At 38.0% G+C, this 72,089-nt stretch overlaps 1 protein-coding gene, 1 long non-coding RNA gene and 1 pseudogene across 2 annotated transcripts in view; 1 reads left to right on the top strand and 2 right to left on the bottom strand.

Annotated features, from left to right (window-relative positions):
* The window catches only part of PDE11A (phosphodiesterase 11A), a 473,077-nt gene extending 461,200 nt beyond the window's left edge, over positions 1-11,877 (bottom strand). The window contains 2 exon segments of the mRNA XM_020991048.2: positions 10,401-11,131; positions 11,134-11,877. Of these exon segments, the coding sequence (XP_020846707.2) occupies positions 10,401-11,131; positions 11,134-11,317 (915 nt within the window). The 5' untranslated portion in view covers positions 11,318-11,877.
* On the top strand, positions 11,862-29,575 carry LOC144454547 (uncharacterized). Its single transcript, XR_013483037.1, has 4 exons — positions 11,862-12,196; positions 13,868-13,926; positions 17,086-17,181; positions 29,322-29,575. It is a non-coding gene; the product is annotated as an uncharacterized LOC144454547 (long non-coding RNA).
* A 34,663-nt stretch (positions 29,576-64,238) lies between these two features.
* On the bottom strand, positions 64,239-68,670 carry LOC110211613 (cytochrome c, testis-specific-like; annotated as a pseudogene).
* Positions 68,671-72,089: the final 3,419 nt, after the last annotated feature.

Here is a 72,089-nt window from a genome sequence, read left to right as displayed (position 1 = left end):
TGTTATTGTCCTTTACACGTGTATATCCATCATTTGCTCCAAACAAACTGTATTACTGGGAGTTCTCTAAACATGCCCCATTCTTTTCCACCTTTGTATCTGGCCCATGTTATTTTCTCTACCTGGAATGCCCTTCTGCTCACGTGGAATGGCCTCATCCCCTCTTTGGTTACTGAAATCCTATTCATTCTTCACAAACCACTTTTTTTACAAACCCTTCCCTGACTCATGAAACGTGCTTTACACATAGTAGGCACTCAATAAATATTTGTTGAATGAATAAATGCATGAAAGGAATGAATGAATGTTTTGTAAACATCCGGTTTTTTCTTACGGCCTCACACACCTGTGTTTCTGTCATCTGTTTCAGCTCACCCAACAAAAGAGCTTGACTCTGTTTTTCAAATTCAAAGCCTATCAGCACCTGTATCATCATTAACAACACTAGCAAAACAAATAGTAAAGTGCTTTTTATTAATGTTTAAAGTGCTGTGTTCTGAATACTAAAAATGCCCTGAAAGGGAACATCTGTCACTTTGAGCATGTTGACATCATTTTGAACCTCTTTAGGGCATTTTTTGTTATTAAGGAATGGAAAACTCCTCCTGTTTGTTAACAGTGAGCCTAGATAGATGATAGATAGATAGATAGATAGATAGATAGATAGATAGATAGATAGATAGATAGATAGATAGATAGATGATAGATAGATAGATAGATAGATAGATAGATGATAGATAGATAGATAGATAGATAGATAGATAGAGATAGATAGATAGAGGAGGAGGAGGGAGGAGGGAGGGAGGGGGGGAGAGAGAGAGAGAGAGAGAGAGAGAGAGAGAGAGAGAGAGAGAGAGAGAGATGAAGGAATAAGCAAATAAGATAAATAGACAGATGGTGGTCACTCTGAACATACTTATTAACAACAGCAAATGTGATGGCTCATTTATAGATTAGGATTTGTTATGTTACAGGGTGCATTATTTTGCTTATAAGGTTAAGTCTGAGCATGGTGGGTGATTGAGGAAAGATTGTTTGTTTTTTAAAGCTGATCCTCCTAAGTTTACTATTTTGAAACTATTTAGCTCAAAACCATTTAGCTCCCATTTCTAAACTCTCAGAGATTTAATTATACTCTCCTCACCAACACCCCTAAGGCACAGTGAATGCTAGATGCCGGCAAACAAGAACTGTGTCTGAATCTCAGCTCTGCCATTTGCTGTCTGTGTGATATTGACCAGACCTCTGGACCAAACCTCTCTGGACCTCAGTTTGCTCATTTGTAAAATAAGGGGTGGGATAAGAATAGGTGATGTCTAAGCTTTAGATCTGCTGGACCTATGAGATAGAGAGTATATCATCCCCATTTTACAGAGAAGGGAACTAAGGCTCTGAGAAGTTGGATTCCCACAGTCACATAACTAGTAAGTGTTATTCAAATCTAGTTGTCTTAACATCTAAATCCAGAGTTCTACTCACTATTCCTTACTGCTTTTAGGCCTTAGCAGGATTACTGTTTATTGATAAAACCTTGAATGTTTTCTTCCTCAGGGTTCACCATGAGCCATTAAAAGCAATCTTTAAAATGATTACCCTAAAATGCAAAATAGTAAATTAATAATGCTAATTTGTTAACTTTTTAAGTGCTTTCAATTTCAAAATCAACCTTGCCTCTTCACCCTCTCTTCATGGCCAATCAGTTGCCAAGTTTGGTCAATATTACCTGCACAACATCTCTCTAATCCAGGCGTGGGGAACCCATGGCCTCAAGGCCACATGTGGCCTCTAGGTCCTCAAGTGCGGCCCTTTGACTAAATCCAAACTTCACAGAACAAATCCCCTTAGTAAAAGGACTTGTTCTATACAACTTAAAGGACTTAGAAAGCTACATGTGGCCTCAAAACCACAGGTTCTCCACCTCTGCTCTAATCCGTGCCCTTCTCTCCATTCACACAAGCCACTAGCCTAGCTCTGGCCCTGACTGTCTCTCACCTAAACTACTGCAATATCCTCTTCCTGGAGGAGGCCTCCCTGCCTCAAGGCTTCTAGCTCTCCAACTCACCCTCCTCACATCTACCAAAGGAATAATCTTAACAGACTAGTCTGGCTAAGTTCCTTTCTGCTCAAGAAGCTCTAGTGTTCCATCTTGCCTCTAGAATAAAATACACCGTCTGCCTGGGAAGGATATGAAATGCTTCCCAATCTGACTCTAGCCTGCCTTTCTGAGCTGATTGCATATTGCTTCTTTTCATGTATCCTATATTCCAGCCAAAGTGGCCTAGTGCTGCCCCTCCCCTTTTAAAGCATTTTTTATGTTTTTATAATAATTATTATTTCTTTTACAATATTTTATTAATCTGTGCCATCTACTACTTTTTCCCTACTAAGCAAATTTTAGTTTATTTTATTTTTAAATAATATTTTATTTTTTCCCAATTACATGTAAAAACCATTTTAGTATTCATTTTTTTGAAAGTTTTGAGTTCAAATTTCTATCCTTCCTTCTCTTCCCTTCCCTCTCCTTGAGATAATAAGCAATCTGATATAGGTTCTATATGTGCAATCATATAAAACGTTTCCATATTAGTCATTTTGTGCAAGAAAACTCAAAAACAAAAGAAGGAAGTAAAGAAGAAAAGAAAGAATGCAGGAAGGAAGGCAGGAGGGAAGGAAGGCAGGAAGGAAGGAAGGAAGGAAGGAAGGAAGGAAGGAAGGAAGGAAGGAAGGAAGGAAGGAAGGAAGGAAGGAAGGAAGGAAGGAAGGAAGGAAGGAAGCTTCAGTCTATATTCAGACTACATCAGTTCTTTCTCTGGAGGTGGATAGCATTTTTCATCGTGAGCTCTTTGGGGTTGTCTTGTATCAATATATTGCTGAGAATAGCCAAGTCATTCACAGTTCTTCATTGTACAATATTGCTGTTACTGTGTATAATGTTCTCTTGGTTCTGCTCATTTCACTTTGTGTCAGTTCATGTAAGTCTTTCCAGTTTTTTTAAATCATCTTGCTTGTCGTATCTTTTGGTACAATTATATTCCATTACAACCATATACCACAACTTGTTCCACCATTCCCCAATTGATAAGCATCCTCTCAATGTCCAATTCTTAGCCATCACAAAAAGAGCTGCTATAAATATTTTTGTACAAATAGGTTCTTCCCCTCTCCCCCCAACCCCACCTTTTTGTCTCCCTGAAATACAGACCTAATAGAGGCATTGCTGGATCAAAGGATCTGCACAGCTTTATTGGCCTTTGGGCATAGTTCCAAATTGCTCTCCAGAATGGTTGGATCAATTCACAATTCCACCAACAGTGTATTAATGTCCCAGTTTCTCCTCATGCCGCCAATATTTATCATTTTCCTTTTTTGTCTTATTAGCCAATCTGATGGGTGTGAGGTGGAACCTCAGAGTTGTTTTAATTTGCATTTCTCTATTCAATGGTAATTTAGAGCATCTTTTCATATGACTATAGATAGCTTTGATTTCTTTGTCAGAAAACTGCCTTTTAATATCTTTGACAGGTTATCAATTGGGGAATGACTTTTATTCATGTAAATTTGATTCAGTTCTCTATATATTTGAGAAATTAGGCCTTTATCAAAGATACTTGCTATAAATCCCCCCCCCTTCAATTTTCTGCTTTCCTTCTAATTTTGGTTGCTTTGGTTTTGTTTGTGCAAAAACTTTAATTCTATATAATCAAAATTATCCATTTTCCATTTCATAATGCTTTCTATATCTTGTTCACTCCTAAATTCTTCCCTTCTCCATAGATCTAACAGGTAAACTGTTCCACGTTCTCCTAATTTGCCCTAAAATTGTCCATTTCACCATTTCTCATGGCTCAAGAATATTCTATTACATTTTATGCCACAATTTGTTTAGCCTTTCCCTAATAGGATATTCCTTTGTTTTCTAATTTTGGCTGCCATAAAAAGAGTTGCTATAAATAATTTTGTTTATGTAGATCTTTTTTCCTCCTTCTTTTAGTTCTTTGTATCACAATACAAAGCCTTTGAGTGATAGCTCTACCAGTGGTATTGCTGGGACAAGGAGTACACACAATTTATAGAATGTGGGGCATAATTCCAAATTGCTTTCCAGAATGGCTGAACCAATTCCCAGATCCACTAACTATCATACCTGTTTTCCCACACATGTTTTTCCAACATTTGTCATTTTCTTCTTTTGTCATCTTTGCCAGTCTGACAGGTATGAGGTAGAACCTCAAAATCACTTGAATTTGCTTTTCTCTAATTATTAGTGATTTATAACATTTTTTCATATGGTTGTGGATAGCTTGGATTTCTTCCTTTGGAAAGTGTCTGTTTATATCCTTTGACCATTGGCCTGCTGGGGAATGGCTCTTAGTCTTATTAATTTAATCAGTTGAAATAAAATCTTTATCAGAGAAACTTGCTGCAAAGATTTTTTTTCTCCATTATCTGCTTCCCTTCTAATTTGTACTATCTTAGATGTGGTTATGTAAAACCTTTTAATTTTATATATTCAAAATTGCTCATTTTATCTTATGTGATCCTTTCTTTCACCTGTATAGTCATGAAATCTTCCCCCCCCACACACACACCCCTATCCATAGGGGAATTGCATATGTTTATTGTTACATGCATTTTTCACTATGGCATATTTGAATTATGCTGTTTTGCTTTTTCACTGTAAGTTAATTTGCTTATATATTTGTTTTATGTTTGTATTATAACAATATCATCCCATTTCTCAGATTTGTCCCTTAGCTTCTGTTAAACCCAGGTCAAGTGTCAACTCATCATGAAAAGCAAAAGAACATCTTGCAGAAGAGCACCACCACCACCCACAGCTGCTAGTGCTCTCCTTGGACTTATTTTGTATTTATCTTATATTATTTTGTATTTTCTTATCTCTCTAATCAGCTAAGCAGTTAGGTATGGCAGAAGATAGAGTACTGGGCCTGGAGGCAGGAAGACCTGATTTCAAATATCACCTCAGACACTAGCTGTGTTACCCAGGGCAAGTCACTTAATCTCTCTCAGCCTCGGTTTCTTCATTTGTAAAATAGGGACAATAATAGCACCTACCTTCCAGAGTTGTGAAAGTCAAATGAAATAATAATTGGAAAGTGTTAGCACGTAGTAGGTGATTAACAAAGTTTTGTTCCTTTTTTTTTCATTTCCATAAGAATAATTCTATTTCTTGAAGGCAGGGACTAATTAGTTTTAATTTTTACATCTTCAGAGCCTAACACAGTGCCTGGAACATAGTAGGTGCTTTAATAAATGCTTTTGATTGATTTCTGCTTAACTCTCCTCTTCTACTTCCTCTTTCCATTCAGTAGAAGCAAAATTCTAATTACCATACAATTTAACTCTGAAATTCACCAGCCAGTAACAAAAAACTAAGTGGCATAAGAAAAAAGCTCACCTCCTTCAGAAACATAGAAGTCTGGTTCTTCCTAAATAAATGGCAGATTTAAATATTTTCAATAATTAAAAAAGTGTCCCAAAAGTCTTGGTGCAGTTTTCCCTTATTAAAGCTATAAAAAGCTTAAAACTACACTAAGACTTTTGGGACACTCTGTATAGAGGAGTGGGAGAAAAGAGAATGCTTAGAACCAAAGCAAGTGGTTCTGCTTTCACACAGAAAGCTCAGACAGAAACCTCAAATTATGCACAATATTAATCATGGTACAAACAAAACAACTGATGATACATTTAGAGGATTATTTCAGAAAGAGGAATGAGTACTATAAAGGAGATTATAGTATCATAGATTCAGAGTTGGAAGGGATTTTAGAGGGTACCATTTTACAGATAAGGAAACTGAGGCCCAGAGAGGTTAAGTGTCATACTCAGTGTCACATAGCTAGTAGTATCTAAGGGAATTTTAATTCAGGTCTTCCTGACTTCTTAGTCATCATTATATTGGAAAAGAGATAAGGAAAATATTAGAATCCTAAGGGGGGTGGGGAATCATCAATACCAGGAATGAAGTATTCCCAAATGTTCTCTCTTGCTGTCTCTCTGTTTCTCTCAGTGTCTTTCTCTCTTCCTGTTTTTCTGTCTCTGTGTTTCTGCGTCTTTGTGTGTCTCTCTCTATGTCTCACACACACACACACACACACACACACACACACACACACACACATACATACATGGTGAATATTAGATGAAGAATTGGAATCCTTAATACAACAGAGGCAAGGCCAAGTTGTAGAGGTTATATTTCAGGTGCCATAGACAGGGAGTGGAGAGGAAGAGTGTGACTTGAATCCACAATAATTTTAGGATTTTAGTGAGGCCATGTTGGCAAAGGGACAGAGGATGACTTGGGTAAGTTCCAGGCTTGTTGCAATCTATTTACAAAGGAGAAAAAACAAAAGTAAGTTGCCCAATGAAGTTTAAAAAAGAAGCAGCTAGTAGGACAACATAAAAACTTAGGGGATGTAAGGAAAGTCAGAGAGATAAAAAGAAGCATAAAAAAAACAAGACAGGCTTACAAGGGAGAGCAGAGACAACTTTTAAAAAATTAAGAAGAGAAGCCAAGAGGGCAAATAAGAAAAGAGAAGAACCCATGAGCAATAAGGACAAATAAAATGAACAGAAATTGAGATAGCTATGTTCAAAACTGTACTATAAACAATGAGAGAAAGGAGAGTGGCAGGGACGAATCAGAAAGGGAAATTAGAAAACTGGAACAGGTAGCAAAAAACAGCCAAAGCAAGGAGAAAACTATGCTTTCCTAGGCTAGAAACAAAGGTAACATTGGACTTCTCATCTGCTACGTTTGAGTTCCTTTGCCTCCACTATACCACCACCACCAAACAGACCCCTAGTTCAACAGGTATTACTGCTCTTAGAAACAAATTCCTCTCCTTCCAACCACACTTTCAGAATTTAAAAACCAAAAACCAGCACTGAGGCAAATACTGACTGCAGAATTAAAAAGAGATGAGCTGAAAACCACTAAAACCCTGAAGCTGTGTTATCTCTGCCTCTGATACTCTTTTAGTTTCTTCTCCATCCTTAGACAAAGAATTGATGAGGAGCCTAGGAAAACGAAGAGGAAAGAACACAATATGAGTGGTATATATTGAATGGTAGAAGATGAAGGAGCCTAGTAAGAAACAAGGAGTACAAAAATAGGAGAAGTTCCATCAGTAAGGAATTAAAAAAAGCAAAGAAAGATATAAGGAAGATACACTGCTGGGTTTTATGTTTGACATCAACTGTTGGACAACTGATTGTTGGACATTGAGGTGGTACAGTGGATAGAGTACTGGGCCTAGAGTTGGGAAGATTATCTTTGTGAGTTCAAATCTGACCCCAGTCACTTACTAGCTGTGTGATCCTGGGCAAGTCCCTTAACCCTGTTTCCCTCAGTTTCCTCATCTGTCAAATGAGCTGGAGAAGCAAATAGCAAACCATTTCAGTATTTTTGCTAAGAAAATGAATGTTCATACACAACTGAAGCGACTCAACAAAAACATCAACTATTTGACACACACAGCTGGATGCAATTTTTGTGATTATTAAAAAGCAAACCAAGCACACAGGAGGACTTAGGAAAAATGCTAGCAATAGAAAAATAAAGAGAACTTTTTGACTGTCTACTCATGGACACACCCAAGATTTTGTAAAGTTTTGTATGATACGAGCTCTGGAGTTATATTTAGTATTTTAGTAGAATACACACTTGTTGAATCAAAATAACATCTTCCAGCAAATCGCAGCTTGATGTGAAACCATTTGGTTTTTCCTCAGAGAAGAAAATGAAGAACAATATGCTCACCTTTATTTTATGCTTTTGTTTATGGACCTCAGTTATGCTTAATGTAGGGAACTCCTGGTATGGAAATTCTCTACACTAAGGCAGGCTGGCAAGTCATCTGTAATTTATGGTCTTAGGGTCTCCCACTGGATCCTGGGCCATCTCCATTCCTCCTGATCTATATCTTACCAATGGACCCAGATGGCTCTGGAGGAGAAAGTTAGGCTGGTGACTTCACACAGTCCTCCCTCACTTAAATCCAACTCACTTGCATGTCATGGCATCACCTCCCTGATGTCATGGTACTCTTCAAGAATGAAGGACAAACAACAACAATGGTCTTAGGGAATTGCCAGGGGAGCTCTGAAACATTAAGTGACTTGCCCACAGTCATGCAGATATTGTGTGTCTGAGGGGCAGCTAGGTGGTGCAATAGATAGAGCACCAGCCCTGGAGTCAGGAGGACCTGAGTTCAGATATTATGTGTCTGCATCAGGATCAGACCTACACCTGCATAGGTCATGGGGCAGGTACGCCAGTATACCTAGGCCCACCTATCATACTGCCTATGCCTACCTATTAACCCATGCCTTCCTTATTCCACCACTGGCCTGCTTTCTCCCCTATGCCATTGGCTGTCAAGCTGAGTTTGTTACTGATAAATCGTTAGTAAAGCTGATGTTTTGGGTGGGCATTCTGTGACATAATAGATCTGTCAAGTAAGGACACAGAAAACCAATACTGGAGATTAGACTGTTCTGTGTTGGAATTTTTCAGATGAGGTTAAAAAAATAATTTTTTTTTCCATTTCTTTCCCACTCTGAAAATCCATTCTGGTTAAATGAGTACTAGACCTATATGCAGCTGAATAGGACAGCTGGAAGGCTAGTTCACAGAATGACTACAAAACTTTCATGACCAAAGAAGTATATTTGCATTTCTTGTGAATCCTAAAAATACTATGGAAGATTATATACAACATTAACATTTTCAGTCAGTGAACACTGACTGAATTGTTAGTGATTGGCTTTCAAAGCCTTGGCACCTGGGTACCAAAGCTTAAATCAAGTCTGAAAAAATGAAAGTAGCTAGTGACCATGTGGGTAGCTAGATGGCATGTTAGATAGAGTGCTGGGCCTGGAGTCAGGAAGACTCATCTTCCTGAGTTCAAATCTGGCCTCAGACACTTCCCAGCTATGTGACCCTGGGCAAGTCACTTCACCCAGTTTGTCTCAACTTCCTCATCTGTAAAATGAGCTGGAGAAGGAAATAGCAAACCACTCCAGTATCTTTGCCAAGAAAACCCCAAATGGCGTCACCAAGAGTCAGACATGACTGAACAACAAAAGTGACTTCACAGTACAAAGAATATTGTTTTCCCTTTCCCAACTCTACAAGCATTTGAAAGTCATCTTTTTCCCAAGCGTTTACCATTAAATCTAGTTATCACTTTAACTAAGCCTTCTCACAAATATAAAACATACTCACTAAGAGGTTAATCACCTTGTTAATTAGAAGTTAAAAATAAGTTAAATACACACTTTAAGAAGTTAATTATTAAGAACTTTTTCTTTTGTCTGAGCCTAATGATAACCAAGCACCAGCCCGCCTGGTCAAAACTCAACAGTCAAGAATAATTCACATTTATATAGTGCTTTACAATTTTTTTTTAAAAAAAGTCAACCTCATATAATCTTCTAAGTTAGAAGCACAATTAAAATAGGTATTAAGAGACACAGAGAGGAAGTGTGGGGCAGGGAGCTAGAGCGGGGCTAGCCTGAGGATCAGGATGAACATGACTATAGGCCAGTGTCTTAACTTCTTGGTGTCCCAGGGCAGCCCTCTAAGACTACAACTTAAGGGTGATTTGCCAATTTAAAATTTGCTGATTCTTTGTCTGGTTTCAGTGTCCTGTTTCTCTCCCTTTTCTATCAGTGCAGCATTTTGCAAGCATGTCAGTGAAGTGATTATTAGCATCTTTATCATCAAGCTCTCAGAAGACGACAAACAAAAATGTTGCCAACTTTATACTGCAAAAACTGAGAATTACATACTTGAACAAAAAGGACAAGAGAGTGTCAATATAAACAAAAGAGGTAAATAAGCCCTTGGAAAATGAAAATTCACCTAAGTTATTGACTCCTCCTCACAGGGATGGAGTCTAATTTGGGCACTTTGCCAGACACTGAGCTAGGGAACTAAAAAGTGCATTGCAATTAGTGGACTAAGGGGTCAAAAGCGGTTTTTTTCTTTGCATAGACATTAGACTGTTGGATCTAAAAATTAAATATAAATTAGGACTGAATGTTTTATTATTATTCAGATATATTCTGAAAACTCATATTCCTTGTTAATCTTGAATACATATTGGTATTTTTTTTTAAACAGAGATCTACATAGCCCTCAGAGTCTTTGGGTTCCCAGTAAACCACTAAATGTTGGGAAGTACTCAGTAATGTTAGAGTTGTAGTAGATAAATTCTGATTTATGGAAGCACATGAAGGACTGCACATAACAAGTTTCAGATGGGACATAGCTTTATCTGTGTTGAGAGCACTGAAGGGCATCCAATTGGAACGTCTCCAGCAGCTTCCAGGGTGGGGGGGATCTAGCTAGGGCATTGAAATGGTCCTACCTTGTAAGCATCAGGAATGTTGACTGTCTCCCCATGTTCCCCAACATAGCCAATGATGCCTTTTCCCCAAGGCACCTGCACCTCATTAGAGTTCTCAGTGCTGCTGCAGGGAAGGAATGGGGTCCCAGCATGCACATCAAAGAACTTAGAGACCAGGCTCTTCTTGCCTGAGGCTGTCCCCTCCACCAAGAACAGGGAGCATCGGTCAGCATCCACCATGAGGCAGACGAAGATGAGGATCTTGTAGCTGAGACTGGTGAGGTCCAGGTCATTGGAAATCTCCTTGACCAGCTCCAAGAAGAACTGGCGTTCATTGTTCTGCTTAAGGTGGCACTTGTAGTCAATAGCTGTTGGAGGATATTGGGGTAAGTTGACTCGAGACTCCAGGAGGGCGCTGAGAATGTGGGCAGTAGTTGGAGGCAGGGAGCTGGCTTTTCGGAGCAGGGCCCTGCGCCTCACACTGCTCAGTGGCTCTTGGGCCCTGGATGTCACTTGCTCATCATAGGTCCTATTCACATGGATGGCTTTGGACCTGGCAAAGCTCTTTCTCAGCTCTTTCTGGGAAGCCCTCCGCTGTAGGCCCCCATCACCTCCACGGCTACTACCGGCCCAGTTGGGACTCATGGGAACGTTGCTACAATCTCCCACACCTGGACTGGGCTGACTGTTCACAGACCCCTGCTGGACAGAGACACCGCAAGTACCACCACTAGCAGCAACAGCAGCACTGCTTCGAGGGTCCTGGCCTCAGAAGCAAAGGGGCCTGTGGCTGAGACCCTCTGATTTTGGCCATGCTTCTTCAGCCACTTCTGCACCAGCTCCTGCCTCCCCTTTCTCATCAAATAGTCTTCGAAAAGCTCTGGGTGCCTGTCCAGGAAACTTTCCACCTCCCCGAAGTCCAGGCAAGGAGCTGACATGGTCCCAGCTGTGACTGCAGACACCTCTGGGACACTTGGGCACAAATTTTTACCTACTGCCAGTGAACTCTCTTTACCTCCACATGTTCTACCCCAATCAAGCACCACGAACTCCTACAGGACCCTCCTTTGCCAGCTTGTGGGTCATGTGGAGCAGAGGAATCCCAGCAGGCAGGTTTCGTCGCCTTCCTCCAGTTCAGAGGGTGGGTGTCCAGCTAGCCCTTCTTCTACCGCGCTCTGGGCACCAGGCTCACAGGTGCCTGAGCCGTGCTGCTGCCGCAGCTGCTGTTTGCTCCTAATCAAAAAAGAAAAAAGGGGGCGGGGGGAAGTGCGGAGCTAGCTAGTTGCTGCTGCTGCTGCCTCTGCCCTCCTTGCTTCTGTTTCTGCTGTTGCCGAAATCGGTGAGTGGACCACAGTGAAAGCAGTAAGGGGACTGATGCTTGGATGTTTGGGAGCTGTGGGGGAGGAAAGACACGCCCCTGAGTGAGGGGCAGGGACTGGAGGGAGGGAGCAAGGGAGGAGAGGGATGAAGAGCTCAAGTCAACAAGCCAGAGACTATGGCAGGCTGTCGCTCCATGGGAGGGAGTCAGTAACCACTGAGACAAAAACCAGGGGGATTGGGGTGGACTTTCTGCTCGGAATGGAATTAGGGGAAGAGGAAAGAAAGAAGAGTATTGTTCTTATCGTCTTCCCTCCTCTCCTCGCCTTTCGCAGCCCCCTCCTCCCCTCTCCATCTTCCCCCACCGGTTATTCAGCAGTATTTGTTGCACGAATCCCAGCAGGGGCACGGCTGGGACCTTAAGAGGAAGTGTTTGTGTTTTACAAGGAAATCCGAACCCAGAAGTTAGTTCCCTTGGAAATGAAGATGAACAAGGAGAGGTAGGGCTATTTTCTGTTTTGTTTTGCTTTTGGAGGGGGAGGAGGGTGATAGGAGGTTATTCACTTGCCAGATTAGAGTACTACGTGATAGTGTCCTGTACCTCCGGAGAACTCAAGAAATATTCATTGAATTAAATTTCCCCCAAAGTAGCAGATAAAGTTCTTTGTGCAACTGTTCCGTGTAGCTTGTGGAAATTCATTTACGAAGTAAAACGGAAACCGTATTTACCAGGTAAACCCATTAGGGGAAGCTTAGCTCAAAGTAGGATAATATACTCACTGGCCTGGAGAGAAGGGGATTGGGTAGGGGGAAAAGGGAAGGAGAGAGAGAAAGGCGGAAGGAGGATTCCCCCGCCCCAATCCTCTATATTTCTATGATTTCTTTCTTCTTCCTTCATGAGTGACTTACTCTGTAATCATTCCTTTTCATCCCCAAACCACAGTCAGATGTGATTTCTCTCCCTATGAATTTCTAGTGCTTTTATGTAATGAATTTGAATATTCTTTCTCCATCCTTAAAGTTCCCTGAACCTGACTTCTTTCTGCAGTTAGGTGTCTCATTTAGAAAGTATTTTCCTTTTTTTTTTTTAATATGGCTACTAAGTCTTAAACAATTCATGGGGAAGGGAGGAGCATGTCAGAGAAGTGAATCTTTGCAGGCAAGTGATCTTACTCCCAGCACAGGTTGCAGATCAACTCTGACCTTCCAGAGGAGAAAAAAGCGGCAGGAACAGGACTGTTGTGATCCAGGCTTGTATGATCCCATTAAAAGAGCTAATGGATAGGATCAACATCAGAGAAATGGAAGATACATGTACAATGGTGTGCAAGTAGTAAGAATTCAATCAACATTTATTGTATTGATCTGACTCCTGCTTCTCCATGAAGTATTCTAAATAGCCAAAAGTGAGGCCCACCAGAACCATCTTGGGGGCCTGAAAGTGGGATCAAGTAACTGACAGTGCTTTGAAGTTCTATATTTGTTCCTCTTGGACCATTAGCAGGGCCCAAGAGGATAAAGAGTGTCACTTGTTTAAAAGCTCTGTATTTTGGAGTTTTCTTGGATAAAGGAGAGAAGAGATATGGATGCAGACTGGGGAGAGGCCAGTCTTAGAATGTCATCTTATAAGAACACTGGGTTTGGAATCAGAAGATTTAGATTGAAATCCCAGCTCTGGCTAGCTGCGTAATTGAACATTTGGTCATTCTGTGCCTCAATTTCTTCAACTGTAAAATGAGAGCACTGGACCAGATAATCTCTCAGGTTCCTTACAGTGTGAAATTCTATGATATTAAAGGCAATAAGCTATTTGGAGTCACAGAGCTAATTGGGTAAAACTTCTCCCTGATTCATTTCTTAGTCTCAATAGTATTGTTAATTAGAGAAGGGCAGAGGGAAAGAGTGAGGTGAGAGACCTAGGGGAGATTGGGGGGGAAATCAACTTAATAGCATTTTGATGGCTATGGTTTGCTAAATCCCCTGCCTAAGGCTTCAAGTGTGAGAGAGGAAGCTTCCAAACTGCTTTGGCTCCTCATTTGCTTTTCACTGAAAAATGCTCCTTTTTGGTGGGGGACATGGGGAAGACATAGAGGCCTGGATTGAAGGCTGCTGCTTACCTAAGTGGATGATTGATGGCTTTGCTTCAGTTGACATTTCCATTTTATTTTCAGGTTCTTGAATGAAATTAAACCCAATCAGATCAGCTCTTGGGGCTCAGAAGATGCTGCCTGTTAGTGCTGTTTTGCTGCTAAGTACTTTCCTTATCCCTCCTCTGCCATTTTCCTGCCCTGGATAATTTTGATGGTTGTACATACTTTTACCCTCAGATGTTAGAGGGATTTCAGTCATGTGTAATTCTGCAAACAGTTCAGTAACAAGTATTTATTAGGCACTTATGTGCCTGGAACTGGGCTGAGCCCTCAGGATACAAAGAAAAAGCTAAAAAGGGGGGGGCAGCTAGATGATGAAGTGGATAGAGCACTGGCCCTGAAGTCAGGAGGACCTGAGTTCAAATCTGGCCTCAGACCAAACACTTGACAGTTACTAGCTGTGTGACCCTGGGCAAGTCACTTAACCCCAATTGCCTAAAAATTAAAAAAAAAGGCTAGAAAAAGAAGAATGAAAAAGCTTAAAAAAAAAGACCCTGCCCTCGGGAAGCTTACATTCTAGTGAAGGAGACAGCACACATATAAATATGTATAAACAAAATACATAGAAAGTAGATACAAAGTGACCTAAGAGAGGAAGGCATTAGCAGGAGGTATGAGGCAGGAACCAGGAAGGAGACCAGTCAAAAAGTCACTGAAGCAAAACTACTGAGCCTGCTACCTTAGAGCTGGAAGGTACCTTAGAGAAAATTGAATTTAACTCCTTCATTTTACAAATAAAGAAAATGAGCTCCACTGGCGAGAGTAATTAACTTGCCCAAGGTCATATAAGTAGTAAGTGCGTGAGCTAGTATTTAAATCCAGATTCCCTGACCCAAGATAAAATAATTAGAATTTATGAAGCACTTTAAGGTTTTATCCTTACAACAACCCTAGTAGGTAGGTAGGTACTAACTATTGTTCCTATTTTATAACTGAAGAAACAGGCAGACAGAGGTTAAGTGGTTTGCCTGGGATCACACAGCTAGTAAATGTCTAAATTTGTCAGATTTGAACTCAGATCTTTCTGACTCCAGGTCCAGTGCACTAACCAATGTACTACTAGCAACTTTTGATCCTCTTATCCACTACCCTTTCCACTACAACTTCTAATTTCATTGCTAATTTAAAAAGATATCATTTTCCTTTGAACAAAGGATAACCTTTAACATAAGGTCTCTTTGAAAGGAAAGAATATCTGGATATGGACTAAAAATACATAAAATAAAATGCAAAACTTATTGTGAAAGTTATTTTTAAATTTTCTTTCCATTCCAATAAAAATGTTTTATTCCTTTTTATCATCATTTCACTTTTTGTCATCAGGAAGAGAGCAATGGCAATAAAAATGAATAAAACTAAATGTATGATTAAAAAGCTGTCCAGCTTGATACAAGTCATATTTTAGGGAGAATTATTACCTCTTTGTTGTTCAGTTATTCTAGTTGTGTCCATCTCTTCATGGCCTCATTTGGGGTTTTCTTGAAAAAGAGTGATTTGCGATTTCTTTCTCCAGCTCATTTTACAGCTGAGGAAACTGAGGCAAACAGAGTTAAGTAACTTGCCCAGTGACTTATGAGCACACAGCACATAAGTGTCTGAGGCTGGACTTAAACTCAAGAAGATTAGTCTTCCTCACTGCAGGCCTGGCACTCAATCCACTGTACTGCCTAGCTGCCCTATTATCACTCTTTTTGGACTAAAATCTCAAAAAAAAATCACAGAATCTCAGAGTTAGACTAAAGCATAGAGGTCATCTAGACCAATTCATAACTGAACAAGAATCCCCTCTACAATATTGCCAAAGTGGTTGTCTGGTCTTTTTTTGAAGATCTCCAGTAAGAACTCAGTACCTTTTAAGGTAGCCCATCCTTAGTTTAGATATTCTGCAGCTCCATGTCTTCAGTGTAGTGATAACTTCATTCCCTGATTCTCCTACTGAATTTCTATTGAGTTGAGAAATGTTTATAGAGCAATACAAGGGAATGTGCCAATAAATAATTTCATAACCACTCTCTGGAAATAAAATGTATGCACAGATATTTAAAGTTTAATCTGCATTATTAACACTTTCTAAGTGAACAAAATAGCAAATCATAATAGTATCAAATCAAGTCAAAATAGTAAACCCCAGACATATAGTGATTTGTGAATTTCTGTGGTGTAAATACAGAGTTTAACAGGCTCTCCAAGCCTATCAGAGCAGGCACCAACATACCTTGGCTTATGTGGAACTGGAATCCCCCTTTCTTTGACTTTTACCCACTGCTCCTGAAACACCTTCTAAGCCTAAGCAAAACAGCTTGGAGTAGTGGAGAAAGCACTGGATTTGAAGTCAAAGGGCCCCACAGTCAAATCTTGGTTCTACAATTTATGCAATATTTTGGTGATCTTGAGCCACATAGGTCACGTGTCTGGGTCTTAGTTTTCTCATCGGCAAAAAAAGATTTTGGCTAAATGATTTCCAACGTCCTTTCTAGCTCTAAGTCCTATGAACATATGTAAAATTCCTTTTTCCTGTAATAGCCCTTCAAATATTTGTCATTTCCTCCCTCCTTCCTAAGAATTTTCTTCTCCTACCTAAATATACCTCATTCTTTCAACTGACCCTCCTTAGATGTGTTTTTGAGTGCCGTCCCCAGTCTGGTTATTCTCTGGCTTGTTAGAATCCTTACTAAAAGATGATCTCCAAATTTAGCACAATTCTCCAAATCTAGTCTAAGGCAAAATGCAGCAGGGAATCATTTCCCTTAGTCTAAAAATCCATGCTTCTGTTAATTGTATTGTCTTTTTGGCTTCCATGCCACACTTCCTGGCCTCAAATTAATTCGTATTGAGCTGGTCTACAAATATATTCTGGTGTTATCACCTCTGTTTCTGTCCCCATTGATCTTTAACCAGAGGCTTTCTACGTCTTCAAATCAAGCCTCAGATACTTCCTAGCAGTATGACCCTGGGCAAGTCACTTAAATCTTTGTTTGCCTCACTTTCCTCATCTGTAAAATGGGGATAATAATAACACCTACCTCCCAGGGTTGTTGTGAGGATCAAATGAGATAATATTTGTAAAGTGCTTGGCACAGTTCCTGGCATATAGTAAGCATGACATAAATATTAGCTATTATTATTATCATCATCATCATCATCATTTATGCTGTGGCTTACCCCTCTGGTTCCTGGATTAATTGAAATAACTATTTCATTTAGTGAGCAAGTACCTATTTAATCCTATGTTATGCTAGGCACTATGACACACACTGAAGAGAGGAAGACCAAAGTGGAACAGACCCTCCCCTCAAGGAACTTACATTCTATTGTCAGGGACACCAAGCATATATGTAAGTACACACAAAATAATTGTTAAATCTACTTACCATTCTCTCTACCCTTTAACCTCTTCTGTTCTTTTGGAATAAAGTAAATCCTTCCAGAGTCATTTTCCATATGTTTCCATAGGTTTCACCCAACCAAGTGTTAATGATATCTGTGAGGTCAAATTTGTTGTTCGGTTGTGTCCAACTCTTCATGACCCCATTTGGGGTTTTCTTGGCAAAGGTGCTGGAATAATTTGCTATTTCCTTGTCCAGCTCATTATACAGATGAGGAAACTGAGGCAAACAGGGTGAAGTGACCTGCCCAGGGTCACACAGCTAGTGAGTGTCTGAGGAAAGATTTGAACTCAGGAAGATGAGTCTTCCTCACTCCAGACCAGGCACTGTATGCACTAGGGCACCACCTGGCTGCCAAGTTCAAATTTACCCCTGTGTATTAGGATCATCTTCCTTTTTATCCATTGTTCCTTTTGCTTTTCTATTGATATCTGAGGTCTAGTATTTCATTGCTATATCCTTTTTTTGGAGTTGGCTCCTGTGCACTTCTACTGCTATTATTATTTCTATTGTTGATGTTCTAAAACGACAGTTTTCTTGGGATAGGGAACTCCCAGTGAGGAAACTTTCTTCACCAATGCAAATCAGCTATTGTTCTGCAACTGAGAACATCAGAGCTGCCTGCTGTCCTGAGAAGCTAAATGACTTGCCTTGGAATACATGGCCAGCGTATCAAAAGGGACTTGATTTCAGTGCAGATCTAACTGAATCTGAGGTTTCTCTCAATCCACAACAACAATAATAACTAGCGTTTATAGAATAAGGGTTACAAAGACTTTTATAAATATGTCATTTTATCCTCACAATAACCCTGGGACATAGGTGCTGTTATTACCCCCATTTTATAGGTGAGGAAACTGAGGCATACAGCGGTTAAGTGACTTGCCTGGGGTCACTCAGGGAAGGAATGTATGAAGGAGTATTCAGACTCAAGTCAATTTGATGCCAGGTCCAATACTCTAACATCCCACCTAGTGCTTTCATGTGTGTGTGTGTGTATGTGTGTGTGTGTGTGTGTGTGTGTGTGTGTGTGTGTGTGTGTGTGTGTGTGTGAAACTGTCTCTCATTCTTTCTAGGTTGTAGCTATTATCTGTGTTTTCTGTATATGTACTTGCACACACATGCGCATACGTATGTGAACACATTCTGACAACATCACTTCTGTTTCTGTCCCCACTGATCTTCACCCAAATGCTTTCTACTAGTGCAAATCCAGCCTCATATACTTCTTGGCTATGTGACTGTGGGCAAGTTACTTAACCTCTGTTTGCTTCAGTTTCCTTATCTGTAAAATGGGGATAATAATAGCACCTACTTCCCAGGGTTGTTGTGAGGATCAGATAAGATTATAGAGTACTTAGCACGGTTCTGGGCATATAGTAAGTGCTATATAAATGTTAGCTATCATTATTATTATTATTACCAGAGCTCACTCCTCTGGTTCCTGGATTTCCTCACTTTAGTAAATCTATTTTAATTAGTCAACAAGTATTTATTGAAGTCCTTATGATATGCCAGACACTATGTTAGGCACTAAGGGTACAAAGACAAAAGTACACACATACACATGTGTATATATGTGTGTATGTATATATGTATGTATGTATATTCACATGTATCTACATCTATATCTATCTATCTATCTATCTATGTATCTTATATGTATGGGCAATTTTTTCCCTCTCTCTTCTTTTTCCATTGAAAACCCTCTTGCTTAGATTTATCCTCACCTCTCCTCTCTACCTTCTGACAATTTATGCCTCCTCCAAACTGGCTCCTTCTGCTGAGGGCACCACTGTTTTTCTAGTCACCCACATTCATAATCATGAAGTTTGTTTGTTTGTTTGTTGTTATTTAGTCATTTTTCAGTCATGTCCAATTCTTCATGACCTCATTTGGAGTTTTCTTGGCAAAGATACTAAAGTTCATTATACAGATGAGGAAATTGAGGCACACAAGGTTAGGTGACTTGCCCAGGGTCACACAACTGGTAAGTGGCTGAGGCCAGATTTGAACTCAGGAAGAAGAGCTTTCCTGATTCCAGGTCTGGCAATCCATCCACTGCCACCTAGCTGCCCCATCATGAAGTAAGTAATTCTTTACTTTTCATTCTCTCTCACTTCCCATTTCTCATCAGTTGCCAAGTCTTACTGATTCCTCCTCTGTAGCATCTTTCTCATCTGGTCCCTTCTCTCTGGGCAGCTCAGTAGCACAGTGGATAAAGTGCTGGACTAATCAATTCTTCATCAACTTCAACGAACAGTGCCTATTATGTAAACACCTCTATGCTAGACAAAGAGTGAAAAAAAAGTTGAGTAGGACTCAGTTTCTTCCCTTTAAAAGCTCACAGTGTAGTAAGAGGATATAGCATGGACACAAATAACTATGCTACCCAATACACAGCAGGTATATAAGAGAAATTCAAACCAAGTACTCTATGAGATCTGAGATCTGATACAAGAAGGACCACTGTGGAATGGGAAAAACAAGGAAGGCTTCCTGGAGGAGATGGAAGAAATGGTATCTACCAAGCAACTGAAGTTTCTCTATTAACAGCCTAAAGGGGAGCAGTAATGATGATGTACCAGGTGTGCATCTAGCTGCATATTATTGTCTGGGCAATGTGTGGTTTCTGCCATCTTTGTTTTTCTAGTGGGGATGGTATGACTGATCTCTTTCTTATTACTGTAGGCACTGACTTGTCATTGTCCCACTGGGTCTTTGAAAATGAAGTCTTTTAAATGATACTTTATAAGAACTAAGAATGCATATATAACATCTTCAGTAGCTAGAAGGGTAAGAAGTAAGCTTTGAATGATCCCAGTTAATCCAAATCTCCACCTGTATTCCAAACTACAAATGACTATATTACTTAGTTTCTCCTACCATTCGCCCAAAAAATAGGCTCCCTTCTGTGGTTATTTTATTGTTCGCTATGACGATATCCAACAAATTATTACTAGTGTAGTTAAAGAATAAATCATTTCAAATTTTAACTTTGTTTCTCTTTTTGAAAATCATATACTTTGAACACAGTTTTCCTCTCCTTCCTTCCATTTGGTTAATGTTACTGAGTTTTGGCACAGATTCTCATTGTTAGCAATAGATCTTAAGTTACTGAATGTATTACATACTTTAAAAAAAAATCAAGCTCAACATAAAAGAGATTTGCAGCTTGATATACAATCTTCTTCTGTCCTACTACATCTATGGAAATGCCTATTTTATTTTGGTATTTGTTAAGTTTAAGATAAGAATGACAAATAAAAGAACAGGTTTTAAACAAGTCATTTTCCCTTTTTTTCATCTGTGCTATCAGAGGAGAGGGGTGGACTAAAAAAGTCTTACAGATCTAACATTCTATGGTTCTATTATTGAAAAACGGAATAGGGTTTTCCTAGTATACTATAGAAGGTATTTGACCATAGTGGGTGACTTAACTTCCCAAGGAAATGTAATAAAGAGGGAACCATGATATGTTCCTGAAGTTGATCCATGATATCACTCCTGTGGATAATTTTTCACAGCCCTTCCGTGACTTCTATCCTATGCAACTCTTGTCCATGTCTTTCCACAAATCTTCCATAAAGAATTTGTTTAATGTGCTGATGGCCTTCCTCTTATTCATTCAAAATGTCAGGGTACCAATATACCACTCAGACTGTTAATACATTATCTCTAATTCTTGATATGGTGATTGACCCATTTAATTTTCCAGTCTTATATGAGCTGGCATATTTTTATATCACTTTTCACTTACAACTGATTGTTGGTAATATACAGTAGTCTATTTCTGTCCATCACTTGTTCTTTCCAGCTAGGTGGTATAATGAATAGAATGTCTGACTTACTATCAAAAGACATGGGTTTGAATCCTGCTGCAAGATATTTATTAGTCATGAGCCATTTAGGTTTTGGGGGTGGGTTTTTTTTGCTTTTTGGTGAGGCAATTGGGGTTAAGTGACTTGCCCAGGTTCACACAGCTAGTAAGTGTCAAGTGTCTAAGCCCGGATATGAACTCGGGTCCTCCTGACTCCAAGGCCAGAGCTTTATCCACTGTGCCCAGTTAATTTTCTCAGCTATAAAATGGAAATAATAATAGCACGTACCTCACAGAGTTGTTGTGGGGATCAAATTATATAACAGGTAAAGTGCTTTGCAAACCTTGCAATGCTATATAAATGTTAGCTATTGATAATTAATCATTATTTCAGAGGACCAGTGATGAAGGATATTATTCATCTCCAGAAAGAGAAGAGATAGAATCAGCACTACTATGACTACTATGTGCCTGCCACAGTGCTAAGTGCTTTTTACAAACATTATCTTATTTGATAATAAAGGCTATTTTTTCTCATTTGAAAGAGAAGTAATGGACTAGATATACAGAAAGAGAATCACATTTTTAAAATAACTAATATGGGAATTTGTTTTGCTAAAACCACATATATTTGTTACAAGTAGTCCTACTTTTATTTTCAGTGGAGTAGAGGTAACAAGGGAAATGCTTGGTAATTAAAAAAAAATAAATTTAATTTAAAAATTTTGAAAAATAAAAAATAAATATTAGCTATTATTATTTCACTGCCTTTTGGGCTCACTGTAATTTTGATTCTTCCAAAATCATGGTGTTCTAAGATTCACAGCTATATTACATTACCAGGAAGAATGTTGGTACTAAAAAGCTGAGCTTTTGCAGAAGGAATAGTTTGAGATCGTTGAAAGCATTGTGTACCTCCTGCTATCCATCACAATCTCCTCAAATGTGAGCTGAGCTCATTATCTATCAGCAGTGGCTACTCATGAGGTACCTGTTGTTCACCTAACTTGAAAGTGTTCCCTATCCAGTTCCATATAATAATCTGGATAGGTGGTTTTCGCCATCTTTGTTTTTCCAGATGGTTAGACTGATCTCTTTGTTATTGCTGCAGATTTCACTGGGAGCTCAGAGGGAGGGAGGAAACTTTGTACTATTCCAGAGCATAGCACAATTATTCATAATGTTATCTCTGACTAGAAGTATTTGGCAAGCCTTGTGATCAAAAGAGATCCCTTCTGTTTGGATTTTGTAAGGGATATCTTCCATACAAGTTTTCCTGTTTTATACTTTGCTTGATATCAGTATTCATTAGATCATTGAATAAAACTAGCTCCAAAGTTGCAGCAGTCAGAGTCTTATATAATTTTAGTGTGTACATGGGAGATGCTTTGCCTGATGAGAATCTTTAGGGCCTCATTTTTTTTTGCCTAAATACTTTTAGTTGATTTCAAAAAATACAGAATGATCTTATATTGTCGCTGCTTCTGTCATTTATTTGGCAATAAAAAAAAAAATGTGGTCTGCTCCAGAAAATTGTCCATTAAAGTCTTCTTATCTATGCATAATGCATGTGCCTGATGTATTCATAGACTTTTATTTTTTGCTTTTTGGTGAAGCAGTTGGGGTTAGGTGACTTGTCCAGGGTCACACAGCTAGTAAGTATCAAGTGTCTGAGGCCAGATTTGAACTCAAGTCCTCCTTACTCCAAGGCTGGAGCTCTATCCATTGTGCCATCTAGCTGCTCCTAGTTTTCTTTTTTTTCCCCTTTTTTCTTTTTTTTTGTCCATAGACTATTCTTAAGGATTAGATATATAGTTGGCAGCTACTAATGTCTTGTCGGATTTGAGTTAGCAAAAGAAACTTTTAATTTATTCAATAAGTACTCTTTAGTGCCCATTATATTTGAAGAGATGGGGATACAAAGACCAAAAGGAAAAATGGAAACATGCCCTGCCCTCAAGAAGCTTACATTCTATTGAGGGGGGTACAAAATGTACATAGAAAATAAATACAAATTATATGCAAAATGTTTTCTGAGGAGGGCACTAGTAGCTGAAATGATCAAGATAGACTTCCTGTGGGCAGAAGGTGATACAAGCTGACCTGTGAAGAAACTTAGGGATTCAACAAGATAGAGATGCAGAGTGCATTCCAGGGCAAAACACAAAGGCTAGAAATAGCTCAATCAACAAACATTTATTATAATGTTAGGCACTGACTGAACAGATTAAAGAATGAGACAGCACCTGCCCTGAAGAAGCTTACATTATATTATAGAATATAGACCCATTTGGAAGGAACATAAAATATAGGAAGGAGAGTATTGTACAATAAGCCTGGAAAGGTAGGCTAGTGCTAGGTTGTAAAAACCAGAAGAGTTTTTATTTTGTCCTAAGGGAAAGAAGAAGCTATTGAAACTTCTTGAGTACTGGAGTTACCTGGCCAGACGATTTAGGAATCTCCCTTTGGCAGGCAGTTGTGGTGAGGGAGGATTAGAAAAAAGAATTTGTAGGTAGGGAGAGCAATAAAGAAGATATTGCACGAGTGTAAACAAGAAGCGATGGTGGTCTAAATGGGGTTTTGGAAATATGAGACAAGAGGACAGGCACAGAGATATCATGATGGCAAAATCTGAAAGACTTAGCAACTGATTGGATATTAAGGATAAAGGAAAGGAAAGAGGCTAGGATTACTCCAAAGTTGTGAATCTAAGTGAATGGAAAGATGGTAGCATTATCAGGATCTGTAATGTCTCTCAGTTGAGCTCCAATACTTGCTGGTTTCAGGGAAATTTTTGTAATGCTGTTCCATGTGCCTCTCTTTCTTTCTCTTCCCTCCAACTGTAGTAAGCAGCTTGCATCTCCAACCCTGTTTGCTACTTTGATTCTGGTAGCCCCCATTTTTCTATTTCTGTCTTCTCTCCATATGGCCCCCAGATGCCCTGGAATACCCACACAAACCAGGACTCCCCTTTCCAAAAGGCCTACCATTTACTTTCTTTCTTATCTATATTCCAACCACCTGACCCTGGCCAAGTCACTTAGCCACTTATTACCCCAGACGACTAAGACTATTAAGTTAGAAACATATTATCAATATGCATCCATAAAAGGAATTTCCACAGATAAATTCATCCATCTAGGTTCCCTCCCCCAAAATATGTACATATAGTGGGAAGAACGTGGGATCTAAAATCAGAGGACCTGGGTCCAAATACCAGCCTACCATTTACGACCTGCATGTTGTTGTTGTTGTTATTTGTCCTTCATTTTTGAAGAGGATCAATGACATCGTGGGATGGTGTCTTGACTCATGGATTAATTAGATTTAGGTAAGGCAGAGTTGCACAAAGTTGTTAGCCTCACTCTTTTTCCCTGAGTCCTTAAAGTCCAGTGCCCGACAAAAATCAAGATGACTGGTGATGGGCTGGGATGCAGTGGATGATCTTGGCATCTTTGATGTCTGACCTCAGCTGTAAGAGTTCCACAGTGTCTACTTTCATCCATTGGAACAAATTGTTCTCATCTACCCTTTCTGCCAGGGAAAGTCTTCACATGCTTGGAGTAGACACACCCCTAATTTACTGATGGGTGTGAGGTCTGTCAGTTACCCTCAGGCAAGTCATCTAATCTTTTTGGACTTTAGTCAACTCACCTGTAAAAATGAGTGGTTTTTGACTGGATGTCCCCCAAGGTACCTTCCTGCACTAAATGTGTGACCTTGTGATTTATGATCCTTTCTTTATTCAGTCTAGATCCTGGAAACTATTCTGACTATCCTCTTTAATTGATCAAGGTGGACAAAGGAAGGGAGATGAAATGTGTTGCTGAAATGGAGAAAAATATCTTGGTCCAGGTAGCAGTCAACTAACTATCCTAATATGTACTCTCTCTCTGTCTCACTCTCTGTCTCTCTGTCTCTTTCTCTGTCTCTCTCTCTCTCTCTCTCTCAACATCAGAGAAAAAGGAAAAGGAAAATGACAGTTGGTGGAGGGACTCGTGAGGGCAAGCACACAATGCACTGTTAGTAGAGCTATGAATCAGTCCAACCATTCTAGAAAATTATTTTAAAATAAACCCCAAAAGTCACTAAATTGCATATTTTGACCCAATGATACTAATGATAGATATATATCCCAAAGAAATAAAAAACAAAGAGAAAGGACCCATATGTACACAAATATTTATAGTGCATTTTTATTGTAGCAAAAACTTGAGACAAATTGAGTGCCCACCTTTTGAGGAATAGCTGAACAAATTATGGTAACTGGATGTAATAAAATATTAATACACCATAAAATGATGAAAGGAACAGATTCAGAGGAACCTAGGAGGACTTGTATGAACTGATGCAAAATAAAATGAGCAGAACTAGGAGAATATACGATGACTACAACAATTTAAGGAAATCAAATTTGAAAAATTTAAGAACTCTGATCAATTGGGGCAGCTAGGTGGCGTAGTGGATAGAACACCAGCCCTGGATTCAGGAGGACCTGAGTTCAAATCTGGCCTCAGACACATAACACTTACTAGCTGTGTGACCCTGGGCAAGTCACTTAACCCCATTGCCTAGCAAAATAAAAAACTCTGATCGATGCAATAACCACTCACTATTCCTGAAGAGTGATGATAAAACATCTTCATCTCTTAGCAGAGAGGTGTTGGACTAGAGATGCAGAATGAGACATACATTCTCAGACATGGTCAAGTATAAATTTATTTACCTGACTGTATTTATTTGTTACAAGGCAAGGCTTTTACAGTGGTAAGAAAGTTTGGAGGAGGAGTGACAGTAACGGAAGAAAGAAAAGAATATCAATGAAATTTTTAAAAGCACATAAAAAAGAACAGGAAGGAGGTCAGATGGGGACACTGGCAAGCAAAGCAGTGTTGGTATTATTCTAAATTTTTTATAGACTTAACAAAACAAGCTACACAAAACAGCATATGGAAACATCCTTGTTTGGTAATGTTTGTCCAGTTCATAATAAAAAAAAATTTACAAAGTAAGAGAAAGGAAAAGGCCATCTTTCTGATTCTTTGCAGCTGACCATCTATAAAAGAATTATCAAAGCTATGTTCTTCTCTGCCCCATCAATTCATAATGACTAATATCTGTGTGATGCTTTAACATTTATAAGCATTTTAAAATATAGGTGGCACGGTGGATAGATGCTGGTAGTGGAATCAGGAAGACAGTACAAATCTAGCTTCACATGCTTTCTTGCTGTGTGGTCCTAGGCAAGTCACCTCACCTCTGTCTGCCTCAGTTTCCTCAATTATAAAATGGGGATAATAAAAGTACCTATCTCACACAGTTGTTGAGAGGATCGAATGAGATCATATTTGCAAAGCACTTAGCATAGTGCCTGACATATGGTAGGTGCTGTTCCCTTCTCTCCCCCTTCCTTATTATCCGATTTGATTGTCACAACAACATTGTGACAATTCTGCCTTGTGAGGTAGATAGTAGAGATATTATTTTTGCACTTTGTAGATGAGGAGCTGAGGCTCAGACATTTTGCAAAGGGACACAGAGTAAGTGGCTTGTCAATGAATTACCCAGCTCAGAGCAGCTTCCTAATCTAAGCTGGAGGGTCAGTGTCTGGGGCATAATGTCACCTTCTCCATAGGTCAGGCCCTCATCATCTCTTGCCTGAATTATTGTAAAAGTCCAGTAATTGTTCTTACAGCATCTGACTTCTCCATTTCCAATCTGTCCTTCATACATCTGCCAAATCTATTATAAGGTCACATATACTCTGAGGTGCTTATCCCAACTCTCACCTACATTGACCAGTCAGGTTCCCAGAGGGCTTGTATGTGGCTGACCACATCTTCCCCTCAGGGCTCTGAGGATACCACTGAGGGGTCGGAATAATTCTTCAATGTCATTGGCTCAAGCCCCAATTTCAGTGTATTCTCCCAAATATCAGTTGCTGGTGATTAACCATTAACATCAATTAGCTTTTTTATGAAGGGTATTTACTAAGATATGGTAAGATCAGGAGTACAAATATTACCCCCACCCCATACACACACACAGACACATACCCATATTCTCCCTTCTACTACCTCACTCACTGGAAAGAGTGGGCTCAAATTTAAGGCATTTCTACATAATATTTTTCCTACTAAGCACTTTTCTGAAAGAGGCATAATTGAGGGATGAGTTGCTGTCATTTCCTCTTGGCAAGACCCAATCTACTTCTATTCTGGTACAATCAGGTCATTCAGAATTTCTCACTGGGCTGAACTGTCCACAAAATCTGACATGGAATCCAGCTCCCAAACGTCTGGTGGTGCCCTCTCCTGAAACAACCTAGTCCTTCACCTAAGAGCAGGAAAAGAGAGGAAAAGAATAGAAGCCCATATTTGTGGGCCATCTGCCAACCAAGTGGGCAGATTAAGGCATGAGGCCTCTCCATCCAGAGGCTTACTGCATGCTCAATAGCAGCCAGGGAGGAAAAAGGGGCCAAAAATACAGTTAGTGCCTATAGTCCCTCCTCTCTACAATCCATTCTTCGCACAGGTGCCAAAATAATCTACCCAATCCATAGGTCTGACCACATGATTCAAAAGTCTTCTGTGACTGCAAAGTAAAATGTAAACCCTTTAGCCTAGTATTTCAGGCATTCCACAGTCAGTGGACTTTTGACCCCATTCCACATTACTCTCATGTATACATGTATAAATACATGTATATAGAAGCTAGAGAATCAGCCTCAAAAACAGGAAGACATGGGTTCAAATCCTGCCTCTGACACATACTCACCATGTGACCCTGGAAAAGTCACTGGACTTCCAAGTGCTTTAGGCAACAAGTTGAAGAGAAGTTCCAGCCTAAATTAGTAGACAAAATTTCTTCCCCTAAGAATTCCCTATACCAACAAAAACATAGATTCAGCCCCCCCCTTATCTCTCTCTCCTTCTCTGTCTTTCTCATTCTCTCTCTCTCTCTCTCTCTCTCTCTCTCTCTCTCTCTCTCTCTCTCTCTCTCTCTCTCTCTCTCTCTCTCTCTCTCTCTCTTCCATTCAAACTAGATTACTAGTTATTTCCTGATCTCAGAAGCTCTGTTTATTCTCACCATCTCCCATGCATGGAATGCATTTCTTTCCCATGCCTTTCCAGACTGCATCTTTCAAGGCTCAGCTCATACCAATATAGCAAAGCAAAACTGAGGACAGTGAATGTGACAAGAAAGATCACAACAGTGAACAACTGAGCATTGAGTGTTCATTCACCTGTGTGAAGAGAGCAGAGTGGTAGAGCACTAGTGGTACATAGACCAGCAGCAGATGAGGAAGTGGTCCAGAGAGGAAGAGAATCCAATGTAGGAGCGACTTCTAGGGAACAGCAACCCTAGGAAGGACAGGCTGAGGAGCAAAAAAGGTCAGAGACACAATGTGAAGAAGGGAAGGAAGCTGAGTCCTTCTCTTTTGTGAAAGAGTAGTACTTTGAGTCATAAGGTCTATGCAGACCCCTTTAGGGGATGAGCTCAAGCCCATAGGAGGAGCAGAAAGTCACCTGACCCACTAGCAAACCCTAAGTTCCTGCATCTTTCTATGTCCTTGATTGTGTTCCAGGTTTGATTCCTTGTGAGTGCTTTTAAGAGGAAGATGTTCACCATCCTTGTAAAATATATCATGTACTGATGTCCCCAGGTATTACATAGGTGAAGACAGAGATTTGAGAGAGTCCCCACAAAGTCCTCTTGGATGCTGCATTTCAGGGCTGAGTCTGATACAAGAGTATCAGTATTAATAACACTAAATTGAGTTCCAGGTCCTTGCAAGAAGTTTTAAGAATACCCCATTTTCTAGATAGAACCTCTGAGCTAAAGGTCATTAGGGAAGCATGGCAGATATGTCTATTGTATGTATGGTTTATTTGTAAGTCAGATATTAACTACATATTTAGAAAACACAACAACTCCCTTAAAGCTCACAGTATTAGAATACGACTTGTTTTAAAATGCTATCATTAGTGTATCTGTTTCTTTGGGTATGAAAAGATAGTAGTTTTTTAAAAGACCTACTGCATATCAGGGAATAACAATATTATTATTAACAGCAACAACCTTATATAGCTTCTTAAGGTAATAATTTATATAATGGGAAAATCTAGTTCATTTAAATTACTTTTTGCCTTGTAATTAATATTTACCCTGTTTTGTTTATTTTTTTTGTTACCCTGTTTTGTTTAGATAGCCAATGAATTATTGTAAACAAATGCAAATATAATTCTTAGCCTTCTTGTCACATAAGGTTATTTTCAGAGGTATGAGAAAGTTGGACTAAGGAAGACAAGAAGTGATCAACTTTCGAGCAAGACACCAGAGTTTCCAAAATCATGACAGCGTTGCTGACCTATTGACATGCAGATGACAAAAATCGTGGAGAAACAAAATACCTTCCAAAAAATAACCTTAGTTCAAATATCCCACCTAAATGAATATTCTGAAACTGAACTGAATGTTCCTAAGCAAATAAAAAATTCTCAGAATATGCTACTTAATATACTATTTCTCACCGAACTCTATAAGTTCTAAAGAGATCCCTTCTTCTTAAAAAATCAATGGAACATTGTTATCCAACAAATCTATCAAATTTTCATTTACTCCCTGAAAGCATTTTACTCACCAGTATAAAAATTTTTCAGAAAGCATGTAAAATCTCACAGTGTACCATTGCTCTTGAAGAGTTCTCTCTGTTCCCTCTGAACCACATGTTTAATTGCCAACTTCACTCAGCTTGGTATAAATACTCTGTACAGATCTCACACACTTGGATTTTAATTAAGTGAAACAACACTTTCTTCTTCCAAAGATACTCCTTGAGAAATCTAACATATGAACTCCCTATGCTATAATTCATACATAACTTCACAAATTAAAGACATTTCGCAATAAATTTCAAATTCACTTCCATACTTCTTGTATAGATTTTTCTTGATGTAACTCATGCCAAGTACAGCATTTTCTTGTTTCTCGAAGTTTTTGTCCCCCTTATTATGTTGTTATTCAAATGATAACTAGAGTCAGATTTTCATATATTGATAATCATAGTCAACAAGTATTTATTAAACACTCACTATGTGCCAGGCAGTGTGTTAAGCTCTTGGGATACAAAGAAAGGCAAAAACAGGGTCTGTTCTCAAGGAGCTCAAGTTTTAATGAGGGAGATAACATGCAAAGAATAGTGTACATACCAAAAATATACAATGTAAATAAGAGATATCTTCTTTGATTTCCATAAATCCACTTTCCTAGACCAGCCATTTCATGTAAATATTACAGAAATTGTCACTTTTATAATCTAAGCTACTTTCAACAGACAGAAAAATTAATTTTTGATTTGTTCCCCAAAGATACATAGAGCTTAGTTTTGTTGTTATTATTCAGTCACGTTTGACTTTTTGTGATCCTAGTTGGGGTTTTCTTGGCAAAGATACTGGAATACTTTGCCATTTCTTCCAGCTCATTTTACAGATATGAAAACTGACAAACAGGATTAAGTGATTTGCCCAGGGTCACATAGCTAGTAAGTGCCTGGGGCCAGATTTGTCCAGATCCAGCACTCTATCCACTGTACCACCTAGCTGTCAGAACTTAGATTAAAGAGCACCAAGTCAGGAATATCTCTTAGAAATTGTTATTCGTTATGTAGATATGTGGTGTAGACAATGCTGCAAGACATAGATAGGTACAGTCCTTTCACCATCCCAAGTAATGTTCAAATGAATCAACAAGAGTGAAGGATTCCTGGGGCAGTTAGATTGGATAGAGGAGTCTGGAGGGCTTGAGCTCAAATCCAGCCTTAGACATTTACTAGCTGTATCACCTGGGCAAGTCACTTGTGCCTGATTGCCTCAAAAAAAAAAAAAGTAAAATACTCCCTAGTGGTGCCCTTCCCCTGCAGTCCACATTATAGTAGAGTGAGTCTACTCACTTCAAAGCATGCATCCTGATTGCTTCTTGTAGACCATGAGGACTCAGAGATCTGTACTATTTGATATTTAAAAACCTTTCAATTAGCTAGTCTGCCAAAACTCCATGGATACTCTAAAGGGGCAGCCTGCCCATCAGTTCTCTTCTTTTCCAGTTTTGATATATGAGGGCTATTCAGAGCTACATCCAAAAGAACCAGGTGGGAGGAATAGGAGCTTTGCTCCTCCATCTAGCCCCCTGCCTAGGCAAGTCTCTGTCTGGGAAGGAGCCATCTCTCTTTTCTCGTGTTTCCTTCCTCAACTGGGTGACTAAGCAGATGGATAAGCTCAAGGATGATAATTCCAAGTACTCTTATGAGTTTCCAAAGGTCATGAGTTCCTGGGAAGCCAGTGAGGCAATGGCTATCATGCCTACCAGAGCAATTTTGGCTGAAAAAGCAGCAGTAGTTAACTGGTGCCAAGGGAATAATCAGTGTTAGAGAGGGAGAGGAGAGTCACTGAAAAAATATCACACTTGGCAGCTGATTAGTCTGTGTTCAGGAGAGGTGAAATATAAAATGAATAATTTCACATTTCATTGGCATAATTGTTAAACTATTGCAACATGTGTGCTGTGGCCCCAATCTCTCAGGGTTAGGCTTCTGTGCCTTAAGGGGTTTATAGATGGCCGTTCTCTATGCTATTGGCTTGAGCCGCCCAGGGACAAGTAACTATCACCTCAGTTCCATTTAACCACTTCAGGGGCACCTAGGTGGTGCAGTGCATAGAGTACTGGGCCTGAAATCAGGAGGACCTGAGTTCAAATCAGACACATGATATTCACTAGCTGTGTGATCCTGGGCAAGTCACTTAATCCCAATTGCCTTGCAAAAAAAAAATTAAGATAGAAAGAATTTCAAATAGCATCTAGTCCATTTAACCACTTAACATTGAGTAGCTCTTACAAGGGATATTTACTTCAAAAATGTAGGAAGAACAAATATAAAATTTCCCCAGTATTTCCAGGGCCTTCTCTCTCCTTGAACACTTTGATTTCTATTACTCCATAGCAATGGTACCACAATTAACATTCAAAGGCAGCATCCTCAGCAGAGGAGTCCTTGTTTCAGCTTTTGCTGGCAAGCATCCAGAAGACCGCTCCCAAAGATTTGTCCTTGTTCCTCAGGGCATTGGTGCAGCATTAGCTGCAAAACCCAGACTATATTCTAACCCCTAGGTTCTTTCGTCTTGTTCTCCCTTGGTTGGAGACCACTCCCTAAATCTATAATGGGAAAGAATGAATAAAAAGGTTAAGGACCCAAGCCTATTTCTTAGGGGCCATATGATCCTATGTCCCTTCTTCTTACCACATGAGATTATGAGAAAAGGAATTACCAAGGAGCTCCTTCAGATCCAAATGAACCAAAAATAAACAGGCTAAAGCTGAGTCAGGCCTTTTTGAAGATGCCAAATGTTCCAGCTATGTAAACAATCAAAAGGGGGGGCACCTCCCAACCCTGTGGTTTATCCCAGCTGGAATCATTTATAGAATGCCCCCTCATACTCCATAGTATCTCCAAGGAATTTCCTTTACACATCATCACAATTCTCCGGAAACCAAGCACTGCAGGCTCTCTACATAGGCAATTTGTATCAGACAAGCAAGCTGATAAGAGTTTGTACATGCACTAGACACCCGTTACACTGTTATTATATTTTGAAGGAGTTTATTGCAAGTCTCCCAGCAGATTATAACCTGGCTGTTCTTTGAGTTTCTGAATCCTGTGTAAATCATTTTACTAATGGAATGTTGTGATTCTTTTATTCTTATCACTGCTTTCTGTGTGGGATAAAAGTAACCTGTCCAAATTCATATAATGCACTGTGTACTTATTTTACTTTCACTTAGGAGCAACTATAAGCTAGAACCAAAAATAGAATTATCCCTCTAGTAGATGGGGTAAAGGTGATGAACCATGAAATTGAGAATTCAGAAGCCAATGATTTTAGAGAGCTAGGAAAAAGTGAAAACAAAATTCATCTGGAGAAACAAAAGGTCTAGAATCTCAAGAAGAATAATGAAAAAAAGTGGGAAAGAAAAGGGCCTAAGAGTACTTGTTAACATCCTCTAACCATAAATGTCCTTAGGGGTCTGTCCTCGGCCCTCTTTTCTTCTCCCTTCATGCTACTTCATATAGTAGAATTATGATCCCATCAGTTCCCAAGGATTTAATTACCGTCTCTATGCTAACGATTCTCAGTTCTACCTTTCCAGCCTATCTCTGCTGTCCTCCAATCTCACATCTTCAGCTGCCTTTCAAACATCTCAAACTGGACATGTAGTAGACATCTTAAACTCAGTTTATCCAAAACAGAACTCATTATCTTTTCCCCTAAACCCTCTACCCTCCTACCTTCCATATTACATTACCTTACATCCTCCCAGTCTCTTAGGTCTCCCCCACCCCATATCAAAACTGTTACCAAGGCCTGCAGATTTCAATGTCACAACATCTCTTCAATACGCCCCCTTTTCTTTTCTCCTCTGACACTGCCACCATTCTTCTAGTGCAGGCCCTCATCACTCAAGCCTTGATTACTATAATAGCCCGCTGATGATTCTGCCTGCCTCAAGTCTCTCCCCTCCCCAATCCCTTCTTTGTTGGGCCATTAAAGTGATTTTCCCAAAATGCAGGTCTAATCATGTCACTCTCCTACTCAACAGATTCAAGCGGCCCCCTATTGCCTTCTGTTTGGTATTTAAAGTCCTTCACAACCTAGCCCATTACTACCTTTCCAGTTTTCTTATACTTTGCTCCTTGACACATGCTCTTTGATCCAGTGACACTGGTCTACTGGCTGTTTCACAAACAGGACACTGTATCTCTTGGCTCTGGACATTTTGTCTGACTGTCCTCCATGCCTGAAATGCTCTCCCTCCTCTTTTTCAACTAAATCTCAACTTCTACAGGAAGTCTTCCCTAACCCCTCTTAATTCTGATGCTTTTCCTCTTTTAATTATTTCCTGTTTGTCCTATATAGAGCATGCTTGGTATATATTTGTTTACATATTGTTTCCTCCATTAGAATGTAAGCTTCTTGAAGGCAGGGACTGAAGCACTGGAGGTCTGAGAAGGGAAGGAAGATACACCCATTGCTATTTGCATGGGAAGATTTCCCAGGGTTTTCAGTTGTCATCTATGCTCAGATTTCTACTGGATCTACATATCTAGTCATCATATCTCTCATAAGGTCCAGTTCCACATCACCAGCTTCCTGACCTTACCAACTGGTGTCATATAAGCATCCCAAACTCAACATGTCTAATCCCAAACTTTTTATTCCTATCCAAGATGCCACCATCTTTCTATTCATCCAGCTTTGTAACCCTTGAGTTATCCTTGACTTAGTAGTCTTCCTTCACTCTTCCTTCTTCCTTACTACATTAATAACCAGTCAGTAACCACGTCTTAATGATTCTACTTTTACAATGTTTCTCACATCCATCCCCTTTTCTCCACTCACAAAATCACTACCCCAGTTCATGCCCTCATTACATCTTACCTGGACCTACTGCTATAGCCCATGAATTGTTCTCCTTGCCTCTAGTTCTGCCCCTTTCTAATTCACCCTCCATACAGTTGCAAAGTTGAATTATTAAAGCAAAGGTTTGGCCATATTTCTCCCCCACTGAAGAGGCTGCAGTGGCTTCCTACTACCATTGCGATAAAATACAAATTCCTCTGTTTGGCATTTAAATCCCTTTACAATCTGTCTCCATCCTACTTCCCCAGGCTTATTGCTCATTACTCTCCTTCACAATTGTGAGTTCCAGTTAACCTGGCCTACCTGATGTCCCCACATTTAGAATTCCACACCCCATTTTCTTGCCTTTGCAGAAGCTGTTGCCCTTGCCTAAAACATACTACTCCTTCCTCATCTTCTCCTCTTAGAACTTCTAGCTTCAAGCCTTCAGGGCTCAGCTCAATTGACATCACCTATTCTGATCCACCAGTTGCAAGGGCCTTTCCCACTGGAAATTACTTTATATGTATTCATCAATGTAAATGTTCTTTTTCCCCAAATACACACTTTTTTTCTCTTTTTCTTTGTATCTCTGGCACCTAGCAAGTTTTCTGCCACATAGTATATGCTTAACAAATGCTTGATGCATGAAAGAATTAACTGCCAAAGGGAAGCAACAGCCAACATTGCTGTAGATCATTTTACAAATGAATTTTATCAGACATAAAATGTAAATGAAATCTTAGAGACACTGTAGAAATATATCCAAAATTATTCACTGTGACTAATTTGAATTTATGTCAGGAATGCAGAGATGGTTTAATATTAGGAAAACGATTAGCACAATTAATTGCACGAATAACAAAAACCATATAATTATGTCAATAGATACATAAAAGGTATTCATTTACACTAAAAACTTTAAAAGGCACTGGCATGGAAGGGCCCTTCATTGATATAATCAAAAGTATATATTGAAAACCAGTAGCTAGTGTTATTTGAATGGAGAAACAATGCATGGGTAACACAAGGATTCAACCTCTCCCTGTTGTTATCTGACCCAGTACTAGAAATTCTAGCTACAATTATGAACTAAGAGAAAAGAATGTCATAAACATCAGCAAAGAGAGAGGTTATCCCTATGTGCAGAAAAAAAAGATGGCTTATTTTAAAAAAATAGAATTCAAGGAAAAAACTAATCGAGTTGATAATACTATCAGTAAAGTAGCAGGATACAAATTAAATCATCAATATTTCTATACAGTAGTGAAAAATACCATGAGAAAATTATAGAAAGATGAATTACACTCAAAATAATTACAAAACGCATTAGGTATTTTGAAATCAACCTACCAAAACACATTCAGCATTGATATAAATACAACTTCAATTCACTCAACAAAAATAAAGAAAACTTAAATAAGACAATTGATTATACATGGTTGAACTGTACTAATATAATAAAAATGATGATAACGACTTAAATCAATTCAGATATTTATTACTGCACCAATTAAAACTACCAAGATATTTCTTTATACAACTAGTCAAAATAATAATAATGTTCATTTGAAGGAATAAAAGGTCTAGAATCTCAAGGGAAATAATGCAAGAAAAAAGTTATAATGAGAGAGCCCTAACATTATAAGATCTCAGATTATATTGTAAAGCAGTAACAATCTAGATCATTTGGAACTGATTATAAATAGAAAAGTAGATCAGTGCAACAGTTCAGGTAAGAAGAAGAAAATTAACACAGCAATTCCATATTGAATAAAGAATAAATACTACTGGTAGAAGGGCTACTATTTAATAAGAACTCTTCATAAACTAGCAAGGAGTTTGAAAAAATTTGTAGATTTGTAGTACCGTATACCAAAATAAGCTCCCCGAGCATGAATAACTAAAATGTAAAAAGTCACATTATAAATTAATCGATCCATTATTTAGCAAATATTTATCAAGTTAGGTGCTATGCCAGGTGCTGGGGATACAAATACAAGAATGAAACAACCAATGCTCTCAAAGAGCTTATTTTCAAATGGGAAAAAAGTACATTTGTAAGTATGTTCAGTCATTTCAGTCATGCCTGATTCTTGGTGACCCCGTTTGGGGTTTTCTTCATAAACATACTGGAGTGGTTCATCATTTCCTTCTCCAGCTCACTTTACAGATGAGGAAACTGAGGCAAACAGGATAAAGTGATTTGCCCATGGTCATACAGTTAGCATCTGAGGCCAGATTTGAACTCAGGTCTTCCTGACTCCAGGCCCAGTGCTCTATCCACTGCACCACATTTGTAAGAATATACAGAACAAATACTAATGAACAGTATGTAGCTTCCCAAAGTGGCTTGTGAGGAAGGGCTCTTAGCAGTTGTGTGGGATGGAGAATCAGTAATGGCTTCATGCACAAACTTGAACTTTGTGCAAGTGCTTGAACTATGCCTCAGGAAATGAAGTGAAGATGAGGAGATGAAGGACCCTGGCTCAGCACCAGCTAAGCTGACAGACCCCTATGGCCACCAGAAGCACCAGCCACCCACCACCCCGCCCCTTCAGCACAGTAGCAGACATGAGGGATCCCTGTAGGCCTCAGGGCAACATTAGTACAGCACTAGGTAAACAGCCAGGTCCTGCAGCCCCTGGCACAAGAAGCCTGAGAGAGTGCCCCTTCCACCCTGGGGCAGGGCTCAAATTTAAAAGAAAGTAAAAAGGCCAAAAGAAATGAACAAAAAAACAACAAAAAAGAATCCAACCATAGAAAGTTATTATGGTGACAGGGAAGGTCAAGACACAAACTCAGAAGAGAACACCAATGTCAAAACACCTACAGTTAAAGCCTCAAAGAAAAATGGGAAGCCCAGAAAGAACTCATGGAAGAACTGAAAAAGGAGCTTAAAAATCATATAAGAGAGGTAGAAGAAAAATTGGGAAAAGAAATGAGAGTGATGCAAGAGAATTATGAAAAAAAAAAGAGTCAACGGTTTGGAAAAAGAAAACAACTGCTTAAAAAGTAGAACTGGCCAAATGGAAAAGGAGATTTAAAAATCCACTGAAGAAAACAACTCCTTAAAAAGTAGAATTGGCCAAATGGAAAAGGAAGTACTAAAGCTAGCTAAAGAAAACAACTCCTTAAAAGTTAGGATTGGACAAGTGGAAGTTAATGTCTCTATGAGACATCAAGAATCAAACAAATTCAAAAGAATTTAAAAAACAGAAGAAAATGTAAAATATCTCATTGGAAAAACAGCTAACTTGTAAAATAGATCCAAGAGAGACAAAGTCAGAATCATTGGACTACCTGAAAGCCATAATCAAAAGGAGGACCTGGACAGCATCTTTCAAGAAATTATCAAGGAAAACTGCCCTAATATCCTCTAACCAGAGGGCAAAATAGGCATTGAAAGACTCTACTGATCACCTCAGGAAAGAGATTCCCAAAATAAAAAGGAACATTATGGCCAAATTACAGAACTATCAGATCAAGGAAAATTTACTGCAAGTGGCCAGAAAGAAACAATTCAAATATCTGGAAGCCACAATCAGGATTACTAAAGGATCAGAGTTCATAGAATGTGATATTCCTAGCAAAGGAGCTAGGACTATAACCAACAATCACCTACCCAGTGAAATCAAGCATAATACTTTGAGGGAAAAATTGTTAATTTAATGAAATAGAAGGATTTCAAGCTTTCATGAGGAGAAGACCAGAATGAACAAAAAAATTGATCTCCAATATCAAGACCCACAAGAGGCCTAAAAAGGGAAAAAGGAAAAAGATATCCAATGGAGCTGAACTGTTTACATCCCTACACGGGAAGATGATACTTGTCATTCTTAAAAACTGTACAGCTAGAAGGACTATACATAGAAAGAAGGTACAGGTATAAGGTGAATTTAATGGAATGACAAAAAATAATTAAGGGATGAGAAAGAGGAGTACATTGGGTGCAGAGAGGTAGAATGGGGTAGATTATTTCACACAAAGAGGCAAGAAAAACCTATTATAGTGGAGGGAAAGATGAAAGGGTGGGTGATGGGCATTCCTTGATCCTTACTCTCATCAGTATTGGCTCAAGGGGGGAATAATATACAGTATCAGCTGAATATAGAAATTGATCTTACCCAACAGCAAAGTAGGAGGAAAGAGATTAACTAAAGGGGTGGGGGGATGACTGATGAAAGGGAGACCTGGGGAGGTGGTAGACAGAAGCAAAATACTGTTGAGGGGGGAAAGGAGGAAAGGAAAGAGAGGACAAACAGTATGAAAAATAGGATGGAGGGAAATACACAGGTAGCAATCATAATTCTGAATGTGAATGGGATGAACTCTCCCATAAAATGAAAGTGGATAGCAGAGTGGATCAAAAACCAGAATCCTGTAATATAGCGTTTACAAGAAAAGGTAAGGGGCTGAAGCAGAATCTATGATGCTTCAGCTCAAGTAAAAAAAAATGCTAAACAATGCCCCAAATACATTCCAATTCACTGTTCCATTCTGGGCCCAATTCATTGTCCTTTTGCTATGACTGGTGAAAATATATGTATTGATGTTCTAAGTCAATGGACTGTTCATCCAGTGTACTTTATAATCTGAATAAGAGGTATACTTCATGTGTTTGACTTGAGATTAATCTTTTCTGAGTGGTTGTGGGCATCATTAAGAAAGATTTTTTGGAATTCTAATGGTGGACTTCACCATCCATAGGCAATGTTTCTTCCAATTGGACTCTGTTCTGGACAGTACTTGCAAACGCCTTTGATGAGCATGTCTCTCCTATTATGCATAATTGGCATAAGAGTGTAGTAAACAAAGCATTATCGAACAAACATTTTTTTGTCTATCAAGGAATTGAATTTTGTCCACTTCATATACTATGATTGGCTTAGCCATTCTCCAGTTGGAAGGTATTCAGTTTGTTTCTAGTTCTTTGCTACAACACAAAAAGTGCTACTGTGAATATTTGGTGTATTTGGGACCTTTCTATATGTAACTTCCTCAGTGTATACATTTAGCAGTGGGATCTCTGAACCAAAAGGTATCAATATTGCCATCCTTTTTTAGAATAATTCCAAATGCTATGAGCTGTTCTTGGTGAAGCCAAGCTTCTTTTTCTAGATGTTCACTAACATCTTTAGTAATACATTAGATAATTTTCCCAAGAATCAGTCATGTTTGTTGGCATATAGTTTGCAGATTCCTCTCTCTTCCTTTCCCCCCCAAAACTGAGACATCTAGTCCTGTGATAGCATTTCCATTCTTCATGATCTTTCAAAATCTGTCAGAAATTCAGGAATCACATCTGCCAGTCCTTTCATTATTTTAGGATATATTTTGTTGGGACTCTTGAGAAAAGCTAGATTTATTCTTATCACATGTGTTCTCACGTATTTATTTTAGCTCCATATTAACTATTCTTGTTCTGATCTTTCTAGAAAAGAAAAGATCAAAAAGACAAAAATTAATGAAATAAAGGTTGTGAAATTCAGTCTCTTTATCATCAAACCCTCTCATCATCACATCCACCCTATATAATGGCTCTCCTCTTTCTTTGAACTATCATCCCCAAGATGGCTAAAAAATCACCCTCTTGTAGCCTTAACATTCATAACCTACCTCAACTCATGTTCAACCACTTCAGTATATATTTACCTCATGTTGGTGAAGATTTCCCTGAGCAGAATGAGTAGATGAGAATGAGTTGTTCCGATAGTCATGAAGGCAGCTGAAGCAGGAGCTATGGAGCACTTAGAGGTTGGACAGACATCAAAGATGCCAAGGTCATCTACTACATCCCAGGCCACTGTGAGTCATTTTGGATTTTGTCTTGCCACTAGACTTCAATGACTCTGGAAGAGAGAGTAACGCTGACCACTTTGTGCAATTCTGCCTCATCTAAATCAAACTCATTATAAGTCATCACCTCATGATGTCACTGGTCCTCTTTGAAAACAAAGGATAAACAATAACCTCTTGGTGGTCTTGCTCAGCAGATGAGTATTCTACCTCCAGCTCCTTTGTGGTGGAAACTTACAACAGACATGCCCAAACTGATTTTAACTATAGTAATCATGAATAGAGAAATAGACCATCTTTAAAATAACTACAATCTAACTTTTTAGGCAGCTGTATAAATTCTACCCAAGAAAACTCTGACACATTGGGAGACTCACAAAGGAAGACAAGCCTAGATAAGGAAAAAGTGTTAGGATTGTATTTAGAAGACCTGAAAACATGTCCAGTCTTGACCGCTTACAAGCTATGTGACTTAAAACATGGCAAACAATCTCTTTTAGGCTTGGGTTGCATTTTCACTTATAAAATAAGGATAATTAAATACCTATTTACTTCATGAGGCTGAAAGAATCAAATTAGAAAATGAATATAAAAATGCATTGTAACTATAAAGCTCCATGTAAATGCAAGCTATTATTATTCAGTCTCAAAACTTCAGCAGCTAGATGGTGCAGTGGATAGAGTACCAGGCCTGGAGTCAGGAAGACTCATCTTCTTGAGTTTAAACCTGGCCTTAGACACTAGCTGTGTGACCCTGGGCAAGCTACTTGACCCTGTTTGCCTCAGTTTCCTCATCTGTAAAATGAGCTGGAAAAGGAAATGTCAAAACACTCAAGTACCTTTGTAAAGAAAACCCCAGATGGGGTCACAAAGAGTTGGACATGACTGAAAAACGACTGAACAACAACAAAATCCTTACACATGCCGAGAGATGTGTCAAGTATATAACCAGAGGATACTGCTAGAGCATGTAAGGGAACTAATCACCCACTAGAGCCAGGCCATATAAGCAAACAGAAGCTTCAAAAATATAAATGAATGAATGAATACATAAGTAAATAAACAAATGAATGAATGAATAAGTAAATAAATGAATCAATGAATAATAAAAGGATAGATGGATGAATGAATAAAGAGATAAACAAAGAGATAAATAAATGAGTGATTGAATGAATAAATGAATGACTATATATAGCATTTATATAGCACTTTATGATTTATGAAATACTTCACAAATATTATCTCATTTTATCCTCAAATCAACCCTTAACAAACCCATTTTACAGTTGAGGAAAATAAGGTAAACAAAGGTTAAGTGACTTACTCAGGGTCACAAAACTCAGAAGTGTTTGAGACTGGTTTTATACTCAAATCTTCCTGATTATAGGTCCAGCACTCTATCCTTTCGGTCCCCTAGCTGCCTTAAAATGATATTTCCAAGTGGAAAAAGGGAAAGTTTATTGGTGAAGGAAGGGTAGTATTGAAGAGGGGAGATTAGGAAATTTCTTTTCTAGGAGTTCAAATTTTGATGTTATACCATCTGTTTATAAGTATTTATAGTGTCATAGAATTTTTGAGTCTTAGAAAGAGTCAGTCCCAGTTTTGCAGTCGTACCTAAGGAATGTGTTTAAAATAACCTAAAGGGAGACTTCCGTCACATTAAACAGATTCTCTACGGATACTCTGTAAGAAGACACAGACAAAAATTGCATAGGATGAGAAGGCAGTTATACCCACATTAAGATCATGGATTGACAGAAATGCTTAAGCACAGAATGATAGCACTGGAAGAGCCCTCAGGAAGCATTTAGTTTAGCCCATTCAATTTACAGTTGAGGAAATTAAGGTTGAGTGATTTGCCAAAGGGCACACAGATAATAAGTGTCTAAGGAAGGATTCAAAGAAACCCAGATCTTCCTGATCCAAATCCATTGAAATATCTAACTGCAGAACGTTGTCACTGGGAGGAATCTTAAGGATCATTTAATCCAACTGACTCATTTTACAGATATGGAAATGAAACTCAGAGAAGTTAAGGTCATAAAGCTTTTTAATTTATGGTAAAATTGAAATTACAATCCAGGTCTTCTGACTCCTGGTCATATGTTCAAGACAATAATCCCCGTATTATTAGGATACTTTTCCATGAGTTGTATTTATAATTTATTGGTCCAATTTTTAATAGAAGCAACAAAACATTTAAAAATAGGATTTTACTTAATTTTAATATTATTTAATTTAAATTTTTTATTTCATTATTACCATTATTCATTATGTTAATAAATTCATTATTGTTGTTCTAAGAAGTTCTGAGTATATTTTAATAAATAATTCTTTTTATTAGTAAGCTTCACATTTGTTCAGCCTCCATCTTCCTTTTTTTTTGGTGGGGGGGGCAGGTTTCTGAAAATGGAGTTTTTGTCCTTTTATTCTCCATGCAATCCTCTGCTAAGAAGGCATCAGACTAAGCCCAGGAAATCTGTCAGTTTCTCATCATGAGCCTGATGTCATAGGTCTGTAATTTGTAAACTGTTAATCACCAGATAAAGAATAGAAAGAAAAAAAAAGCTAAAAGCCATATCCTTCAAGTTTCCTCACAACCAAGCATTCAGGAATAGCGATCCCTGACACAAAGACATTGCCAGCTCAAATCCTTTCCTTAGAGCATGATGTACCACCACAGTGGGTTCATTAGAGAATTTCCTTTCATGAAATCACGGAATCTTAGAGTTGGCAAAATCCTCAGAGGTCAGAGTCATAGAACTGAAATGGGTCTTCTAGATCATTCAGTCCAATCCCCTCATTTTATAGATGACTAGACTGAGGATCAGAGAGGTAACCTGAATTTTCCAGTCACTCATACAGTGAGAGGCAAAGCCAGGACTAGACTTGAAGTTCTCTGATTTTTCAATCGGTGCTCTTTCAACTATATCATAGCTACTTCATCTAATCAAACTATGCCTGAGGCAGGATACCCTGAAAGAAGTGGTCATTATCCAGTTTTGCACATCCTCAATGGCTTTGATCATCTTGAGCTATGAAAGGTAAACTTTTACTTCATCTTGCCTCTTACAAGCCACAATGGAACTTGACTATTTCCACAACAGGCTGCCACAGACATATCGAGTTCCCCTCTTCTCCTTTAGAATGTAAACTCACTGACAAGAATCATCTTACTGTCCATAGCACTTAGCACAGTGCCTAGCATAATGTAAGCCCTTAATAAATGCCTTTTCATTCATTCATCCATTAGTCTCTAAGTGCTATCAAGTTTTATCTTCTGTAAGCTAAAATAGATCCATTAACATTTTCTTCCTGATTTTATGTCATAGGTATTCATTCTCTTCTCTGAACCCGCACAAAACAAGTTTAGTTCTTTTTCTATATGTTGTTGTCAGAGAAGTTTTTCAGTCATGCCTGACTCTCCATGACACCATTTGGGGTTTTCTTGGCAAAGATAATGGTGTGGTTTGCCATTTCCTTCTCTAGTTCATTTTACAGATTAGGAAACTGAGGAAAACAGGGTTAAGGGACTTGCCAGGGTCATACAGCTAGTAAGTGTCTGAGACCAAATCAAGAAGATGAGTCTTCCTGACTCCAGGCCTGGCACTCTATCCACTGTACCACCCAGCTGCCCATATATATATATATATATATATATATATATATATATATATATATATGACTACCCTTCACATTTTTGAAGAAAACTGTTGTCTTATTCCCCTATTCCTGCCCTAATATTATTCACATCTCCAGGCTTAAAATCCTGGATGATTTTTTAATTGAATAGGGTAATTTAGAGACTCCTCAAAATCCCGGCCATGTAATTCTAGCCATAAAAAAGCTTATTAATGCCTTTCCTAATACGTGGTGCCCAACACTGAAAACAATGTTTTCAAATCAATCTAGCCAGGGAAGACTAGAGTAGAATTATCACTTTCCTCATTCTGAATCCTAGAATGATATGTAAAAACAGCCTAAGATTACAGTAGTGATTTTACCTTTCCTCTCATTTTGCAGTCCAGTAAAATCACCAAAATCAGGAAACTGAAGCACTGGTGGTCTGAGAAAGGAAAAAAGATGCACCCATTGCTATGTGCATGGGAAGATTTCCTCCCTACCTTATACCATTGGTAGAGATATTGTAGAAAGTAGCAATTAACTGGGGGATGTTCAGGAAGAACAGGAAGTAGACAGAGGGACAACGTGACCAGAAGGGTGGTCAGGTAGGTGCCTTCCACAAGCTTCAACTAAATATCTAAAATATCAAGAGTAAGTTATTTTATGTCAGATATGGAATAGTTATAGCTATTATATCGATAAGATATAATAATAGTAAAAATACAGCAACTAACACTTTGTTCTTAAAGGTCTGCAAAACGTTTTACATCTTTATTCAAGGTTTAAAGAAAATAACAACAACCAGGAATTAGTGTTGGAGAAGTTTAATATTTAAACCTGTCACTCAGCACCCCATGTTCAGTATTCCATGTAGCTCCTCCCCCAGTAATAAAGCCTGTAACACTGAGTCCAGCTGTGGAGATGCCCCACCACGCAAGAAGTGGTAGATATTGATTCTCCTAAGTCATATGGAAGGGAAATAAAGACAGGAATGGATGGAAATATCTCTAAAGAGTGGAAGACATGTTGCATGTGCTCAGAATCACAGGTTGAAGGGAAATAGCTTCAGGAATGAAAGCAATGAGCCTGAAAATGTATCTGGGGCCAGTCCTCCCCAAGAGTTTGCTTAGAGCAGGGACCTTGCCCATACATGTTCTGCTGTGTTCCAACGTTAAGAAACTAAAGTAGGCTTGGAGGTCTGTGTAGTAGAAAAGGAGCTAGAGAGTGAATGAAAGGAAATACAAAAGAAAAGCTGTAAGACCCAGCAGCAAGACAGAAATTTGAGTAAAAATCTATCAAACAAGCAGATAAATCATAGAGATGATAGAGGTTATTAAAAGGAAAATTATTTTTCTGGCTTTCACCCTGATTAATGAGGTATAACTCAGAGAAAAGAGAATTAAAAGAGTTTATTAAATATATGTCAAGATAGAAACACATTGACAGGCTGATCACTGGAGATTAGTAATGGTTTCAAGGTGGAGCCAGCTTTTATTAATAACTTTCGTAATGAGACAAAGACAATTCAGAAAGGTCTATATCAGTAATGGGTAGGAGATAATGTTAACACATAGGGATACACACTGGAGAGCAGGTAATACAAAAGCTGAAGACTAAGTGATGCCTTCCCCAACCCTGATTTACAAGCAGGGTCACTGAGTCAGCATAACTTTCAATAAGGTGACCCTAAAATCAGAAGGAAAAATGAGGAAAATTGTCAAAAGAAAGTACAGCTCTTTAAACAATATGCCATAAGTAAAATCAACCACTATTATGCAATGAAATGAACTCTGGGCACCTCAGAAATCTATTCCAATAATACAAGATGTCAGAATCACAAAAAGAAAAATAAAACTCTTAGAAGAATAAATCAGATATCATTTTAGGATAGAAATAAGACATATCAGTAAAGAAATTTTGAAGAACAGCCTAAGAAAAATTGAATATTAGAAAGAATATCTCCAAAAGAGAAAAGCTCTAGGAGAAGGAATTGAAACACAGGCAACTGGAATCAAGTCAACAAGCCTTTATTTAGTGCTTAGCAAAAAAAGCACTCCCTGCCTTCAAGAAACTTACATTCTAATGGTGGAGATGAGGAGGGAGAGAAAACATCACATAAAAGGGAACTGAAAAGGGGAGGTTGAAGGTACCTGGCCAGGGACAAATGATGATGTTATGTGGAGATGAGTCAAAGTGCAGCCTGGAAAGGAGTAAATAAATAAATACATGGTTGGGTCTGGGTCTCCTCCTTAAACTGAAGGTTCTGGAAGGAATGAGCCAAATTGAGGGAGAGGCCTGTGGGTATTGGACTAAACAGAACCAATCACAATGACAGTGAAGCAGAAGAAAGAAAAGTAAGTGAAATAATCAAGAGAAGACTAAGTAATGTAATAAATTCTCTCATGTTTATATCCTTTAAAATAAATCAGGAAAACAGAAACTGGAAAAGTTGAGTTGGTGAACGATGGACTAAATCATTTGACACTCCCAAGGGAAATCCATGTTTTTCATGCCAGACAATAGAAAAGTAAGAAAGAGCTCAAACTTGACACTTGAGAAGCTTTACCATTGTGAGAGAGAATGAGAGAAAAAGGAAAGAAATTAAGTGGTTAGCCCATGAATCAAAAATTAAAATTCAGAGTAGACTGAAAGGAAAGAGTAATAATGAGGAGACAAGAAACAAATGAAAACTTAGGAGTGTAGTAAATAATCAAAAAAAACTTTTTAAAAAAAGATTGGAGGTGGAGGAGGAGGAGAGGAAAGATTTGGAAAATTCACTTGAAGTAGCCAGGGGGAAAAGAAGAGCAAAAGAAGTGGAGAAAAAGATTACTAAGTAAAAGAAAAGAACTAGAAATTAACATGTTATGTAAATTCAAAGAATTTGGGATAGAGTTGGCCAATTAAAGGGGAGTGAGGAGGCCTGTGGGGATTAAGCTAAACAGAACTAATCACACAACAATGCACTACCTTAAAAGAGGAAAAGGATTTAAAAAATCAATACAGAAGAAATTAATCTGAGAGCTCTTTTCTCACTGGCTTGGTGATATTAGGCTACTTGCTAAGGGGAAAAGGTGCTGTGAGCTCAGGAGCATAGATAGGTTGGGAGGAGTGGTAGGTCATGGGATGTGAGAGCACAGAGCAGCTGTGAGTTATGGTGACATGGAATAGTAGCAGAAAATGAGAGATTTATGAGTACAGTGCCTGAGGGCCCTCAACATAATGAGAACAGAGGCTACAGTGAAAGCTCAGAAAGAAATTGTGGTGAGCATACATTCAAGAGAGCTAAGTGGAGAATAGAGACAATGCAAGGGTTTGTTGGGGAACTCCTTTCTTGCTGTGGTTGCCATGGAGGTATGGATGGAGGTTGATATAATCTAAAGGTCTAGTTGCTAGTACAGTTTAGCATCCTCATACAGCATGTGCCCCATTGAAGGAGAAGTGATGAGAATTGTAATATGTTGTTCAGTTGTGTCCTGTCTTCATGACCCCATTTGGGATTTTCTTGGCAAAGATACTGGAGTGGGTTGCCATTTCCTTCTCCAGCTCATTTTACAGATGAGGAAACTGAGGTAAACAAGATTAAGTGACTTGCCCAGGGTCACATAACTAGTAAGTGTCTGAGGACACATTTGAGCTCAGGAAGAAGAATCTTCCTGACTACAGGACCAGTACTCTTTCCAATGCACCACCTAAAAGTGTATAGAAGCTGTGGGCATATCTGAACTCACCTCCAGGTTTATATATTCAAAAGATATTACCTGAGTAAAAGGATGGAGGGGAGAAAAGCAACATAATGCTCAGGTCTTTTTCACACTGCCTACTAAGTAACCATATCTCTCTCTCTCTGTCCCTCTGTCTGCCTGCCTGCCTGCCTGTCTGTCTGTCTGTCTGTCTGTCTGTCTGTCTCTCTCTCTCTCTCTCTCTCTCTCTCTCTCTCTCTCTCACACACACACACACACACACACACACACACACACACACACACTGTTTGGTTCATTTGGAAGTTAACTTCTTAAACCAAAGTATAAGACTTTCTATTTATCCTTATTAAATTTCATCTTAATCTAGCCTGCAGAGAGATTTGGGGATCTTTCAAGGAAAGCAGAAGCCATATGGACAAAGTAGGAATTACTTAATTAGAACCAAACATAAATTGATCTACAATTTTAAAAGTAAGAATATATATATTTAAGAAACACAGCTAATTCAATAATTGCTTTTTTCAAAATAAAGATATTACCTGAATTACATAGTCCAGTGAGAATGTGAAAATGGGCTCCATGTTTATCATTAATTGAAATTTAAAACTCCTGGGTTGTTTTTTTTTTCTTATATACTGAAAACATTGTATGCAAATGAAAGAATGATTACAAAAGATAGAATACTGGACCTGGACTCTGGAGGACCTGTGTTCAAATTCATCCTCAGGCACTTCCTAGCTATGTGACTTTGGGGACATCACTTGGGGCTCTGTGCGCTTCACTTTCCTCTTGTATAAAATAGAGATAATGATGACACCTATCTCTCTCTCTCTTTTTTTTTTGTGAGGCAGTTGGGGTTACATGGCTAGTGAGTGTTATGAGTCTGAGGCTGGATCTGAACTCAGGTCCTCTTGACTTCAGGGCCGGTGCTCTATCCACTGCACCACTTAGCTGCCCCTGTTATAAATGACTTAGGGCATCATTCATAGAATCACAGAATTTCATACCTGAAGAGGATCGTAGAGCTCCTTTCTTAAGGCAGAGAATCAAACTCAATACTTTTACAGATGAGAGAATTGAAGCCCTGAGTGATTTATAACTAAGTATTTCCCTAATACTTAGTCTAACCGGTAGTTAGACTATTACAGTATTTCCCTAATACTGTAGTCTAACCTGGACTACAGCCCAAATCCCCTCATGTTGGTCTAGCCACATTGTGGTTCTTGCCACATTGTGTTATCTCTGTTATTGGATTATTCGATCATTTGTAACCTATGAGATTCAAAGAAGAGAAAAGCATGTCTTAATATGTCTTAATGAGCTTAGGTACTAGAGTGATATAAGTCACATTTAATGCGTGATGATCATAAAACCCTCTTCTTCTTTTCCTTTTGTTCCTACCCAAATAAGTGCGGAAAGACAATGTGAAAATGTGTAAACAATTTATACTTGAAGGGCAATCCCTTTAATGTTAATTGAATGTGATTTAATTGGTTTCATGAAATCCAACTGAGGGCAGCTAGGTGGTGCAGCAGATAGAGCACTGGCCTTAGAGTCAGGAGGACCTCAGTTCAAATCCAGCCTCTGACACTTATCAGCTGTGCGACCCTGGGCAAGTCATTTAACCCCAATTGCCTTTCGCTTCCAAAGAAAGAAATCCATTTTTGTTGATTTGGAATCATATGAGCTGAAAGAATCATATGTGTTTATACCATTTGTGCCAATTTGCCCAGCAGGTATAATTACCTTTTCTTGTTTCAAATATATACAATGTTTGAGCAAGCTAAATGAACCACTGTGAGCAGTCCTCACTAATTACAGAAAATATTGCTTGCCAGTGAGATACGCATTTATTCCAATACTGTGCTTTGTGTAAGCATGACCACAATCACCTTTTTTTTCCAGCCAAAGGCTCAGAAACTGTGAAGTGTCTCCAAAAACATAAGATTCCAGGGGATCTTCTGCCATATTATTGTCTGAAAATACATTTTGCTATAGATGATTAATGTTAAATGAATGGTGAATCTGATCAAAGGAGGACCAGGTGTTCACAAGGGCCTGGGAATGACAGAGATCAGGTGCCCCCAAGATGAAAATATGTGTGGAAGGGAGGGTACATGTGGACCTGTAATTTCATTAGTATGATGAACTTTTAAGTGTGAAAGGAAACTCTATAGATGCTGATCAACCACTGATCTAACTTACAGTTACTCAGTAATTTATAATCTTAGAAAGTTGCCTGGAAGATTGAAAGGGTAGGGTCTTACCGGTGGCCACATAGGAAGTATATTTCTTACTTTTCTCTTTTTTGTGAGGCATTTGGGTTGTGACTTGCCGAGGGTCACGAAACTAGTAAGTGTCAATTGTCTCGGGCCAGATTTGAATTCAGGTCCTCCTGACTCCATTGCACCACCTAGCTACCCCCAGGAAGTATATTTCACCTGCAGAACTTAAACCCAGATTTTCTTTACCACAAAGCCAGCCAGCTATCCACAAAGCTGTTTCACTCCTTTCTGTATTTTTCCTCTCCTCGTGTGCATACAAATACTGCACTTGTTATTTCATTACAGTGAGACCTCCTTCCACTGCAGCAGGTTTCAACTACTTTACAACATGGTAAACAGTGTTTAGGAGCTATTATCGTCCCAAAAACCAATCACCTTCTTATAGCACCTGCTAAGGAGCACCTCCAAACTTCATAGGCTTGGTCCATAATAAAAGACAATAATCCATCATCGGGCCCAGTTTTGACGTTGCCACTTTGCAGGACCTGCCAGAACATATTTCCCACTAATATAGAATATGAGAATCCCATATTTTCTCTGTGCCATGAAATACTGATGTGGTAAGAATGAAGAAGAACCTCACTTGCACGTATGTATGTATGTATACTTTGGGTGTATACATCTGTATTCTTCAAGATATATAAGTTATTTTAATTTCAATTTTCAGAGGAGATAAAATTATTTTTAGGACCTGACAAACACTCAAAATAGCAGTATATAAATATTCACTTGTAGCACTGCTTTGGGTATATATGACAATGGAACGTCCCTCCCTGTTCTTTCTCCCTTGTTTCAGCGCATATATATATTTCAAGTACATATATCATCTGATTGCTCCCTATCAGCCATGGGGAGTCTTTTAATTGACTGTTGAGTCAGGGCTCCATGGACATAGGAAAGGGGGCACTCCTCATCCTTCAAGCCTCTTCTACTTTTGGTCTTCAAAATATAAGGACAACAGTCTGAAATCCAGAGGGATGCTCTGTTCCTCATACTTTGGGTGAGCTCTTGGCCTCCTGAGCTAAATGTGTGTCTGAGATAGGACTACCTACCTTCTATTGTCTTTCCTCTGGAATTAATCAATCAACCAATCTATGAACAGTCTACTGTGTGCCAGGCACTATGCTAAATGCTGCAGATATAAAAAGAGGCAAAAGATAGTACCTGCCCTCAAGGAGTTTACAATCTAATGGGGGAAGACAAGATACATACATACATACATACATACATACATATATACATATGTGTACATATATGTATATATATGCTTATATATATAGATATATATATAGATATGATAAAAAGGAAATAATTAACAGAGGGAAGGCAGTAAAATTAAGAGGGGTTGTGAAAAGTTTTCCATAAAAGATGGGATTTTAGTAGGAAAGACAGTAGTAGGCAGAGATAAGGAGGGAAAGCATTTCAGGCATAGGAGACAGCCAGAGAAAATGCCCAGACCCAAGAGATGGAGTGTCTTGTTTGTGGAACAGCCAACAGGGCTGTGTGAGATTTTGAATAAGAACTTGTAAGTAATATAACAAAGAAAAGTATTAGTGAATAGTACGGAGGGAAACACACAACTATCACAAGTATGAATGTGAAAAGAATGAATGTGCTCATAAAACAGAAGAGTTTAGCAGAATGGATTTTATTAACAAAATCCAACAATATATTGTTCACAAGAAACATAATTGTAACATAAAACTTGCACAATTAAAATAAGGGTCTGGAGCAAAACCTATTACGCCTCAGGGGAACACACAAAAAAAGTAAGAGATAGTGATCATGATTTCATACAAGACAGCAGCAAAAATAAACATAATTAAGAGAGATTAACAGGAAAAATGCATTTTGCTGAAAGAACACAATGATTTTATTTCAGTACTTAATGTATATGCATAGAATGGCACATCTAAATACTTAAAGGAAAAACTAAATTAGCTACAAAGAGAAATAGTGACAGGGGCTGTATGTACCCCCTTTCAATCCTAGATAAAACTAACAAAAAAAAAAAGAAGCTAAGGACTTGAATAGAATTTTAGAAAAGTTAGATAAGATAGATCTCTGTTGATTATTGAATGGCAATAGAAGGGAATATGCATATCTTAACTATGAATGGTAATTTTACAAAAATCAATCATGTCTTAGGACATAAAAACTTCACAAACAAATGCAGAAAAACCAATATTTTATTAATATTTTATTGTCTTTTATTAATCACAAGAAAAAAAATTATATTAAATACTAGAAAATATTTAAAATCAATTGGCAATTAAATTACTTTATCCTAAAAAATTGGCAAGTAAACATATCTGTATTATTGGTCATAATGAATGATTTCTTAGACAAATTAGTCTGTCATGATCTATTTTTGATGAAGCCATATTGATTTTTTGTAAACGTCACTTGGCTTTCTAGATGTCCACCAAATACTTCTATGGTGATTTTTTTCTAGAAATTTCCTAGAAATTGAAGTTAAGATCATTGCCCTATATAGCTTTGCTTTCATATCTTTCTTGGGGGCTTTGGATGTAGGAGCTTTGACTTTGTTGTCTTCTTCTGGTTGTATGTTTCAGTCTTCTTTATCACCAAAGAAAGATTCTATGGTTTGACATTTTTGCGAAGTTTGCTCATGATCCCAGCCAATTACTTTAGTTATAAGCTCTTTGTTAAGGTAGGTGTCTGCTTCCAGTGTGGAGAATGTACTGTCCCAAGCTTCAGGGTTTTGTGTAACTGTTTTCAGAGATTCTTCTAGAGACTTGTAAATTTTCAGTTCTTCCAAGATGGTACCATCAAGGATGAGGTGTTTACTCCTTTCCTGGCCTGTGCTCTGGTCTATGAGTGACCACAAGTGCTCTTTTCTGCCTTGGAACCATGAGGAGGATTCTCTCTTCACCACCACTAGAAGCTCCACCATGCCAATGCTCCTCCTCAGCCCAGGACTGCCACCCAGAACTGCAACCCAGATCCAAGCATGGGCAATGCAGGAGAATCCTACCTCAGCACCAGCTAGGAAATCCCTGCAATCTCTCTCTGATGAGCCACCCAATTCCCCCTTAGCCTGTGGGCTGGAAGTTCCAGAAGCAGCCACCCCCCCTGGGGCTATGCTTAGGGACTAAGACTGGGACTCTTCTTCTCTCTCGCCACTGCAGAAGCAGACTTTTCCTACTGACCTTCTAAGCTGTCTTTGGCCTTCATGGGTTGAGAAGTCTGGAAACCACCACAGCTGCTTGTGATTCAGTCCTCTGAGGCCTGTTCCAGGTTCACTGAGGCCTGGTCTTTGCCTGCATGCGCACACTGAACTGTGTTCCTCTCCCAGCCCAGCACAATATACCTCTACGATCAACCATCCAGATGGTCTTGGGCTGGAAATTTGGTTCACTCTGTCTTTATGTGGGCTCTGCTGCTTTAGAATTTGTTTAGAGCCATTTTTTATGGGTATTTGGAGGGGTTTGGGCAAGAGCTCAAGCAAGTCTCTACTTTTATTCCACCATCTTAAGGGAATTCTTTGAAAACCAACAGATTTTAAAATCCAAATTAAACATGAAAAAGAAAATCCTGAAAACTAAGGAAGATAGTAAAAACATTTAAAACAAAAAAATTGAATTAATAAATAAAAGAAGGAGCTATTTCTAAAAATCTAATAAAAAAAACCATTAGGGAGAGAAAAGGTAATAATCCACTTTTGAAAAGACTTCAGTGTTCCACAACCACATCTAACTTTCATTTCTTCCTTTAAACTTCAGAACCTTGTGAGGAGGGTAGGTGTTCCAGTTATGCACATTGAACCGATAAGAAGCTGAGATTGAGAAGAGTTAAGTGACTTGCCCCAAGTCACAGAATTGGCAGGAGTTTCAAGAAGGGGATGGACTCAGTCTCTAAGAGCCATATGCTGGTGCTCTGATTTAGGGTAGTGCTAGGGAGAATAATGGCAGGAACAAGAAGTTTCCTAGGTAATTCATAGAGCTTGACAACTGAGTGGATATAAGGGGTGAAATGTAGAAGAGTCAAAAAGAACTCCCAATTTTAAAACCTGAGAAATTGAAGGACTGAGGGTGCCATTGACAAAAAATAGAGCAAATGATCATTTCATTGTTGGACTTGGATTATAGTTCCAACACTGTATGTAACTAACCTGGGGGGGAGGGGAATCACTTCATTTCTCAGTGATTCACTTTCTTCACTTATTTAATGAGGATATTGGACAAAATGAAATCTAAGGTTCCTTCAAGCTCTAAAATATTGTGACTTTCTGATATCTGAAGTCTGTACAGTTTCCAACCTCATCATTCAACTGAAACTGCTGTCTCCAAAGTTATTAAATGATCCTCTTAATTGCCAAATCTAATAGTCTTTTCTCAATCCTCATTGTTCTTGACCCCTCTGCAGCCTTTGACACTGTTGATCACCCTCCTGTCCTTGATACTCTTTTCACTTGACACTACCTTTTCCTGGCTTTCTCCAATCTATCTAAATATCCTTCTCAGTCTCTTTTACTGGATCTTCATCTTGGTTACACCCACTAACTTTGGGTGTCCCATACAGTTCTGTTCTGGATCCTTTTTTTCTTTTTCTTCTACACTGTTTGGATGTGGAATATGGAGGAATGGTGTCCCATCTTTTAAATCAGGGTATTTAAGGGCAGAGATAGATAGAGCAGAGGCTCTGGTCATCCTTTCCAGGGTACAGAGTGAGTGAGTTACAGGTTTATATGTATAATGCTCACACAGAAGGGATGGAAGTGAAGATAGTGTGCCCACTATTTCCTATTATGCTTTCTCTGGTCTCTGGGGCAATTTGGTCTTGCCCATAAAGAGAATGTGCTTGAGCCCCAGTGGCTGAACAATGTCTGGGACCCCAAGCACATTAGGATGCCAATAGAGGAAGGGGACACTCAGCTGTGGTCACAGGGAACCTTGAGGACCTGCCCTCTCTGAAGGCCAAATGCCATCAGGTTCACAGTATTTATAACTGTTCTTATTCAAGCCCCTTATTTTACAGATGAGGAAACTGAGGCCCAGAGGGAAAAGTAACTTGCCTAAAGTGACACAGGTAGCCTGATGATAATTCCAATTCTCTTTCCACTCTGCTATAAATTAGAATCCCTCTCTATTCACCACCCACCATTTATTCCTCCTTTTCCCTTGATATTCACAGAGAAAAATAAGTCAGAAGTTAACCTTTTTTGTGTCATGGACCTGTTTTCAAGCTGTTGAAGTCTGTGAACCAGAGTGATATTTTTCAATGCATAAAATAAACTACATGGGATTATGAAGGAAACCAATTATGTTGAGATGCAGTTATCAGAATGTTAAAAATAAGAATGGTCAGAGACCACATAATCTAGATATCTAAATAGTCAATGTTTCTATAGTGCAATTTTGCAAAGGTTTTTAATCAGAGCCTCACATCAACCTTTGAGTGTCAACTGGACTGGAACTGGCCTCTAACTTGTGAATGGCCAGAGCCAAACAAAGCAAGCCAGAGGCAGGTATGTCAGGAATCAGGTAGCAGTTTAATTAATTTCAGAGTGAAGAAAATGCTCACAAGCAAAAGTTCCCCTTCCTGAGAAGGAGTACTTGACATTCTGGGGTAGGGGTGGGGTTTATATTCTTAAAAACCGTAACGGGGTAGACCACAATGCAATCGTCTTTAGGTCTTGAGTGAACAGTTCCACAGCAGGCTCATGAGTGCACAATGCAGGCATTCCTGGGTCCTGTGGGCACAGTCTCCAAGCTGATTGTCTAAAGTCTTAAAGGTCGTTGAGCCTTGCGATCATTCAGCAGTGTACAGAACCAGAGTTAGTATGGTGGGAACAGAAGTGCAGTGTCTGGTTCAGTTACATAAGCACAAGAATTCAGGCATTGTTAGCATGTCAGGAGATGTGATGGATGGCTTTAGGCTGCAGCACATGAGCTGCTTCTGGCTCTCAGGTCCCTGGGGAATAAGGGGAGCTCCAACAAATTTAAACAGCTATTGATTAATATGAAAATCATAAATCCCTCAGTAAACACTCGGTGCTGGTCAAAACAATACACTTTGTCAGAGGATGAAGTCATCCAGAGGGTGTGCACAAAGGATTGTTGTTATGCCAAGCTCAGGGCACAGCCTGCTTCCTGGGCCTCAGCTCTGAGAAACAGAGTGTCTCCAAATATCTTGACATGAGGTAGGTACTGCAACCTTTATTATTTGCATTTTAGGGATGAGAGATGAAGCTACAGGTAATCAGTAATAAGCCCACTCTGGCCACAGCAGGCAGCACCACCTGCTTACCACATCTCCAGCTCCAGTTCCCCCAGCACTGCCCCAGGCTCCACCTCAAACACCATGCTTGGTGAGCATGCTGGACCCAGTAGAGCCATGCGATGGTGCAAGCAGTGCAGCTTCACTGTGCTTATTCTGCCACAGGCACCACCCTGTACTGCCTCAGACATTGCCCCAGCCTCCTCAATGTTTGCTCAAATGCCCTTTCCTTTATACTCTTGAGGGTCGGCATAGCTTTTGAGGACCCCTATGCTCCTACCCTGGTGAGCCAGCTTTGGCATTATAGAAAAAGCCAGAGACTCCATCTTGTTTCCAAGGCAGATAGTTACTGAGTAGCAGGGACTGTGCCCTCTTAGAAAGGACCATTGAATCCAATCTATACTCTCACAAGATATCCCTGTACACTGGACCCAACAAATGGTGATCCATCCTCTGGTGAAAGACCTCAGCTGAAAGCTAACCACAATCATATTCCACTTTCTGAGAGCTCTCATTATTGGGTTGTTTGCCCTTTAGCCAAGACCAGATCTGCCTCTTCAGCTTCTATCCCATGTAGCTTCCCAGGGCCCAACAGAACAAGTGAAAGTTCTCTTTTCCATGACCAGCTGCAATCAGGTTCACTAGGGTGGTGACTATGTGAGTGGTGTTAAGAAATGTTAAGGGGTTTCCTAAACTTGTCTTTTTGAGTTGCCATATTTTTCAGAAACACTGGACCTGGGGTATGCAGGAATATTCAAGGTTGAAACCGTCCTGAGCTGACATAATTTTTTGTTTGCACTCCAAGCTGGACTGGCACCAGTCAATATGCACCAGACTGAGAAATTGTGTAACTCAGATCCTTGTAGATAAACAGACCATTATATCTTCAAAGTCTAGCAATTCCCAAGGGAAAAGAATGCTGGCTTTGCCATCTTTGTTATTCATGATTTCTCCTTCCATACCATTCTCATTTAGGTGGATATTTCTGTTTCTTTTCTTCTCTTTGTTGCAATTTCATAAATATGCAAGCTTTTATTTAGATTGTGAACTCCTTGAACTTGGGTTCCACATGCACACTCATTTCTTTTCTAATAAAATTAGTTTCACATGCATTCTATAAATTTCTGGTTGACAGTAGAGAAAAGGGTTATTGGACAAATTGGGGTATATGAATGTAATGAAACACTATTGGGCAATAATAACCTCTGAACATGAAGAATTCAAAACATGTAGGAAGGAAGCAATATTAAGGAGGTAGAAACAGGAATGTTTGGCAATTGATTAAGCATGTTGAGGGACAGGGAGTTCTCAAGGATAAAATCAGGTCACTAACTTGGGAAACTGGAAGAGGAATAGTGCTTTTAACAGAAATAGGGAAGTTTGGAAGAGGGGTGGATTTGAGGAGAAAAATCATGAAATCTGTTTCAGACTGCTACATTTGACGTATTTCAGGCTATCCAGTTTGAAATGTCCACTAGGCTAACTAAAGGGTCAAGATTAGAAAAAGAAGAAAGTGAATTCAGAACAGGGGTAATGGCCTGAAAAAATTAGAAGAAAATGGAAGAATGTGCCTTTTAGAACCATAACCCAAAATGAAACAGAGATGATCAGAGAGAAAATAGACAATTATAAGAAAATAAAATTGAAAAACTTTTGCACAATCAAAATGAATGCAAACAGACTAAGTAGAAAAATTGTCAAGTAGGAAAAATATCTGCATCAAATATCACTGATAAAAGTCTGATATCCAAAGCTTAGAGAGAATTGACACAAATGTATAACACTGAGCCATTTCCCAATAGATCATTGGCCAAAGGAAATAAACAACATTTTCTGAAGAAATGTGTACTATAAACAACCATATGAATAAAATCTTCAAATTGCTAATAATAACAAATTAAAACAATTTCAAGTTATCTCATCATCAAAATTGGCAAAGATGAAAGGCTGGACGGAACAGGCTCACTAATACATTCTTTCTGGAGCTATGATTTGGTCCAACTGTTCTGGGAAATAATCTTGAATTATTCGAGAAAAATTGCTATACTGTGACCCTGGAATTCCACCACAGAGCGTATGCCCAAAAGGGCCAAAGTTAAGAGAAACATCTCACACATATCAAAATATTTGTAGCAAAAAGACTGAAAACAAAGTAGGTGCTCATCAATTTAGGAATGACTGAACAAATTGGGGTACATAAACATAATGGCACACTTGTGTAAAAAGAGCAAAACCAAGAGAATAATACATGCAATGACTACAATAATATAAATGAAAACAACGTTAAAAGTCAGCAGAGCACAGATTAACTGCAATGACTGTTCCTAGTCTTGGATTACAGATAATACAACACCCTTCCCTTCTCTCAGGAAAGAAGTGGGGTCTATGGAGTAGATTGTCGCACATGATTCACATTAAGTGTGATCTTCTGGTTCCTTAACTGTTTCCCTTTATTTCAAGGCTGGGTTCCCTTGGTTGGGAAATGACAAAAAGACATTGACAAAACTTTTAAAAACGAATAATGCTCAAAATTTTCTTTATAATTTTACCACATTTCTTCTGTGTGAAAGGTTCATGAAAGAATTCAGTAGATAACACGTTTGAATAGTCTATAAGAAAGCTATGTCACGGGTCATGGCAGGAAACACTTCATCACCGAGGTGACTCAGTACTGATTTGCAAGAAACACTATTTCATTCCATGCTATCCTCCACACCACCTTACCTGATCTTGCCAGACCAGAGTAGTTTGACACACATTTACTTGAAATTGGTTTGAGTTCAGTTTAGCTAGAGATTGGGTAGACACCTAATGTCCAAAATGCTCTATAATGTCTCAGCAGGTGATTGATTCTAAGGCTTTGAAGACCTTTTCTAAGGGGTATCATACCAGAGCGTGCAGATTGAACCAGCTCAAAAAAGCCAGTTGTTAAAATTTCAGTGTAAGCATTTATACCTCAGGAATCAGAAAGTGCTATAAATCAGGGCTCAAATTTATTGTTTTGCTGATTGTATAGACTTAAGAAAGTGATGCAGAAAATGCTAATAAGGCAGATTAAGCTTAAAAGTGTGTTGTGTCTTTCCATAATGGTTCACTGCAGTAGGAGTGGGGTGCTGCCATTGCAGAAACAGTGGCCAAGGCAAAAGGTAGAGGGCACCTAAAAATTAGAAATTTATTACTTTAGTGCATATTTGTATTTCTATGATCAACTGACATCATTGGTAAGGAATGGTTTTCCCAACATCAAGTCTAAATCTTTCCCTCTTTGACTAGAACTCATTTCCTACTTCCGCCCTCTGGAGCCAAACAGAACAAGTCTAATTCCTTATTCGTCACCTAGCTTTTCCCTGCCATAGGTTAAATATCCTCTGCTACTTCAAATGAAAAACATGACCCCAATGTTTTCTGCTTGTCTTCAGTCCTCTAACAATGCCCTTCCTCGTGTGGGGAGAGTTGATTTCTCAGTTTATTATAGCCATTCTTGTATCCTGTAAAATATAATGACCTTGAGTTTGGAAAGTATGTATGCTTGCAGATAGCTTTTTAAAAGAAGGAAGGTCTCAATCAATACTTTCTCAATGGTAGCCAACCTGTCTTCCTTCCTATTGCCATCTAGCTTCCATACCACTTCCCAAGTAATCTTCATAAATTATTGTTATACTTATGTACCTTTTCTATAGAAACATTTCAATTATTCTTTCTTAAAAATAAAATGAAAAATATATGATTGCTAGTAATCATAATTATGTATATATGTCATATCACAGAATATGAAATTAAATTCTTGACCTTGACGTTCAAGGTCCAGTAAAATAAAACTCCAATTTATTGGCACAGTCTTTTCATATATTAATTTTTAATGTATTGTACATTCCACACAATGATATTACTCTCCATGCCCTACATTTATCTTATTCTTCTCTTCCTCTGTATTTTGGGCTCATGCCATTCATCCATGTCTAGAAAATACATTCTTCTCCCTCTCCTTGCTCTCCTCTCACCCCATTATTGTATGTCTGAGCTGGAGGGCCCAATTCAGAATGTTCCTTTTTTTATTAACTCATCACTGAATACTCCTGGTGAAAAAGATAATTCCTTCCTCAAATTTCTCATACTATTTTCCTATATTTTTCCTTTATACTTATCTCATTCTCCTTTGTATCACAGGGGATCCCTATTATCATTATCACCCTTAATGGATTGTGAGTTTTGCAAAGGCAAGACCTCTACTATAGCTATGTTTTGCTCTATTTTTTTTCTTATTCCAGCACAGAGTACAAGATCTTATAATAATTGCTTAGTGAATGTGCATTGACTTGGTTTTTGATACCTCTAAGCAAAATACATTATGCATATATAGAAGAAACTGATTATATTTTATAAATGCAACAAAAAATTTACTAATGATTGAAAAAAAAAGTGTTAGCCATACTTTTTTTTCTGAAAAGCCAATTGATAACATTTACCAGTACACTCCTAGATATAAATTATACCCAGGCAAATTTGCATCTCACACAGTATTTCTCAGTTGAAATATTTAGGTCATGCCTACCTAGAGGAAAGGAACACAGCTGATTTCTTCATTTAGTCTTAAAGGCTTATGTTGATTGCCACACAATTGATTTGGCTATTGTTATCTATATCAGTTACTGAGAGAGTCTATGTGAATAGCCTGGAAAATTTACCAGATACTCAATGTGGTCTTAAGAAAAGAAGTCACATTATTCAAAATTATGTGATTTCATCAGTGCAAGAAACTCCTGTTGTCACAATTCCTTCCACCAATGTAGATCAGTAACTCATCTGTGACTTTTAGTCTTAGAGAACCATCTGGGAAATTAAGTCGGTGACAGTGACTTAGCAGCTAGTATGGGCCAGAGGCAGGACACGAACACTTACTACAAGACCACCTTATCTACATTATGGGACACTGCCGCTCATTCAGGAGAATAAGGTTTGTTGTTGTTGTTGTTTTGAGGCAATCGGGATTAAGTAATTTGCCCAGGGTCACATAGCTAGTAAATGTCTGAGGCCAGATTTGAACTCAGGTCCTCCTGACTCCAGGGCTAGTGCTCTATCCACTGTGCCACCTAAATGTCCCAAGGTAATAACTGTTTTGTTTTCTGTTTTTAATTAATTTATTTTATTCTGAACTTAAGAAATAAACATTTCCATAACAAAGTGGAATAGAAAAAGAGGATCGCACGTGAAATTGCAAATCCATTATGTACAATTTGCTATTTCTTTCAAATATACAACAAAGTTATCATGTAACTTTCTTTTTTCCTTCCCCCCATGCCCCAACTTCAAGATGGCTACAACTGACACGTGTGTGTGTGTGTGTGTGTGTGTGTGTGTGTGTGTGTGTTCTTTGTCTGGATGCAAACAGCATCTTCCTTCATGGGGTGTTTGTGGTTAATTTGGGCATCTATAATAGTCAGAATGACTGATTCCTCAAAGTTGTTTTTAAAACAATACTGTTACTATATATGATGTTCTCTTGGTACTACTCATTTTGCTCTTCATTATTTCATGGAGTTCTCTCCTCCATGTGTTTCTAAAATCATTGAGCTCGTCATTTCTTCTAGCAGAGTAATATTCCATCATGAACTACTACAATTTGTTTAGCCATTCCCCTATTGATGGACATCCCTGAAATTACCAGTTCTTTGCCACCACAAAGAGAGCTACTATAAGTATTTTAGAACAAAGAGGTTGGTTTCATTTTTCCCTAATAATCTTGGGAAACAGACCTATTAGTGGTATTGCTGGGTCAAAAGGTATAGGTAGTTTAATAACTTTGGGCATAATTCCAAATCTCTCTCCAAAATAGTTGGGTCAGCTCACAGATGCACCAACAATGAATTAAAGTCCCAATTTTTCCACATCTCCTCCAATATTTATCACTTTCCCCTTCTATCATTTTAGCCAATCTGATAATTATAAGATGATATCTCTAAAGTTGTTTTAATTTGCATTTCTCTAATTAATAATGATTTAGAGCATTTTTATATGACTATAAATTGTTTTGATTTCTTCATCAGAAAATTGCCCGTTCATATTTTTTGACCATTTGTCAATTGGGGAATTATATTCATTCTTATAGATTTGACAGAGTTCTTTATATATTTGAGATATGAGACCTTTATCTGAGGAACTGTCTATAAAAGTTTTTCCCAGTTTTCTGCTTTCCTTCTGTTCTTAGCTACATTTGGTTTATTTGTACAAAACCTCTTTGATTTAATGTAATCAAAATTATCCATTTTATATCTCACAATGCTCTCTTATCTCTTGCTTGTTTATAAATTGTTCACCTAACCATAAGTCTGATAGCTAATATGTCCCATGTTCTTCAAATTTTCTTTGCAATATCACCCTTTATATTTAGGTCCTGTATCCATTTTGACCTTATCTTGGTAAATGGTGTAAGATATTGGTCTATGCCCAGTTTCTGCCAGACTGCTTTTCAGCTTTTCCAACAATTTTTTACCAAATAATGAATTCGTATCCCCAAAACTTAAGTCATTACACTTGTCAAACACTAGGTCACTACATTCATTTGCTGCTGTAAATTGTATGTCTACCTATGACCTACCTTTCCAGTTCTTAGCCAGTACCAGATAGTTTTGATAATTACTACCTTACAATACAGGTTAAGATCTGGTAAAGCTAAACCTCTTTCCTTTACATTTTTTTCCATCAGTTCCTTTGATATTCTTGACCTTTTGTTCCTCCAAATTAACTTTATTATTATTTTTTCTAGCTCAATAAAATAATTTTTGGTAATTTAGTTGAGATGGCATTGAATATATAGATTTTGTCATTTTTATTATATTGACCCTGCCTACCTATGAATGTCTGGTATTTCTCCATTAATTTAAATCTGATTTTATTTGTGTACAAAGTATTTTTATAATTTTGTTCATGTAGTTCCTTTGTTTGTTTGGCAGGTATATTCCCAGGTATTTTATGCTGTCTAGAGTTATTTAAACAGGGTGTCTCTAGCTATCTCTTCCTATAGGGTCCTGTTGGTAATATATAGGAATGCTGATGATTTATGTGGGTTTACTTAATATCCTGGTACTTTGCTGAAATTATTATTTCAATTAACTTTTTAGCTGAGACTTTAGTTTTTCTAAGCATATCAATTAAGTTTTTATACAAAGATTAACATTTATTGTTTTATTTGATTACCTATTAGAAGTACTTATTCCTCCACTAAAGTCCTACTCCAATGAGTCATAGAGTATAGAGGTCGTTGTGGGTTCTTGAAGACTGCAAACCCTGGCAGATCATATGAAACTGCAAAGTTTTCTATTACTGATCCAAGGAAGAACTGTTTGCCTGTCATTTGAGCACTAGCCTAGGGAAACTCAAAGGCTCATTACTGCAAGGTTGGCTACAGCAGCTCATAAAGATACCTTACTAAAACATAGGAAGTTGCAATTTACATATGTAGAAAAAGCAGCCCTCCTGATAAAATGATGGATACTCCAAGTATTAAAGCAATTGGTATTTCTTAACATTAGAGGCATGCATTCTGTCTTCCCAAGTTTCATTTTATATCCGATAAGATCAATAATTTCTGTATCTTCTCACAAAGATTCTAAAGTTTAGAACAAACATTTCCCCTTCATTTTCTTTTTAATATGGTTATTGTATTATGTTACAAAGCAAATAAAAATTCTGCTTAGCAAATATAGTTCATTGAAAATGAATACTTTTCCCGTTGTATTTCCATTTAAATTTTAGAGAAACGCATGTATACAAGTTGTACTCGTCATAGCACTACTATTAAGGTCATATGATATTTTGTGCATATTAATTAGCTCAACAGAGAAATTTTTGGCTTTCTCTTATTCCCCTACAGGACTGAGGAAAAAAAAAGTAAAATCAAATGCTGGGGTGGGGGGGTTATTCAATAGATTATAAACATTGACAAAGGTCAACCTTTATTTGAAACTGTTAAATAGCATAGGTTGAATGAAAGATAGACTACTGAAAATGTGATTTTTCTAAAACAATTTGAAAATTGAAAAATTAGTCTTATAGTTGGTATCTTAATAGCTACAATAATGTGTCACTTGGATGTTGCTTTTTTCAAATATGCAACAAGAGCTTCTCTCTCACTCTTCTTTCGGAGGCCAGCAAAAATCATTTTCGTCCCAGGTATATATTTTTTAGGGTTCTCCAAATATTCCACTAGTTTAGTTTCATTCCAGATAATACCTAAGGAGCTGAAAAAAATTCGATATGTTATACTCCACTTATTATTTGTCACATAACAAATACATGAATGAGCACCTAATCATGAATTCAAAATTGAGACTGATACAAATTGAGAATATTTATAAATAGGATCAATCAAAGACAAAAGAAAGCAGGGGAAAATTATCTCTGGTCATGCTATACTGGGCTCCCCTTAAAGATAACATAGCACTCTCATGATCCTTGACTGTCCAGGAAGCTCTGGTTACTAGGTAATTTGCCTAGACCTATTGGCCTTAAGCAGCATCCCATATTCTTGTTGTCTTCCCTTCAGCCAAATTTATAGCATTTGGTGCCCTAGTCCATCAAGGACATGACAAGGCATGGCATGATAGACAAGAGAATGGATAGAAAGCAGAAAGGCAATTGCTAGCTAAAATGCTGGCATATTTTTTTAAGTACTCTTAAGATTTTCCAGGAATGACATGAAGGCTGGGAATTTTAAATAATATGGCAGACTAACTGCAGAAAATATTTTTGGTCAGGAGACCATACAGTGACTCTTAAATGAAGTCAAGCCTTAGCCTGTCTATAAACACTACAGCATCAGGAAATGTTTTAATTTTTAAATGTTTGGCTCGATAATAACACTTTATATTATGTTTTATTTGTGGTGATCTACAATACACATTAATAACAAATTTTGGTCTCTAATTTCAGTTTCTTCCTCCAAACTTTTATAACACTTTTAATAACACCAAATTGAGCTGATTTGAAATTTGTTACTATTTCTCTCTTTTAATTCACCCTTCTCAGGAATGTTCAAAATGTTGGCAATAAGAAAAAAACAAACCATTTATGAATAATTCACAAGCTGGAAAATCAAAATTTCATTGAATTTACTGTAGTTTTATGAGATTAGAAATGGAAAGTATTTTTGGAAAATCTAGTGCCATCCCCTCTAACATTGCCTTCATCTACTTTGTATTTAGCTTATATGTTCTGATATATGTTGTTTATATGTGTTGTGTCCCTCTTTAGAATATAAGCTCCTTGAGGGCAGGAACTATATTTGATTTTTCTTGGTCTTCCAGTGCCTTTCATAAAGTATACTTAATAAGTGTGTTGTAGATTGATTTTATCCATTAGAAATTTTTATTAACTTGAACATCAACCTGTCATTAATACTGAAGTCCACAGTCATAACTTCAAGACTTACTAATACTTACATGCCTTCTGAATTACCAAATAAAATGAGATTATACGCCTATAGTATTAGAGTTGTATAGTTTATGATATCCCAATATTTTTAAGCTGGTAATCCACATAGTAGGTATTCTCCTGTTCATATGTTTTGATCTTCTTTGTCACCGAAGATTCTATGGTCTGACTTTTTTGCACAGTTTGCTCATGTTCCCAAGCAAATTACTTGAGTTTTAAACACTTGTTAAGGTAGGGGTCTGCTTCCAGTGTGGAGAATGTACTGTCCCAAACTGCAGGGGTTTTGTGCAGCTGTTTTCAGAGATACTTCTACGGACTTGTAAATTTTCAGTTCTTTGAAAGTGGTACCATCAAGGGCTAGGTATTTACTGCTTTCCTGGACTGTACTCTGGTCTATGAGTGACCACAAGTGCTGTTTTCTGCCTTGTAACAGTGAGGATGATTCTCTCTACTATCACCATAAGCTCCACCTCACCAGCACTCTTCCTCACCCTATAACTGCCACCCAGAACTGCAACCCAGATCCAAACATGGGCAAAGCAAGGGAATCCTGCCTCAGTGCCAGCAAAGAGATCCCTGAAATCTCTTGTAATCAGTTGCTTGGTCCCCTCACCATGTGTGGGCTGACTCCAGAAGCAGCTGCTGCCTCAAGACTGGAGATGGGACTAAGCTTCTCTCTCTCCACTGCAGACACAGACTTTTCCTGCCAACCTTCTAAGTTGTTTTTGGCGTTTGTGGGTGGGTTGAGAAGTCTGGAAACCACCACAGCTGCCTGTGATTCAGTCCTCTGAGGCTTGCTCCAGTTTCTCTGAGACCTGGTCTTTGCCTCATGCCCACATTGAAGTGGTGCGTTCCTCTCCCAACCTGGCACAATAGACCTTTCCAGTCAACCATCCAGGTTGTCTTGGGCTGAAAATTTGTTTCGCTCTGTCTTTTTGTGGGTTCTGCTGCTCTAGAATTTGTTTAGAGCCATTTTTACAGGTATTTGGAAGGCTTTGGGGGAGAGCTCAAGCAAGTCACTGCTTTCACTCCACCATCTTCAGGTATTCTCAATAACTAATAATAGCTCACATTTTTGAAGCACTTTGAAGTTTAAAAAAATACTTTCCTCACAACTTGCCCTGTGAAATAAGTAAGGTATTATCTCCATTTTCAAATGGGGAAATTGAGACTCAGAGAGGTTAAGTAATTTGCCTGTTGTCACCCAGCATGTAAATACTTGGGCCAGGACTCAAAGTCAGAGCTTATGACTCCAACTCTAGTGTTCTTTCTCTTCCAATATTCTCTATCTACATGTAGATCCTAAAGCCTTTGCAATCTGCTACCTGTGTGCTATTGCCATGCCACTGTCTCCAGAGGTTTGCTGGAATTCCCAATGAGGCAAGAGTATTGTTAGCAATGATGCTACCCCATTCACCCCATCTTCCTACAGTGCTCAGGAATTTCACTATCTGCATCTCACCCAATGATCTCAAGGCTTCAAAGAAAGTTTGGGTGCACCTAGTATGTTCTGATGATCAGAATATTTAAACCGAATGCCCCCTTTTCCCAGCCATGACAGAAAATAGAGATTAAAGTATTTTTAGATATCTATTCTTAATAGAATGTTGTGAATGGTCATGGTTAAAATATATAAATGTCTACATTGATTTATTCCTTACTGAGGGAGTAGTCAAAGGAAATGTGAGTAACTAAAAGAAATGCATAGAAGAGGCAACATAATTTTTTAAGCCTCCTCTACCATAACATGAGCTGAAGAGTTCCTAATGACCCCCCAAATAAAACATACTATGTTCTACATAGTATAAACATCTTGAGATATTTTAATAAGCTAACTGAGCCACTTGAAAGGAACACATAGCAGCCATATAGAATAACATTCTATATTCAGAACTAAAGTAAATTCCATATAATTAGTGAGACATTCAGGTCTCTAAAAACCAGGAAATCTTAGAACTAGTCCATGTCATAGCTTCAAAATACTGATGTATCCTGCTTTAAGCAAATCTCATGCATAAAAATCCAGTTTTCTATAAAGGAGACAAATCATAGGGTTATTTGATTTACATGGTTAGCTAAGCAGTGTAGTGGATAGATCACCAGGCCTGGAGTCAGGAAGACCTGAGTTCAAATCCAGCCTCAGACACTTACTAGCTATGTGACCCTGGGCAAATCACTTCGCCCTGTTTGCCTCAGTTTCCTCATCTGTAAAATTAGCAGGAGAAGGAAATGGCAAAAAACACTAGCATCTTTGCCAAGAAAAGCCCAAAAGGGGTTTTCACAAAGAGTTGGACACAACTGAAAACAACTAAACAACAATATTCAATTTACAAAAATATTTAGCATAACATTCTTTTAAATTTAAGGTTTTCACATTTTTTGTGTCATAGACCCCTCTGGCAGCCTGTTAAAGCTTAGGGACCCCTTCTCATAATGATGTTTTGAAATGCATACAATATATAAGATACAAAAGAAAACAAACATACTGAATTTCAGGTGTAAAAAACCACTTTTTAAAAAAGTTCACGACCTCAGTTTAAGAATCTCTGCTTTAAATATAACTTCCTCAGTGCACTTAAAATTGGTTGAGTTATAAAAAAAAATCAACTTACATGCTTTTTCCAGAAATAGTGTGAATTAAATAAGTATCTATGTGTCATCTAAACAAACATTAGTATTTTGCTTGACATCACTAATTCCTTTTATCTAAACAATGAACTGTTGTCCTGATTTAAGTCTATTCTATACAGTAAATCAATATTGATTCTTATTTTAGAACAAATTTTAATTCATTTAACAAATGTTTATGAGTACCTGCTATGTGTAACCAAATTGAAAGGATAGAAAGAAATCAAATCATGCTCTTCTTATCACTTCAAAATATTTGGGTTTCTTGCTGCTTCTTAGTTTTTACCTTTATTTTTGTTTGCTTCAGAATAATGATATCCATGTGCTTGCCCTGTTTTTCGACCAATCAGACCCCAGAGATTTGGGCCAGTCTTATGTTTTCCACCCTTTTCCACTGTGTGACACTAAGCACATTTTTGAACAAAGATCTTCTTGCCCACCTCAACATCTCCCATTTTGTTCTGAAATGAAAAAGATTAAACCACAGACTAAAAAGAAAAGCACATTCTAGAAGAGAATGGAAAACTCATTTGCAAATCTGAGAAAATATGCAAATCTAGTCATGATTAATGAGAAAAAAAAAGTGAAGAAAAAGTCAAGCAAGAGCAAGGACAAAGTGGAAAAGTAGAAAAAGAAAGAATATCCTTTTCTCACTAATATGAGTGCTGTTTTCTTTCCAACTCTAAACAACAATTTAATTTCCACCAAATCAATACACTACATTCTTCATTTCCCAAACAAGACTTTCAATTTAAAAAAGAGTATGTACTCATACTCTCATGTCTTGCTTCTAACCCATAGTTTGTGGGACCCTGAACAAGGGACAGGTTCTCAGTTGTCCCCAGACAACTCTCTAGGACTCTTTAAGTTGCAGTGAAGACAGCTACCTGCATTGTTAAAGGAAGTTCTTCACCAGGAGCACTGTATGCAGATGAAATCATAAGTCCTCACAAAAAAAACCTACTCATAAATCATATAAGCACTTCAAAATTCCATTTTAGAAAAATGGCCAAATTTCAGTTATCAGACTTATCTTCACGGAAGTACTTTCAATGACTTATAATCTTAAAACTATTCCAGTAAGTGCTCTAGAGACAAACTATATGTTGTTTCAACTATTTATGAATTCACTCATGAATAGCAGCCACCTTCTATTTTTTTATACTTCCAAATTTGCATGTAGAAAAAGTAAAACAAACTAAAACATGTATTTTCAAGCAAGTAGCCTATTTAATAGAACACGAATTTTCCAACTTCAGAACTTTCTACTTTTATTAAATTATTTAAAACTAAGAAGCTAAAAGAATTTGAGAAATGCTTAAATACCATACTCATTGCAGACACTTTATAATGCCTGCAATACTGATTATTTGAGTATCAGGACAACAAATTTTATAAAATATAATGAAACCCTTAGGCAAGTTGTACACATTATTTCACATTTCCTTTGCAATTTTTTTCTCTGAAGAAGGCTGCCAGATTAGATGCCAATGACATTGCACTAAATTAGACATGTAATCATCAACCAAAATTAGTATTACTTAACATCAAACTAAAAATAAAATGTAAAGGAATAATTTAAATTTAAATGGTGCCATTAGAATCCTTTACAATGGTATAAAGCCTTAAACATATAATTTTACAAATTAAAACCTTTCTTCTGTGACCATATTTATATATATGTATACACCAAATAAAGTTTGCCTAAGACATTTATTTTGCTCAGGTTTGCCATAAACTCTATTATATCATAAAAACTGGTTGTCTCCTCTATTCAAATTATGCAACAGTACAAAGATAATGTTATTTGTTGATAGCAGAATGTTATTTATACTTATTTCTTACTAATGAGCTTTTTGAGTACCTGGAAAGTAGTAAACTCAATATGTAACTTTATATTGCTGAAATGTAGAAATATCTAATTTCTAATCATGTGGCTGCATTCCAAGTATGAAATGTAAACTTCCAGGTGCTATAGAAACAAATGTAACACAGTAACAGCAACATTGTGTAATGATCAACTGTGACTGACTTAGCTCTTCTCAGCAATACAATGATCCAAAACAATGCCAAAAGACTGATGATGGCAAATGTCATCCACATCCAGAGAAAGAACTATTGTAGTCTGAATGCAGATCAAATCATACTAATTTTACTTTCTTTGGGTTTTTTTGTGATTTTTCCTTTTTGTTATGTTTCTTCTTTCACAACATGACTAATATGGAAATATTTTATATACTTGCACATGTATAATCTATATCAGATTGCCTGCTGTCTTGAGAAGAGGTTAGAGGAGGGAGGGAGAAAAATTTGGAACTCAAAATTTTATAAAAAATGAAAATTTTGAAAATTGTCTTTACATGTAATTGGAAAAAATAAAATATTATTTACATTTTTTAAAGAGAAAGAAATTCAGGTTATTCCATTCTAACAAAATAATATATTTAACTATGTAAGTTAATTAGAAAAGCATATTCTGGTCAAAAACAAAATACAGTATCATTTTAACTATCATTAATGCATCTATTAAGATAAAGGTTTATACTTTACTGTACCATCATTGTCTAAATTTATTAACTATTTCCAGATTCCTTTAGGTTTTGCACCAACTCTTAGCAATTTCAATAATTTCAATTAGCCTTTTAATATGATAGGACTTTAGGACTTTTAAAGGTACTTCAGAAATTATCTAGTTCAACCCTCTTATTTTATAGTTAAAGAAAGTAGGCCAAGCCTGCTTCTCCCCTTCCACTGACCAAAGTAAAGAAACATCACACAAATAAGTGGCAGGGCTAGGATTCAAACTCATATTCTCTGACCCCACCCAGATCTAGAACTTCTTTCTTTAAACCACTGCTGTCTTCTAAAAGGTATGGACCAGTTCTGTGCCCATAGGCCTCTGTGAAGCATTTAACCCAACAATTTTTATGACTGAAAGTTCTTATGAAGCAAAGAGCTGACTCCTATTTTTGCCAAGAGGAAATTTTTTCTTGAAAAAAAATTTGATTAACATTTGTACTTTTTCTTTTGATTTGGGTTCTATTGATTTATTTAGATGATCTCAGTAATAAGCAAGTTATTATTATTAGCAAAATGAACCCAGTCCTACTACCATTATCCTCATAAAACAATTAAGCTGGCAATTTAAGTACAAACTGCATGATCCCTACTTCCAGTGATGATGTAAAGGGCTGAATTGGACATGCTAAAATTTTTCGGTCCTTGGTGGCATTTATAGTGCTTGCAGTCAGATAATTTTAAAAGGAAGGGGGTTAACTCATACACTGCTGATTACACCTGGAAGTCACCAAGAATGTACACAATTTCCACTGTGTCACAACTCATTTTTCAGACTGCTATGTATTCATTTAAACTCCACTGCTACCACTTTTGCTACAAAACCGAACAAGGATCCTCCTGGGTATTTCTCAAACAGCTGAACACTGAAGTTCACGAAATTGTCTCAGTATGAGAGGAACAACTACCAAGTGAATGTATATTCATACATATAAGAAAACAAAAAAGTCAAAAGAACATTGCAAACAAAAAGACAACTTTATTTCTACTTTGTTATATTTAACACTTATTTAATATTTATTCTTATATTTAAATTTTAATATTATAATAATTTTTCTATTTTAAATGTTAAATTTTAATCTTAATTTAAAATACCACATGGCCAAAGGATCTGTTTCTTCCAATTTTCCAGAGCAGCATAATCTCAACATTGGTTCGATATAACATATAGTATGAAACCTGTAATATCAGATTTAAGATTTGGGAATAATTTGGGAACCATGCTGCCCTGGTGGTGGACAGAAATCTACTTTGCAATTAGAGAAAGGGTAATTGTTGATCAACAGGCTGGTTGATG

Source organism: Phascolarctos cinereus, unplaced genomic scaffold (genome assembly GCF_003287225.1).
Source record: "Phascolarctos cinereus isolate Bilbo 61053 unplaced genomic scaffold, phaCin_HiC Scaffold_726;HRSCAF=1367, whole genome shotgun sequence".
Classification (NCBI taxonomy): Eukaryota; Metazoa; Chordata; class Mammalia; order Diprotodontia; family Phascolarctidae; genus Phascolarctos; species Phascolarctos cinereus.
Note: the sequence above shows the minus strand (reverse complement) of the source record. Positions and strands in the feature narration are given on the sequence as shown.